At 42.7% G+C, this 72,089-nt stretch overlaps 1 protein-coding gene across 1 annotated transcript; it reads right to left on the reverse strand.

Moving 5' to 3' along the window:
* Positions 1 to 579: 579 nt before the first annotated feature.
* On the reverse strand, positions 580 to 41,155 carry CLRN1 (clarin 1). Its single transcript, XM_058730218.1, has 3 exons — positions 40,790 to 41,155; positions 14,769 to 14,948; positions 580 to 1,853 (listed from the first exon to the last, which is right to left on the reverse strand). The coding sequence occupies exons 1-3, from the start codon at positions 41,040 to 41,042 to the stop codon at positions 1,588 to 1,590; spliced, it is 699 nt and encodes a 232-aa protein (XP_058586201.1). The 5' UTR covers positions 41,043 to 41,155; the 3' UTR covers positions 580 to 1,587.
* Positions 41,156 to 72,089: the final 30,934 nt, after the last annotated feature.

The raw sequence follows: 72,089 nt of genomic DNA on the forward strand, positions 1-72,089 counted from the left end.
TTTTGTGTGTGGCACGATTTGCAGGGACCAGCAGCCCTGCCTCGACTTCCCATCCAGGGACCATTGTTAGTTCGCCTATTAGGTTCTCATTAGATTTTCAGCCGCTGCTCCGACTTTTCTCTTTTTACAGAAGAGAGAACAACTGGGGACTTGTTTCCTGAAGAAAGCGTGGTGTTAGAAGTTTTTCAAACCTCTGAGAAGAGAGAGAGGTCAAATGAGAATGTGGGGGCATGGCTTTCCAGGATCTCAGGCCAATTACCGCATGGGGAAGGTCCTTGGGCCTTCCTGCCCCCTCCCAGCTACGGAGCCTTCTGTGTTTAACTGTTGCGTGAAGACTTCCAGCACTGGGCTCCACTAGCCTGAGCTAGAATTAACATCCTTTCATTGCCGGACTGACTTGTGGTCTTCTAGAAATTCTCCGGGTGTATTTCCTGAATGAAGGCGTGGGGACAGGCATCTGGAAAGTAAAGGTGTATTCTGATGTCAGCCTATGGGCCACGGATCACCAACAGAGCAAGCTACTTATCAGGGATATAAGCAGTCATTTGTTTCTTGTAAATTGTTCCAAAAGGGAAAAAGTTTTGTTTTTTTTTAAGTGAGCACTTTCAGAACCTCTTGTATGGCGGCTAAGTACCCAGCAGCTGTGGCGAGGGGCCTGGTGGTGTAGTCTCTGTCATTCTCTGCTTCTTCCTGAGTGCTTTCTTGAGGGCAGCAGGTCAGGGACAGAGGAAGTGTCTATTCTGGACTCACTTGTGGTCTTTGGTCAGCTGCAGGTCAATTTCATGGGTAATTCAGGAAAAAGAAAATGGGCTTGGGTCATGCTTTGTGACAGCCAGGCCGAAAACCGAGATGTAGTGATACCATCACAATCCCAGAATGTAATGTGATTTTCATAAGTGGGAATTAGTGCTTAAAGACACTAAAGTTAGAAACAACAGCCCCAGTGAGTCATTTGCATTAAGTTTACTAAGAAGAGTCATTTTGCATGATTCGTCAGTGGTCCCAGCAAGTATGTCTGTTTAAAGTACTGTGTTTCCCCACCACCTTTTTTTTTTTTTTCCATTTAGAGGTTTGCAAATTTTGACCAACAGGCATGGATAATAAGACTGTGCTTTAAAACAACTTAAAAAAAAAAAAAAGCACGTGGATACTTTTCATCAACGCTCACTTAGTGCATTATCATTTTAGGAAAGCGATTCCAGCTTTATTTCCTGGTATGTCTGGCAACAAATGTGTGGATGTATCAGAAATCGTATTTGTGTGTGTTAAAACATAGTCCCCATGCCTTTTCATTCCTTCCTGATGGAGCAGACATTTTACACTTTGATGCGTACATAGGGTAACAATTTGTCCCTTCTAGTCAAGAGCTTTAAGCACGCAGTTCCCATGAAGTAAAACAACCTTCTCAAACCTTCCTTCTGCTCCCCTTACTGAGCCTGTATCCTTAGTACCTCATTTGTAAACATTGCCATGGAGGGCTTGGATGCTTTCATTTGTGCATCTGAAAGGACGGACAAAATGAACCATTTCCAAGTGACCAGAGCAAGTCGACTCCCTTACTTGGCAGATCACAGGAATATTTGCCTTTCAGTACATTAGATCTGCAGCTACATTAGTCGTCTCCGTGTCTTTAGATTTTGCAAAAGGAAACTGAAATCCAGCAAGCCGTATTAAGAGCCCATTCAAAAAATGAACAAAAAAGCAAATGAAAACAACCCAGAACGAAGCGGTGTATTTTTCACTTTGCGTTTTGTAGGCGTAAGTCCCTTCTTTATCATTTGCAATTTTTTCTGAGAGGTGGTGAATTTTCACTTCAGAGGCAAACAGTATCATGACAAGACAGCCACAGGAGCCTGCAACAGAAGGAGCAAACAATGTGTTGTCACAGATATTTCCCGATTGTAAGGGGCAGGGAAGAGGGTCAGTGTGGAAACTAAAGAAAGCCTTTACCATCACCCTCATTGGCATCCTTCTCCAAAAATATAGCATTTCACATTTGTAATCATGAGCCTGATTCTCCAAGTGATGGGCGGGGGGCCTGAGTTATGTCCGTGAGCAAAGAAGATTTGGTGGAGGTGGGGAGGGTAGAATCTAGCTGATGTCACGAAGACTGGGAGATGTTCCTCTCTGTGTGATGAGTGGGCTGAATGGCTGGCTGGGCACCTTCAAAGCACAATGGTGGGATCCGGCTACAAAGCAGCCACTGCTGTGATGTGACTTTAAGAGAACAAATTTCTCTGTACTTCACAGACCATGCAGAAAAAATTCCAGCCATGCAGCCCCCTTATGAAAGGGCCTAGGGCTTCCTTCAGAAGAGTTCCATGACCTCTCCCTCAGAAGGGCTCCTCTCTCCTCCAGCTCCCACCTGGCCACGGCTGCCCAGAGGAGTCCCTGAGCAAAGGGAGCCATACATAAAGCATTGAGGCGACAGTATCTGTTCTCCTTGTGTCTAACAAAACTCGGGATTTTTACCTGGGTGTGTGTGGCTGCCTTGAATAAAGGCCTCACTGTTTGGTTGAGAGGGGCGGGGTGAGGGCAGGAAAGTTTCCTTGAAGTATGCATGTATCAGATGGCTGCCCTGTCTTCTCCCCCTTCCTCCTTCCTGTAGCTGAAATATGGATGCAATGGCTGGAGCTCCAGCAGACATTTTGGACCAGGTGGCCTCAGAAATGGAAGCCATGTAGTATAGAAAAACAAGAATGGAGGAGTATGGATTTCAGACACCTGGAGCTACCAGGCCAACCCTAGACTTCAAACTCTAGGTTTTTATGTGGAAGAAAAATAAATATCTATTTCGTTTAATCCACTATTATTATTTTTCCCTCATGTACTACTCATTGGTAGCCTAATCTAATCTTAAAGGTGCAGCTGTGGTGTGGGTGATCTCCCTGCAGGACAGGGGCACTCCATACTGAGTGGTGCCTGGAAGTTCTGAGAGGCCCTCTCCCTGAAGATGGAGAATGGGAGACCCCCAGATGGGTGGGTGGCACAGAGGACAGAAGCAGGTGGCAAGTGGATAGCAAGGTGCCCAGGCCTTCCACAGCTAGTGTTGCATCCCAGGCCACCTCAGTGGGGGTCGAGTTAATAGGAGACTTGCTGAGATGGTCTTCTAACTTGGGTCAAACCAGTTTGGATTCGGACCCTGATTCCTCCACTTACTCTGTGAAATTAGGCAATTTTAATCTCCAAGTCTCAATTTTCTCATCTCTAAAATGTGAATAATGGAGATGATGCACAATTAGCACTTGTCATTAGAATTGACACACATAAATGCTTACTAATCAGTAGCTATTCCTATGCTTTTTATGTACTCTTTTCATCTTGCAAGTCCTTACCACAATCCCTTACCCCCCACCCCCACCCCACCACACCCCAAAAAACCCTGTTTCAGATAAGCCACCCAAAAGAATATAGTACAGGCTCTTGTTCCTCCAAATACTCTCCCATTATGTTTATGACTCCTTTAGATGGGGTAAGTGCTTTTTGCCCTTCAGTTACAGTTTATTCAGATACCCTGGGAGCAGCAATATACTGGCTTCAGTACCCATTCATTAATTCACTCATTCATTGATTCCACTTGGCGTGCTATGTGCCAAGCTCAGGGATAATGGTGGATATGTAAACGTTAAAGAAAATACATATGGTTTCTGCTCTGAGAATAGAATAGGGTAGGGAACACACATAAACCGATTTCAGTGAGTGTAAAAGCAAGGGAGGTACAGGTGGCTATTACTGAGAGGGTGGGCAGCATCATGGAAGGTTCCTTGGAAGTAGCTATAGGAAAAGTTAGCTGAGCAAAGGGAGGCTGGACCGGTGTGGGGAGTGGTCTGGCATGAGGAGCTATAATGCAAATGATGGCCCCCATTCCTTTTCCAAAGGTCGGGTTTGCATTGGGATCGAGGTAGAGACAGGATCTTGTGGGAGTAAGAGGTGAAGGGTGGGGTGAGCAGGGAAGGAGCTATCCCATTTCTTTCATTTTAGAATTTTGCATAGGGCTGACCCATCTGCTTGATCATCATCATAATATACCCCCCAATAATCAAATGATGCAGTTCTCTTGAAACTTCACTTCTCGCCAGCCTCAGCGCAGTAGTTGAGAGTATTCCTTTGTAAAATTCGTCAGCCTATTTTTGTATTCGGAGCTTAAAACCAGAGCTCTCCCCTGGCAAAATCGTATTATTCCTTTCTTGTTAGATCCAACAAAAAGGCTGCAATGCTGTTTTCTCTTTATCTTTCATTTGAAAATTGTGGAGAAAACGCCATTGCTTTTACCAGAAGAACTTTCTTTGTCTGAGGAGATGGTGAATTTCAGACAGAAGTGAAACACTGTTATTTCCTTCCTGCTTGAAAGGAAAATTCAAGCTAGGTTTCCTTTTTGAGTTGTTAAATATTTTAGAGGTATTACTTTGTTAGGGAGACAGCATCATAGTGAGACTGCATTTCAAATTCCTGAAGTAAAGGTTGCTTGGGGTATCTTAAGACTCGCAGCCTTTCACCATAGCTAATCATCCAAGCGTGCAAGCTCCCAAAACAGAGCGCACGGTCCAGTAGTTGAGAAGATGGTCTGAGATTCTGTTCTGGATTCTGGAGTTGACCATGGGGTCAACTTTGTCATTTCAGAGTCGGAGCACAATAACCTCGCTTGAATTTTTGCCAACCCTGTGACTGTGAAGAGATGTGAAGGGAAACAACTTACTGTGATGTTAGGGTATCTTTGCTTCTCTCTGTCCATGGCTCTAAAAGAGATGTGGGACCAAGGATAACTACAACCTATGGACCAAAAGATACACATGAAACGTATCTTCTCTTTGTGGCCTGGATGCCAGGCACACGGGGAGAGGTGTGTAAGGGATGGGGGTGATGGTGGGAATAGGGCTTAGCATTTTTCCAATATGGCCCTTAGTCCCCAGCAAGGGGGCTTCTTGCTCTGGGTCCCACATTTAGAGGGTGCTGCTCTCTCTCTTCTAGAAAGACCCTTCCTCACCCTCCGGTGAGGGTCAATGGGATGAGCCCATCTTGAGTCCCTCACCCACATTCTAGCTCGTGCTCCTGGGACCTGGGACTTCCCTCCCCAAACGGCCCTGAGTGCATTTCCAGGGCCGCATGGGTATCTGTCTTCTTTGGAGCAGTCGCTCTAAGGGCAGACTTTGTGGCTGGTGTTGCACAGCCCTGAGGCCTGAAGATGGCCAAGAAACAGATACTGTGAGGGTGCAGTCAGAGCTCAGATACACAGTAGAGTGTACACGTGGGGCCCTTTGCAGTGTGGATAGAACCAAGCAAGAGGAGGGAAGTGGACAGACAGGGGCCAGGTCTTCTCTGTCACCGCATTCAGGTCCAGAATTTTAAATGTGAATGTGGCCTTCCAGGTCCTTATGGAGAGATGTTGTCAAGGCAGAAGGATAGAGCATGTCTCATTGAATAGTTTATTAGCTTATGACTTTCAAATGTTCAGACATGTGGTATGTGGACTGTCATTAATTGTCTTGCTCAAGGCCTCACAAATGTTAGGATCAGGCCTGCGTGCTTCCTTCTTCCTTTTCCCAGCTATCCATGTTCCCCAGGAGTCCAAACTCAGCTAGGGCCCTTTGGATAGATGCCTCATGTGTTTGTCTGACCAACACTGCTCCTGTTCATGAGGAAGGTTCGAGTACATTAGATGTAGGAAAGCCTGGCAAGACGTGCTCCAGCTAGAATTTGGGACATAACCAGGCACAGGACCCATGTTTTGCTGTCATGCGTCTTACCCAGAGACCAGCCATTTTCCTTTATGTGTTTGATTGCCCTGCCATCTGGCTGGTACTGTAATATTTATTTCCCCTTTTAATGACTGATTACTGAGTTAATCCCTGACTGAAAAGGATAGCTGAGTTATAGAGCTGTCACACAATGAATTACCAGTCAATTAACAAACATTTGTAATGTGCTAGACATTGCACACTCATGACTGTCCTCTGGCAGCTCTCTGGGACTGCAGAGCTGGACGCCTCTCTCCTCCAGTCCTTAGTATAGGGAGCAAAGGTCACGGCCAACAAGAGAGCTGCCTCTTCGTCCCTGGCTGATCGTGAGGGTAACTATGCCGTGATGGGTGAGAACAGCCTGCCAGGATCTCTGTGAGTCCAGGGTACCGTGGGCTTCAGGGGAAATGTGTCCTCAAAGGTGAAAAAAAAAAAAAAAGCTCTGATACATTCTCCTATTATCACTAAGATTGTATTGTGGGAAATAATAAATTAGAATTTCAATTCCATTTAAAGTAATGGCCAACATTTCCAGAAAGCTAGCACGTCATCTTTAAGCTCTCTTACAGATGACAAATACTAGAGGCATTCCATTGCCTCTGCAGAATGATAAATTGATAATTTCCTTCTTTAAGGAGTCTTGAAAGATGATAAATGGAGGTGGAAAAGCCACGGCTTTGCAGGTGTAGGTACTAATTTTCTGTGAAATTACGCAATCTCAGTAGAAAGCCAGTTATCAAAGGTGAGGTCTCCAGCAATAATTTCCTCCGCAAATGAAAACGGTTCTGTCTTCACCCTGCTGTAGAGACCAGTGGCTGCTATCTAGAAAAGGGACAGCAGGACAAGTAAAACAAGTTAATACCTAAGAGTAGATTTTGAGGTCTTGATCGGGAGAAATCTGGTCACGTGTTTCCAAAGAGAAGGTGTGGATGAAAGAACACCACCAGTTAGGTTCAGCTTTTTCTCCTCATCTCCTGTACTGGAGAGTTGAAGAACCCACATCTAACTTAAGTTTTACAAATGTCATGTCAGTAGAGCAGTGATTTGTGCAAAGAAGAAATGATCTAAAAACGCGATCTTTTTTCTAATTTGAACTGACTCTCAGAAAAGGAGAATATCCTTTGTTTCAGAAAATACACAGAGCTACTTCTGCTCTATTCGTTTATTCAACAAATATTTGTTGGGTGCCTACTGCAGTGTTCTGGGCCCCGGGGATACAGCCCTGGATGAGCCGACAGAAATCCCTGTCTTCATGGAGCTGTCAGTGGTGGAGACAGTGGAGAAGAGGCAATAACAAGATAAGCGAGGACATTCTGTCACTTATCAGAGTGTGATTTGCACTAAGGGGAATAAAATAAAGCAGGGAAGGGGGTGGCCAGGGAGACCTCAGGGAGAAGATGATGTTTTAGTGCCTCTTGAAGAAAGTCAAGGAATGAGAAAGGTAAGTGAAGGGAAGAGCATTTTGGGGTAAGGGAACAGTGTGCGCAGAGGACCCGGGCGGTTTGGGCAGAGAGAGGCAGAGAGCCATGCAGAGAGGAGTAAGAGGTGAGCCGTGTGTGGGGGCAGGGGCTGGCGGGGTCCTGGGGTAGGCGCATCAAGTGGTGCTTTAGAGGTCATAGCAAGGACTTGCGCTGAGACTCTAAAACAAACAGGAAGACACACTTGCGTGTTCTGAATAGGAAGGGAGTCTGCGTTTGTGATAGAACAAGATTGAACATCTCCTTGCACAAGGTCATGGCCGTTTCCAGCACCCTCGACATGAGTAACCTGGAGTGCAATCCTGTCACTGCCCTGCTGCCACCAGCACCTCAAATCAGAATCTCTGGTCCTTTGCCATCACGGGCTGGCTAATACTACTTCTTTCCTTCTGTGGCCTCCTTCCTAAAGTCTATGCTGAGAAGCCAGTAGAATACTGTCGTTTTGCCGACTTTTCCTACCACAATCCCGTCCTTCACCTTTGCTCAGGCTCGGCGGCTTTGATGCCTGGATATCCCTGTATCTCCCTTCTCAGACTTTAGATAACAGCTCCTCCATAAGGACTGAAGTGGAAACAAGACCCGGAGAGTTTCTGACCACAGTTATAGAATAATATGTCCTAGACATATTACAGAGGCCAGGATATTTGGAGTACTGAAATTGATATGTAATGTAAGCCTTCATCTATTTTTGTACTGCTCTTTATTTTCCTGTCTGTGTGTTTCATGTGTGACTGTGCTTGTTTATGTTCCATGCCATAGTTGTAATTATCATAATTAATTAGGCCCGTATCAGGAACATCTCCCTTTTAAAGGAAGGCAGCCATTGTATTTGTTTGCCTTGCTTGGTATAACTCCTAACATGATACTGTGTGTAAGAGAAGACGTAATAAATACAATTTGCAATAAGCCCACATTTTGGAGGTTTTCACCACCTCCAAAAGGCCTGAGCCAATACCTCTCATATCACCTTCAGAGAGTATTCACTGAACTATCTAGAATGTTCTATGCATGATCCATGGAGAGTCTTCTACCTGTCCTCTTCTCCTTGCAGATCTGGGACTATGCCATCAACTGGGAAACTTCTAGAATGCAGTATAGAAAGACAGACACTCATATATCAGTGCCCCAGTGTGAAACTGTGGATCCAGTCGCTTCCATGACCAGCTGCTTCTTCTTTGGCTCCCTCTCTCTACCTCCCTAATTTGTGTACATTTCTCTCTCTCTCTCTCTCTCCCACTGTATTAGAAATCTGGAGGGAAGTGTTTTCGACCCTGTTTTCCCCATTCTGCCTTCCCCTCCCATTTACTCTCCCATTTATGCTTCCCCAAAGCTCACTGTTCAGTAATACTCTTGAAACACCCCCGTCTTATAGCCTCATGGACATCATGACCTCCTGGTTTTCCTTCCTCCCCTCTAGACACACCTAGTCAGTGTCCTTTGCCAGCCGCTCCTCCTCAACCCAAAAGTGAACTGATGGTGTTCTTCGGGGATTGGTCCTAGGCCAATTTTTCTCTATCTACATTCTCTCCCCAGATGATCTCATCCATTTCCATTGCTTTAAATAATATCTATATCCTGACAACTCCTAAATTTATGTCTTTTGTCTAGACCTCTTCTCTGAGCTCCAGACTCATATATCCCACTGGCTACTTGCCATCTCTACTCACATACCTCCTAGGGTCTCAAACTTGACATGCCCCAAATAGAACATTGATTTCTAGTGCTAAGCTCCTCCTTCCACATCTTTCTTGCCCTGAACTCTAAGTCTATTCCTCCCCTTGTCTTATACGTCTTGGTAAATGCCACCACTGTCGACTTGCTTCAGCCACCGGCAAAAGCTTTACTTTTGGATCTACTTTAAAATGTTTTTAGAATCCATTCATCTCTCTCCATGTCCAAGGCAATATAGCCTAGTCTTTCACCAGACATTTCTTAAAAGGTAAATCAGCAACCTCATGTCTCCTTAAACTCTTTCACAAGTTTCTCAATGTAATTAGAATCAATTCTGAAAGATTTACCCTGGCTGACTTTTGAGGTCTGACATTAACTGCCATCAACAGGTCTTGATAATAATGTTGGTGTTTTTTGTTTTGTTTTGTTTTGTTTTTTCTCTCATTTCCCCCTCATTACTTACCCCTAGCCACCTGGGCCTTCTTTCAGTTCCCACAGCAAGCCGACCTCTTTCCTTAGAGTCTTCACACATGCTTTCTCCTCTCCTTGGGAAAGTCTCTGGGGGTCCTCAGCTCCTTTGAATCCTTAGAACTACTTGCTGCCCAGTGCATCAAAGCCCCATCCCTTCTTTCTTTCCATTCTCTATTATAGCAGCATGTTGATCACCCTTACGGGATTGAGTGTCATCTCTAATTGCTTATGTATGCTTTTGTTTGATTCTCCTGCTAGACTGTAGGTTCCACGAAAGTAGGACTTTGTGTACCTGATTGGTTGTGGCATCACCAGTTCCTATTATGATGGCCAGCACATAGTGGGCATTCAGTCAGGGTTTGTTAAATAAGGGACACGTATGCACCTAAATCAGTGGTTCTCAACACTGGTCATGCATTAGAATTACCTGAGAGAGATTTATAAAAACACCTGTACCCAGGCCCCACCCCCAGAGACCCTAATTTAATTAGTGTAGCACGGGGCCTGGCATCAGCACTTTTAGGGAGTTTTCTGAGTGATTTTAATGTATAGTCCAGAAAGAGAATCACTGCCCAAAATGAACTAAGGGAACCCATTGAGGTATTACTGAAATCCTAACTTGGGGAATGGTTTCTCAAATCTAGTTTATAACTGACAAGATGAGAAAGAGCACGTGAACTGCGTTGTCTGTGTTTCATGAACAGTGATGGTGGACAGAGATGCTACATGAAGAGGGCTGAGGAATAAGATGAACCAAACTGGAAGCCATAAGTAGTAGAAGGAGCGTCTGGTCCGAGAGGGCGACGGGCTATCAGGCCATAGCATGAGCAAGCGCTGGTGCCTGAAACCTTTGGTGGCCTAATCCAAAGGTTTGTTCTCTTTCCTTCTCTGTCTCCAGGGTCTGGCATGCGTGCTGGGACACATGAGGAAAGGCTCATAGCTCCGTTACCCCGGCAGTGTGGAAGGAAGACCTCTTCTCCTTCCTTCTCCCATATCTTCATGCCTCAGGATGCCAAGCCTTGGGTCCCCATCCAGCAAGGGTGTAGACAGATCCAAATGATATTGGTACAAGGAAAGGGGGCATCTTGGGGAACCCAGGGCTGAGTGGGAGAAGAAGAGAAAGGAGGTCTGAGGAGGAAGAAATTTTCTCTGCTGACTATGAGGAGGGCTGCCTGGGCAGAGAAACAGGGGAGGAGACTCAGTGGAAAAGAGCTGCTCTTCCCCACACCCCCCACTGCCGGCCAGCAGAGGGGTTTTTTTTTTTTTTAATTTTTTTTTTTTCAATGTTTTTTATTTATTTTTGGGACAGAGAGACACAGAGCATGAACGGGGGAGGGGCAGAGAGAGAGGGAGACACAGAATTGGAAACAGGCTCCAGGCTCCGAGCTGTCAGCACAGAGCCCGACGCGGGGCTCGAACTCACAGACGCGAGATCGTGACCTGGCTGAAGTCGGCCGCTTAACCGACTGCGCCACCCAGGCGCCCCGTGCAGAGGGGTTTTTAATGGAGTGTGACTCACACGGGAACAAAATGACTTCCTAACACAGGCTGTCCCCTCTTTGTGTGTTTATCTGTTGGCTCATAGTTAGAGTGTTTGTGATAAGACCGTAATCCCCATCCTTCCACGATGAGGGTTTAGAGCTGGGATCTCCATGAATATTATAACTTCGGATAAGCATTTCCAAAACTCCAGGGGCTTCTGCTTACTGTATGTATATCGAAGCTGAATGAGGTAGTCTGCGATTCAAGAGTGATCTGTTTACCCCCAAAGGTCACAAACCATCAGTCCATTTGACCCTGACACGTGTTTTGTTTTAAAAAGTGATGGAAAGTTTTGCTATTTAAAAATACGGATTGGGGGCTTTAAAAAGCAGATGATGTGCAAAGCACCTGTCCTTTACCTTCTGCAAGACAGATCTGGAGCTAGCTCCTTCTTTCCCTTCCTCCCCGTCTCTTCCTTCCCTCATCCACAAACCTTTATTGAGGGCCTGCTTTTGCAACAAGTTCAAAGATAAATAAGATATAATGTAAACGCAGGGTCTGTGTGTTCCCGCATATATTTCTGTGCTCAGGTTTTCTTCGCATCAGACTTGGCCAAGGGCCGAGATAAGATCTGGGACTTGGATTAAATGCTGCATTCTCGGAGTCATCTCGCTTTTCAAATACCGTTAGTTTGGTCGTCTGTTAGAACTGTCAAATAATTTGTCTTCCAAATGGGCTGCTCTTCTGAATTCCGTTCAGAGGCTGGAGTGCGAGATGGCTGTGCCAGTTAATAAGCTGCCGTGTCTGGGCTTCATACGAGCCTTTTCTCTGCTTTGTGATGCTGGGTCAAGACTCCCCCGTCTCTAGTCTGCCTTGTCAGCTGCTTCCCGTTATGCTCTGTCAACAGACAGCTGTGGGGAGGGGACACGAGCGGGACGGAGCACTGGGGGACTTCCCAGGCCCCTCGGCCCTCCCAGAGCGGCTGCGGGTGTCCCCCGACACTGTCATCTCCTCAGAGGGCTGAGACCAAGCGCCCCGGCCTCTCTCAAGCCGCCAGGTTCTGGTAACTCCAGACTGTTCTTCAGATCTTTAAGCCCTGGGAATGGCGGCTGCTTTCTGAGAGCACCGTCTCGGAGTTATCCCAGGGGCTCCTTTCTGTGCTGCTGGTCCTCTGACACCTGTGCCATCAGTCCCTGACGGCCCCGGTCCCCAAGAGCTTGCAGCAGAATCACCTGAGAGGCTTGTTGAACACATTGCTGGGCACACCCCTCCTCCTCCAGAGTTCCCGGTGCAGGAGCAGGTCTGGGGTGGGGATTTGCTTTTCTATCAAGTTCCCAGGTAAGGAAAGGCTCCTGGTCTGGGGACCCCACTCTAAGAACCACTGCTGAACATTATGTTCCCTCCGGGAAAATAGCGCGTGTTCTGTTTTCTGGCTAGCCTCTGATTGATTTAATGGCCTTCACTAAAATAGCACACCACCCAGATCTACCAGTTTGGTTTGTTATGCTGGGGGAGCACAGAGGTAAAGCCAGCATCCACTTCTCACCTGGCCCTACCTGTGAGATTACATCACTCTGTCGGTCTTTCTGTCCCCACCCTGCCCCTGTGTGCTTGCTCCTCTGCCCTGATCTCGAGGCCCTCAGCCTTCCTTTACATATCTCACCCAGTCTCTCCCCGGCCCTTTTCCTCTGCCTCTGTGGGCCTGCTCTGCTAATCCCATCCATTTGAATTCCGATTTCTCTAATGGGTACTAAGTGCCCCAGCTAACACCTCCTTCTGGGTTTGATGTTTCAAGTCCACAAACACGTACTGAAGTGTTTACTGTGCGCACAGCCTCACGCTGGACGCCCTTGCTGGAGATGCCAGGATGAGAAAGACTGGTCTCTGCCGCCTTAGGGTCACTGTTGCTGCACAGTTTAGAACTGTGCTATCTGCTGATGAAAGACGTGGGGAAAATATTAGCAGAACCCCCACAAGAGAGAGAACTGCTCTGGTTAAGTGAATTGTTTGATTAGCAAGATGTGGATGAGGCAAGACTCTGAGATGGGCACTCAAGTACCGATGGAGAGAACTGTGCTAGAACTGTTTAGAACTGTGCTATCTGCTGATGAAAGACGTGGGGAAAATATTAGCAGAACCCCCACAAGAGAGAGAACTGCTCTGGTTAAGTGAATTATTTGATTAGCAAGATGTGGATGAGGCAAGACTCTGAGATGGGCACTCAAGTACCGATGGAGAGAGGCTGAGGTGTTGTTGCAAGGTGACTGAGCCCCTGTTAACCACAAGGCTCTGCTTCATAGAGAAGGAGCTTTGCAGGTTTGTGACCAGAGTTGATTTGTGCTAGGGGAAGGGAGCCGTGTCCAGACAAAGAAGGGCCTGGGGCCTGCCGACAGTTAAAGGCAACGTCAGGGAAGGAAACAGTCTAATGGGGATTTTTTTTTATGTTTATTTACTTATTATTTTTTTAAATGTTTATTTTTGAGAGAGAGCGAGCGTGCGCGCGCGCGAGAGAGAGAGAGAGAGAGAGAGAGACAGAGCACGAGTGGGGGAGGGGCAGAGAGCAAGGGAGACAGTATCTGAAGCAAGCTCCAGGCTCTGAGCTGTCAGCACAGAGCCCGATGAGGCACTCGAACCCGCAAAATGGGAGATCATGACCTGAGCCGAAGTCAAACGCTCAACCGACTGAGCCACCTAGGCACCCCTATTTATTTATTTTTGAGAGAGGGAGAGAGTGAGCATGAGCAGAAGACAGAGGGAGACAGAGAATCCCAAGCAGGCTCTGCCCTGTCAGCACAGAGCCCAACGTGGGGCTCGAACTCCCAAACCGTGAGATCATGACCTGAGTCAAAATCAAGTCAGATGCCTAACCAACTGAGCCACCCAGGGACCCCTCTAACAGGGATTTTCAATCCACTGTTGGCTGGTGTGAGTTGTAACCTCGCATCTCTACATGGAATCATTAACAGAACTGTGGATGCTTCCTGGGACTATGACAAAGTACTACATCTTCTTGCAAGTCTGAAATGTGGTGAAATGAGAGGCCTTCCATAGAAACGCTACATATGAGTTATGTATACATTTTTTATTTTCTCATCTTTCTCTTCTCCTTGTAACTATATCCTAAGCACCCTGAGGCACTACCTTGAGTTTGTATTCTTTTCCATCCGCCTTGGTTATTGAGTAGGACATGTTTATTGATGAACTGATTGCTGAGTTTAGAGTTTATTTTTTTCCCAGATACACACGTCGTTAGGCTACACAAAGTACCTAAAGGCTTGAATATTACAACTCATGTGGGCAGAACACTGGCCTTTCACTTCTTTTGCATGATTTGTATTTATTTTTCTGATTGTGACCTGAGATCAAGACCTGAGCTGAGATCAAGAGTCAGACACTCAACCAACTGAGCCACCTGGGTGCTCCTGTTTTTCTGATTGTGAATAAATAAATGCACATTATTGAACATTTGGAAACATTAAAAGGCATGAGAGAAAGTGAAAATCACACATAATTTCCCTGCTCAGAGGTAACTACTGCAAATATAATGGTCTCTCTCTCTCTTTCTGTGTATCTGTATGGAGGCTAGAGAGAGTATATGTACAATATATATATACTCCTATATATTGTCCATATTTATATACAGTTATAAAATCTTATACACTGTTTTATTCACTTTTGATACAAGCATGCATCCTTTTGATTACATCTTCAAAATGTGATTTAATGTCACCATCGTTTATTCATAGAGTATCATAATGCGTATCTCAAATTTCCCATTGTTGGATAATTATATTTTTCTCTACTTTCATAATCATACATGAGACTACAGTGGACATCCATCTATATGTACTATAAATCTACATTTAGGTAGACCTGTCTTTTGACACACTGGAAGGCACATTTGTCTTCAGAAGGAGAATTTTGTACCCACCTGACATGAAGCTCAAAAGATACAACCCTAGTGGGCCATGAAGGGTTTCAAAGGGCTTGCCAAAAGCATTATACATGAAGAAGGCTGTTCCCACCATGGTTAAAACAACCAGGATCGTGGAGAAGAGAATGACGTTGACGTGGATGCTCAAGGGGATCACTTTGAGCAAATCTGGGAAAACTAAAGATAAAACAAAGATTAGAAGAACTTTCATTAGTGATAGTCTGCAAATGTAATTTCAGAAATTAAATCCTTCTTCTTTTTAACCTCAAAAATCACTAAAATCCTTCCGATGAATACATTCTCACTTACTAATTTACAAGGGATTTAGAAAAAGGTTTAAACACAGGATTATTTTCTAGAACTCACCAGTAGAGACCAACAAAGAAGAGAGTTGAAGGAATTTTTTCTACCCTTGGACATATGTAATTATTTGAATAAACAAGTGCTGGCTTTACAATCAGAAACTGTGCATGTTGATGACCAAACTTTTAATGACATTTCTCAGTAGACATTTTTTTTTTTAATCCATCTTGAAATGACATTTTTGGTTTGGGAATATCTGGGGGAGTTCAAACATCAGGAAGTATTTCTATTTCTTTTACTACCAAAAAAGAAAAAATTGTTTCTAGTCCACACCAAGATTAAAAAATGGGGTATTTTCAGTCAACTTCAATATTTTCATGTAGTACAAGCTGTGGGAAAATAATTTCTGGTGATACGAGAAATATTTTCCATTTAGAAAACATGCCAAATCTATTTCTAGATTTTGTGTTCAGGGCAAGTTTTTCTTGTTTGCAGAGGAAATGAAATACTTTATAAATGTAGGGTTTCTCTTATCTGATGTGGCATCAGTATGCTCAGCATCAGCAAACCTGGCGAGACCAATCTGGGGAAGTTTAGTGCAGCCCATTTAAGTTTCCCCAACATTTATCAAGTGCTTTCTTAATTTATTTACTGAGCATCTAATATGTGCCAGGCATTGTTCTGGCTGCTGGAAAGAGAGCCATAAAATAAGATAGGCAGGGTCCCCATTGTCTTATGGAGATTGTAACCTAATGGGAGTAAACAGATAATTAACAAGTAAACAAACAAATGTGATAGCTTATCTCCAAAGATGGCCGCCATCAATTCCTTCTCTCCTTCTACATACATGTCACTTCTCCTTTAAGAGGTAGAATTCATTCCTCAATTCCCTTGAACCTGGGCTGGCCTATGACTGCTTTGACCACCTGAATATGGCAGAACTACAGCGTGCCAATTCTAGGCCTAGCCTATATAAGAAGACCAGCTGTTCCTTTTTTTTTTTTTTTTTTTTCTCTTGGAGGCTTGAGCTGTTATGCAGGAAGTCCAAGTTACTCTGCTAGAGAAAAAGGCAACCCAGAGGAGCACCAGACATGGGAGGGAAGAGTCTTGGACGTCCAACACAGAAAAACCTCTAGATGACTCCAGCCCCAGGTGCTATTTAATTGCAACCCAATCAAGCACTGTCAAACTGAACTAATAAATTTTTGTTTTAAGCCCCTGAGCTTTGGGAGGCTATTATGCAATGGTAACAATAAGACACTTTCAGATAGTAGTGCTAATGCTATAAAGAAATGAAACAAGGTAATGGAATTTTGAGTGGTTGAGTGAAAGGGTGTGGGTGGTCAGCAGAGTTATACCTGAGCTGGCATCTGAATGCTGAGAAGGAAGTGGCTATAATAAGATCTGGGGAAGAACATTCCAGGGAGAAGGAACACCACTGGGGCAGCAATGAACCTGGCAAGCAACAGGGGGCAGAAGTGAGATTGCTAGGCTGGGATCAGATTGTTGCACCTGCTGGGTCTTAGTCTCCTGACCATGTGACCATGGTAAGGCGTGGGCTTTTAATTCTAAATTCATTAGGAAGCCACTGGGAGGGGAGAGGGGTTAAATGAGAGAGTGGCACAATCTCCTTCATGTCACTCTGGCTGCTGATTAGTGTGTATAAGGGGGTAGGGGGAGGAAAGAAGGCAAATGTGGAGGCAGGGAGACTCCAGGGCAGGGAGTGTTTGCAGTAGCAAGAGGCAGGAGGCTGGCCTAAGGTATAGCAGCTGGGGGTGGTGACAGGTTATCAGATTTGGAGTACATCTTGGAGATAGAAGATAGGACTTGTCGAAAGAAAGGACTCAAGGATAAGCAGCGGAATAAATGGTGATGCTATTAACTGACATAGACAAGGAGAAGGTGTGGGTTTGGGCATGGGAGTGGGAAATAAGGCAGAAGTCCTGTTTAAAATATGCAGTTAGAGGTGCCAAATAGGATTCATGTGTCTGGAGGTCTGGGGAGAAGGTGGAGGTATTTAGGGAGGTGAAACCAAGGGGGAGGAAGCAAAGTGCTTAGGGCATGCAATTTAAGGGGATAATCACTCTCCGGGGCTAACCCTGCACTTTCATGAGCCTGAGAGTGAATGTCTCCTTAAATTTTATGACTAGGGGCCTCCACGGCCTCGCCCTGGTATTTAAAACCAGAGGAATGGCTATCACCTGTAGAGAAACTGTAGTTAGAGAAGGGGAGGGCCCTGGGACTCCCCTACATTTCCCTGCACAGGAGAGAGGAGAAATCAGCCAAGGAGACTGAGAAAAAGAGCTTGTGACTTAGGAACAAATCCATGGATGGATGGCAGAGAAGCCAAGGGAAGAAAATGGTCCAAACAATGATGTGAATCTATAAGGACAGGTATGAGGGTGCCTGGGTGGCTCAGCTGGTTGAGGGTCCGACTCTTGATTTTGGCTCAGGGCATGATACCAGGGTCGTGGGATCAAGCCCTGCACTGGGCTCTGTGCTGAATGTGGAACCTGCTTGAGATTCTCCCTCTTCCCCTGCCCTGCTTGCACATGCTCGCTCTCTCTCTCTCTCTCTCTCAATTTAAAAAAGAACAGATATGGAGTTATTATCAAAGTATGTTAGATGGAAAAAACAAATAGAAGTGTGCACCATTCTATCATTTGGGAAAAAGCCAATGGGGAATGTATATAATAACAAATAATTTAAGTGCTTATCTGATTTAATTCTTTCAATATACCACCTGCCACAGGAGAAAACTAGAGCTCAGGGGTGTGGTAACATACCCAAGATTTATACTTAGTAAGTGGTGGAGATTCAAACTCTTGTCCTCACTGTAAGTCACCACGCTACAGTAGCTTCAGGGCCAGGCATGCTTATCCACACTATTTCTAGAAGGCTACACATGAAACTGGTAACATTGCTTCTGGAGAAAGAGACTGAGGGATATTTCATTATGAAACTCTTGGATTTGTTTCTTTTTTACTTCTTGGGAAGCCTTTTCTATTCAGTGAAAACCTAAATAGTAGATAGATAAAGACAGAAAACTCCTGTGACTGTTCTAGATTAAGGGAGACTTCAGAGACTTGTTGCTAAATACAGTGTATGGATATTGTTTGTGATTTGAACAAACACTTTATAAAAGTCACTTTTGAGATAACCGGAGAAAATTGAACATGGACTGGGTATTAGGTAATATTACGTTACTATCATTGATTTTGTTGTTTGTGTTAATGGTGTTGCGGTTGTACCTTTGAAAGTCCTCATCATTTAGAAACGATATGGGTGAGATAGGTTGATAGAGTACAATAATTCCTCATGTGCGTGGCATAGTGGCAATATGGATGTTAAAGTTCACGGGTGTTCGCTGGTCCACCCTGCCCTGTGTTCTAGGGGCACACAGTGAACCAGCTAGCCTTATTCTGCGGATGCCCCGCCCTCCTGAGCCTGCAACTGCTGAGACCGCACAATCGATCCAACCTGCTGTGCTTAGCTCGATCAGCTGTTGATTTGCTTTTTACTAGCAGTTATCAAAAAATCTGCCTCCATCTACCTACCCTTTAAACGAGGTGGCAACCTCCTTGTCTCAGATAGGGTAGCTAGGTGAAGCCTGTCCGAAAATTGCGGCTTGTTACCCAAATGAAACAAAGGCTGAAAGAAGTTGCGCTGATTTGCCCCCCTGGAAAGAAAAGCTAGGCGCTAAAATAAATTCTAATTCTTAGGAAGTCTCTTACAATTTCCACCCTTGTGAGAAAAGTCACCCAGCAGGGCACTAATCCCTGCAAGTTACACAGTTATTTACATTTTCTCAGGTTTCTGTTTTTGATGAAAATTCCCTGAGTCTGTAACAATCGGCCAGAACTCTGGTAACATCGTTCCATTTCACACTAACGTTCACAGGACTTTTGCGTGGCTGAAGCTGAGAGCAGACATTCAAATAAATACCGGGAGGTGTCACTTCAGCGAGATTGGATGCTGTGTATCTAGGAGGTAGGTATGTTTGGTCTTTCCTTCCTTTTAGGTTTGGGATTGTAACACAGACAAAGGATTTGAACGTTTTGATCTGTGGAGGGGCTCTCATTAAATCCAGCCCAAGTCACTTCTGGCCTCCAGAAATTACTTAATTAGCTTTTGCAAGTGAAAGGGAGTTACTTATTAAAGCCCGCAGCTGATGCCACATTAGTACTGCAGGCTTGTACTCAGAAGGACACTCTCCTTGTCCTTCGTTCTCTTCTCACGGACTTCCTCCACTCTGTGCGCGAGTCCATGTGCCTGCCTCTCCCCATCTTCAGACCACCCCAGCCCCCAAGTGCCCTTCTTCTCCGTTATTTCATCACCGAACTTCCTCAAAAAGCAATACATGAGTAGTACCAACAGGACTAAAATTAACAACCAAAAGTTACATAGCATTTGCTATGTTCCAGGTACTTTACCTATATTGCATAAATTAGAAACTTAAATGTTTTAATCCTTACAACATAAATTGAAGCATAACTCAGGCAACAGATGTTGCCAACAGACGTTGGCGAGGATGCGGAGAAAGAGGATCTCTTTTGCCCTGCTGGTGGGCATGCAAACTGGGGCAGCCACTCTGGAAAACAGTATGGGGTGCCTCAAAAAACTAAAAATAGAACTACCCTATGACCCAGCAATTGCACTACTAGGTGTTTATCCAAGGGATACAGGTGTGCTATTTCGAAGGGACACATGTACCCCAATGTTTATAGCAGCACTATCGACAATAGCCGAGGTAAGGAAAGAGCCCAAATGTCCACAGATGGATGAATGGATAAAGAAAATGTGGTATATATATATGCATGCATATATTATATTTATACTATATATATATATATATATATATATATATATATATGTATATGTATAATGGAGTATTACTCAGCTGTCAAAAAGAATGAAATCTTTCCATCTGCAACTATGTGGATGGTACTAGAGGGCATTATGCTAAGCGAAATTAGAGAAAGACAAATATATGACTTCACTCATATGAGGACTTTAAGACACAGAACAGATGAACACAAGGGAAGGGAAGCAAAAATAATATAAAAACAGGGAGGGGGTCAAAACAGAAGAGACTCATAAATATGGAGAACAAACTGAGGGTTACTGGAGGGGTTGTGGGAGGAGGGATGGGCTAAATGGGTAAGGGGCATTAAGGAATCTACTCCCGAAATCATTGTTGCACTATATGCTAACTAACTTGGATATAAATTAAAAATAATAATAAATAAATAATGACCTAATGGGGAAAAAAAGCAAAACCACTAATTTGAAAAGAAAAAAATTTAATAAATTGAAGCATAGATGAGAGATCTAAATCTTTTAATTGTCACAACATAAAACATAAATGAGGGAGACTTAAGTCTTACAACAGCATAAGGAAGGTGCCATTTTATTCTCAATGTATAGACTTAAAAAACAAAAAAACCCTAAGGCACAAAGAAGTAAACTAGCCCAGTCAGGGGCATCTGTGCCTTTGCTTTTAACCCTCCCCTGCTATTTTTTAGATTAAAGTAAAATTAACACAGTAAAGAATTCTCCCCTTTCACTGTATACTTCTGTGAATTTTGATAAACTCATTCTGTCATGTAACCACCACCACAATCAATATATAGAACAATTTCACCATTCCAAGAACTTCCCCATTTCTCCTTTATAGTCCACCTGCCCCCACTCCCCACCCCCTCGTGCTGTATGTGTAACTTTGTAAAAGCTGCCAATTGTTGTCCAGAGTGGCTGTGTCATTTCACAACCTTCCCACCAGCAAAGTATGAGTCCCAGCCTTCTGCATTCTTGCTGGTACTTGGCAGCTTTTTAAAACTGTAGCCATTAAATAGGTGTGTCGTTTACCTCATTGTAGTTTTACTTAGCATTTTCCAAATGACTAATGATACTGAGCATCATTCTGTGAGTTTATTTGCCTTCTGTATATCTCTTTTTGGTGAAGTGTCTCTTTATATCTTTTGTGCATTTTTTATTGGATTGTTTCTTATTACTGAGTTCTGAGAATTCTTTATGCATGCTGGATACAAGCCCTTTATCAGATAAGTAATTCACAAATATTTTCTCTAAGTACGTGGCTTGTCTGTTCATTCTCTTATCAGTGCCTTTTGAAAAGCAGTTCTGATTTTTATGAGTTCTAGTTTATCAATTGTTTTTCTTTTATGTATCATGTTTTGGATGTCAAATCTAAGAAGTCTTTGCCTCATGCAAGGTCACAAGTATTTTCTTCTATGTTTTTCTTCTAGACATTTTTTAGTTTTAGGTTCACATTTAAGTCTGTGATCCATTTTGAGTTATTTTTTGTATATGGTCATGGTTAAATTTGTTTGTTTGTTTGTTTTGGCATATGGATATCCAATAGTTTCAGTCCTTAAAAGGCTGAACATAGACTTAACATATGACCCAGCAATCCTATTTCTAGATATTTGTCTAAGAGAATTAAAAGCATATGTCTACACAAAAATCTGTATGGAGATGTTTATAGTGGCGTCGTTAATATTTGCCAAAAATTGGAAACATCTTAAATATCGATCAACTGGTGAATGGATAAACAAGCTTTGGCCTGTCCACAGAATAGCATACTTCTTAGTAATACAAAGGAATGGACTATTGCTGCATTCAATAACATGGATGGATCTGAAATGCATTATGCTAACTGAAATTAACTACACTCAAAAGGCTGCATGTTGTATGATTCCATACACGTGACATTCTGGAAATAGCAAGATGATAAGGACAACACACAGATCAGGTTTTGCCCAAGGTTGGCAGTGAGAGAGGAGATTGACCACGAAGGGGGGCACAAGGGTAATTTGGAGAGTAATGGAAGGCTGTATATCCTGAATGTGGTGGTATTTACACGCCTTTATGTATTAGTCAAAATTCATAGGCCGGTACTCCTAAAAAGCATGAATTTTACTGTACGTAATTATACCTCAATAAACCTGCCTAAAACTAAAAAAGAGCATGAGGGCAAGGTCTGGAATGAGTAGGCTCTTCCAGACGTGAGCAAGGGCCTCAGCAAAGGTGACAGTTTGGCACGGAGGAGGACGAGCTCAGTAGAAGGGAAGAAAAGGAGCACAGGCCAAGAGCCAAGCCCAGGTTCTAGTCCACCATGTGACCTTGAGCAGGTCAAAGAGTCCCTGTTTCTCTCTGCAAAATGAAGGTGTTCCATGGGGCAGCCTGGGAAGGGACCAGGCATTTGAAATTAGAGGAGGTTCACATGTCAGCTTCTTTTCTAAGTCTGTGAAGTCTCTAAATCTTGATCTCCTTATCTGAAAAATAAGACTAATTCTGCCTTTCTCTCAAAACTGTGAGGACTCCATGACCTCAGGGTATGGAGTAGCTAGCACAAGGTAGGTGGTCAGGAGAAGCTCTCCGTGCTGTGCCCCTAGGCCAGCTCGACCACTGTTCATAGCCATCCCTTCTCACCTCCTCAAGCACACTGCTGAGGATTTCTCTTCTTTCTCTGCCACGCAATTTCCTCCTCTCTTTGGATCAGCCCCTTGGGCCACAAAAAACATGCTGTCATTTTCTCATCGTAAAAAACTCTCACGTGGGGCGCCTGGGTGGCTCAGTCGGTTGAGTGTCTGACTTCAGCTCAGGTCTTGATATCCCAGTTTGTGAGTTTGAGCCTCACATCGGGCTGGCTGCTGTCAGTGTGGAGCTGATTTGGATCCTCTGTCCCCCTCTCTCTCTGCCCCTCCCACGCTCATGCTCCCTTTCTCAAAAAAAAAAAAAAAAAAAAAAAAAAGTCACTTAAGCCCTCCAGCTATTACTCCTTTTTTTTTTTTTTTTTTTTTTTTTAAATTTCCCTTAAGCAAAACCTCTCCAGGAGTTGGCTATATTCTCAGCAGCAACTCCCTCTCTCCACTATTTCTCTTGAACCCACTGCACTGATAACAGCATTTCCCAAGAGAGGTTCGAGCTGCCAAACCCAATAGTCAATCTTTGTCCCCATCTTCCTTGGTCTACATTTGGCACAGTGGCTCCCTCCCTTCTCCTCGAAGTGCTGTCTTCCCCTGGCTCTCAGACACTACACTCCTGGTTTTGCCACCTCACAGGCTGCTATCTGGATCTGCTATGTTGGTTCATCCTTATCCCTGGGGTCATCCAGGGGATGACTCCATTCTTGTACCTCTTCTCTTCTCCCTCTTCCCTCACTTCCTTGGTGCTCCATCCGGTGGCATGGCTTTTACTAGAAACACTCTCAAACAGGTATTTCCAGCCCAGACTTTCCCCCTGAATCCCACACTTGAAGTTTCCAGCCAACTTCCTATTGACTATCTTGACTGGGATCTTAAATAGGAGTCTCATTGTGTCCCAAACCGCACCCGTGCTTTTCCTGTCCTCACACTTGCTTCCTTCAGCCTTCTTCATCTCAGTGGCTGGAAGCTCCACTCTTCCTTGGCATCATCCTTGATTCTTCTCTGACTCTCATGTTTCATCCACCAGGAAAACCTGTGGGCACTACCTTTAGAATCTGACCACTTCTCTCTATTCCCACTGCCCCACCGGGTCTAAGCCAGCGTCATCTCTCACTTGGATGGCTGCAAGGGCTTCCTACCCGGTCTCTCTGGTTCCATCCCTCCTTCTTACAATCCACTCTCAACCCAGGAGCCAGAGGGATCTTTAAAAAAATGAATTGGTTCAGGAGTACCTGGGTGGTTCAGTAGGTTAAGTGTCTGACTCTTAATCTCAGCTCACATCTTGATCTCAGGGCCATGAGTTCAAGCCCTGCGTTGAACTCCATGCTGGACGTGGAACCTACTTTAAAAAAGTGAATTGGTTCTGGGACATCTGGTGGCTCAGTCAGTTAAGCACCTGACTTCCACTCAGGTTATGATCTTGTGGTCTGAGGGTTTGAGCTGTGCTGACAGCTTAGAGCCTGGAGCATGCTTTAGACTGTGTCTCCCTCTCTCTCTGCCCCTCCCCTGCTCATGCTGTCTCTGTCTCTGTCTCTGTCTCTCTCTCTCTCTCTCTCTCAAAAATAAATAGACATTAAAAGGAAAAAAAATTTTAATGAATTGGTTCATATCAATCCCCTGCTTAAACACTTCCAGTGGATTCTGCTCTCAGAGGATAAGCCAAGTCATTATAATAGCCTACTAGAACCTATGTGGCTGGACTCATTGCCAGACCTCTGACTTCATCTGCTACCCATTCCCTTGAGGAGTGTGCCCTAGCCACTGGACTCATTACTGTACTTCAAACATGCCAAGAGCACTTCTACCGCAGGGCCTTTGCACATACTGCTCCCTCTGCCTGGACAGTCCCCTAGATATTCCCATGGCTTGCTCCCTCACCTCCATGTCTTTACTTAGGTGCTCTGTCAGAGGGCCTTCTTTGACCACCATATTTAAAGTTGTCATCTCCTGCCCACTCACCTTCCCTTCCAACTCTCCTCCTTTCCTTACTTTTACTTTTCTCCTTAGCAATTATCACCACCTGACCAAGTCTATACTTTTACTTGTTTGTTTCTCTCCTGACACAAGGGCAGGTGCATTGGTCTATTTTATTCACTGCTATATCCCTAGCACCTAAGAATGCCTGGCACAGTGTAGATTAGTATTTCTCAACTTTTTTTTTTTTTTTCATTACTGCTCCTCACCCCAGGAGTCTTTTCAGACATTTCTCCTAATCACCCTTTCCCAATGACATCTTAATACCACAGATATATTGTGTATTGATTTCAGTATTATATTTATATATTTGCTTTATACACATACACACTTTTTATTTATATTTATTATTTTCATAGACACTTCTTAAAGAGTAAGAGTTTTTTTCCTGCTCCCAAGAACCAATTTTCATCCCCTTACAGGGAATATAGCAGCCATTAAGAATGCATGATGTAGCTGTTAGACATGTTTATGTTGGATGGATACCTTTTGCTTGGAGTAGGATGCAGGGATTGAGTCTGATATGGTTAGCGGGTCTGGGGTTTCTTGGCAGAAGTCAGTGGTTTATACTGAAGGGAGTTACTTCCACAAAGGTAAAAAAAGGGAAGGAAAAAAGAGGAGTAGACAGTCCATTTGGTGACCCCAGGGCTAGAGGAGAAGAAGAGGGGGGTTAGCAGCTTCTAGTGTGATGGGAGTTTCTGGTTAAGAACTTGAATTTGTCAGGGCGCCTGTATGGTTCAGTTGGTAAAGCGTCCAGCTTTGGCTCGGGTCATGATCTTGCGGTTTGTGAGTTCGAGCCCCGCGTCAGGCTCTGTGCTGACAGCTCAAAGCCTGGAGCCTTCTTCGGATCTGTGTCTCCCTCTCTCTCTGCCCCTCCCCCACTCATGCTCTGTCTCTCAATAATAAATAAAAGTTAAAAAAAAATTTTAAAAAAGAAGAACTTGAATTTGGCTGTGGAGTTTAGCAGTCGCTGTTGACCTTGATGTAACCTACTGGTGGTAATAGAAGCTGGATTGAGAGAGTTTTGGGAGAGAATCTGGGGCAATGGAGATAAAATAGAATAATCACCAGAGGGATGATAGGAACATTTTTTTTTTTTTAAAGAAGTTGAAAGACCTGGTTGGTAACTGGAATGGAATCTCAAATCTCTTTATTAAAAGAAAAATTTAAATCCAACATATTTGGGGGTTGTCGACCTGTTACATGGAAACTGATGGCTGCTTAATAGCAAGGTTTAAAGTCTGAGATTTGTAAAAGAATTCATCTCAATTCAAGGGGCTCCTGGGTGGTTCACTTGGCTGGGCGTCTGACTTCAGCTCAGGTCATGATCTCACAGTCTGTGAGTTCAAGCCCCGCATCGGGCTCTGTGCTGATAGCTCGGAACCTGGAGCCTGCCTCAGATTCTGTGTCTCCCTCTCTGCCCCTCCCCCACTCACGCTCTGTCTCTCTCTGTTTCAAAAATAAATAGATGTTAAAAAAAAAAAGAATTCATCTCAATCCTAAACATGACAAAGCTCTTTTTCATTAGCAGGGCGGGGAGATTAGGAAAAGATGGACTTGCTCCTCACTGTGTTTCCATTCAAATGTCCAAGTGTTTATAGAGGAATTTTTGAAAATAAATGAACAACATTATAACAATGAAGTGGAGATTAAGATAAAAATCTCACCCACAGTCCTACCAATACAAAAGCAAGGTTTTCCCTTTTATTTTAGTCGTTTCAAATCTTTGTCCATCTTAATACTTATTTCCTATGTTATACTCGTAATGGAGTTTTGAGGTTCTATTCTGTACGTCTTATTCAGAATAGAAGCGTTTTCCATGTCATACGTGTTGTCTTCACAACTATCATACAGATAACAACGTGGATTTTCCATCAAGCTGATGCACTGCCTTCTGTTAGGTTATCGTCCATGGTTTCGGCATTCCAGCTGAGTCTGTAATGGCCACCTTCAAGCACATTCCTTCTTCTTTCTTTTATGGGCGTGGAAGATGAGCAACACTAACTTTTTTGGATGAACTTCCAGGAAAGGAGTGACTTGGATCAGAATGCTTTCTAAAAGAATGCTGTATCCCAAACTTCACAGAAGACCATGGGGGAGGGGAGGGGGGAAGAAAAGTTACAGAGAGGGAAGGAGGCAAACCATGAGAGACTCTTAAAAACCGAGAACAAACTGAGGGTTGATGGGGGGTGGGAGGGAGGGGAAGGTGAGTGATGGGCATTGAGGAGGGCACCCATTGGGATGAGCACCGGGTGTTGTGTGGAAACCAATTTGACAATAAATTTCATATTAAAAAAATTAAAAAAAAATAAAAGAATGCTATATATGTATAGATCCAAGGTAACCTAAGGAAGGTGAGTTGTTTTGTAACATACATGTCAAACTGCTGGTTCAGAGCTCAGTTTCTCTTCCCTGCAGTCTGTAAGCAGAGATTTCTGACAAGATTATCTAGTCAGAAACCGAGAGCTAGAAGATACTAGTCATTGAGGCCACTGTCCTAATAGCAGAATAGAAAGCACCTGTCATGGGGTGGGGGGATGGGAAGGAAATCCGCACTGCATAACTAGCTCAGTGAACAGAGAAAGGCTGTCATACCCTCATTAGTGCAGTCGGCTATCACAAAACGGAGCTGAGCGAGTCCTAAGCAGAGGATCTGCAGTGAAAATACAGCCATAGGGGAGCTTTCTATGGGGAATTGTCCCTCCCTCAATGATTTGGTGGTGGTGGGGGGGGTCTATTCTTTGAGCCATGTCCCTTGACTCTGTACCCCCATTGCAACTTGGGCCTCTGATCTGTGGGCTCCCCCCCTCCCCCAGCCATCCTGCAGAGTCTTTTCCAGTCTTTTCTGCTTCTGGCCCTTGTCAGATATTCCATCCCTTCCCCCACTCTTAAGCACCTATCACCCCCACCTCCTGCCTCCATTTCTGTCAGTTTGTGTGCCTGGCTTACAGAAGGCTTGAAAACATCCAGTGAATTGAACTCTTCCAAAGAGAAAACAGGGGCTATCAGGGCAATTCTCTCACCTGTCAGTTCCCCATTGCCATGTTTTTTTTTGGTTTGGGCCCAGCCTTCCCTCCATTCTGAGTGACATTTTCTTCCTCTTGTCCAAGGCCTGGCCTTCTCCCTGTGCTGTCAGACTCCTCCTTTTCTACCTCACAGGGTCCTTTCTCAATCCATTACCTACCTCTCCCGTCTGTCTTCTGCACTTTCTTCAAGCCTCTCCCGTTGTGAACATACTCGTGGACTCACCCATACACGCTCGTGCACACACAAGCATGCACGCAGATATGCCTGCAGCCCTTCTCTGAGTCCTTGCCTCCCATTCCCTCCTCAGCTCTTACAAGGACCTCTCTTGCCCACCACTCTATCAGGAATGCTTTAGAAAGGTCTCCCATGACCTTGTGGTGTTAAAATTCAAAGGACTGAGGCACCCGGGTGGCTAAGTTTCCAACTTTCGCTCAGGTCATGACTCATGGTTCATGAGTTCCAGCCTTTCATTGGGCTCCGTGCTGTCAGCATGGAGCCCGCTTCAGATCTCCCGTCCCCCTCTCTCTCTGCCCCTCCCCCGCTCATTCTCTCTGAAAGAGAGAGAGAGAAAGAAAGAAAGAAAGAAAGAAAGAAAGAAAGAAAAATTAAATTTCAAAGGACTATTTTAATTGCCTCTCGTTTGGCACCTGTGTGGTGTTTGGGACTGTTAACCATTACTTCCTTTTGAAAGTTTCCCCTCTCTCGGTTTCCCCTCTGCTCATTTCCTTTCCAGTTCCCTGCCCCTCCTCCTCAGCCTGCCTTGCCAATCCCTCCTCTCTACCCATAAGTATTGGTATTTTCTAAAACCCACTCTTATTCACCTTCTCATTGGATTCCCCTCCCTGGAAATCTTTCCTTCCATTGTAGATCCCACTAGTACCTCTAATCTGCTGATTCCTTCTTCTCTACCCCTACTCCAGACCTGCTCCCATGACCTCCACATCTGTGCAACTGATGGACATCACTTGTTGCTGGCCTATAAGTGAACCTCATTAAACATGACCAAAAATAGTGTCCTATTCCCTCTAAACCTTCTCCTCTGTGTTTCTTTTCTCAGTGACTTGCTACAGCTCTCTGTCCTGCAGAAGTCTGGGGTTCATGTCATGTTGCTAAGGTCTGTTGATTTTTGCTTCGGATTATTTTGGAAATATTTCCCCTCGCTTGCAGCCCTCTGATAATGCTTTGGTTTGGGCCACCGAATATTGGATGAAGGAGCCTGTGGACTGGCCTCTTCACCTCTCTTTTGGTTTTCTTCCAATCTATCTTCTACCTTGTCACATACCTGCTTAACACCGTTAAGTGGCTTCCCACTGCCTTCGAGATCAAATGAACTGCGTTGGTACAGCAAAGTCTTCCATATTCTGGTCACTGCCTTCCTCTCCAGCCTTATCCTCCTTCTCCTTTCTCTCCCATCCTTTGTACTCTGACCACAATAGTCTCTTCATACCTTGGCTCACGCTATTCCTTTGCTCAGAATGGCTTCCTCCGTGCCATTTAGTGAAATCTAACTCTAACTCTTAAGAACTTTCTTCCAGTTTCCTTGTGCCTTGCCCTGTCAAAGAATAATTCTACTTCTTGGGGCTGCGTGAATAAAAACAATAATTGTGATAGTAATTAGTGCTATTCAACTATCTACAATTCTGGTTCTTCCCAATTCTGGGCTCGTGATAGGATTGCACGTCCCGGCCCCTTTGAAGTTAGATGTGGCTGTGTAACAACCTTTGTCAACAAAGTCTAAGTGGAAGTGGCATGTGTCAGTTACGGGTCAGAGGGTTTACTTGCCAGTGTGAGAGTCTCCACAATTCTTTCTAACAACTGGTGGCATTCCAGATGGTGGCTGCACCCTGGAATGGACCTACAGCTGATCTCTGACAAATATGTTCTCTGAGCAAGAGATCAATCTTTGCTGATTTACTTGTGATGTTTGAATTTACTTGTTGTTGAAACGTAACAGTCCATCTTGACTGACGTACTGGTGCAACTTTTATATGTTGCCAGTTATTTAAAACACTCTTGCTAGAGTCTTCATTGTTTGTGAACAAGTACCCTCTCTTATTCCTTCATATCTGCAGAATCTAGAAGAACGCTTAGGCACATTATAGGCCCCAGTGATTTTTTTTTTCCTCGGCGTGGGAGTGAGGGCACATAGACTCTAACTTACAGAGAATTTGTGTCTTACATGTAAAGTCATGCTGTTTTCAATAGATCATTGGAGAGTAATAAGAATAAGATAAAAAAACTATTTGTTTTTACCAACTGCTAAGTATGTTCCTTTATTACTTGCCATTAATTCGTGTTTTATTTGCTGTCTCTAAATGCATGGCTTTCATTTCAGTTGCCTTAAAATTTATTTCTATCTGCTGGTTTCCTCCGTTATATTTTATCTTGAAACTTTGTTCTCCTTTATATCTATTACTGATTCCAGTCTGACAGTCCTATCTTTTATCCTACAGGTCTTGAACAGGAATTTAGTAAGTCCAATCTAAATCTATATTTAGGCATTACCAAGAAGATTAGTTAGAATATCATCCAACACCAAAGCAAGAAGGACAGAGATGCTGCTGGGAAGACAAATAGCCAGGCCTTAACTGAAAGGTAACATAGCAGGTTGAAAAAAGCATAGCTTTTGTAGTTAGGAAAGTTTAGGATTAGTCTCATTTGGCCATTCACTGCTCATGTGGGCGTCTGGATACCTTGGCTCCCTTCTGTGTAAATGTGAGTAGTGACAGAAATAAGTCAAAGAACTTTTGAGACACACAAGTGAGATCACTTACATGGACGCTCTATGTCGATTTTAAGTAATCGCTTAAATATTTTTTTAACACAATGAAAACGGTAGGGCAGTCATATTTCCACGAAGAGGAGTGGAGGATATAAGAACCCAGTGTCTTGAGAGCGTCTGCATTTTCAAGTCTCATGATCAGGCATTGTGGGTGGGTGGGAATTTTGGGCTCACAGGTGGTCCGAGCACTTAACTGTATGTTGAGACGGACGATTCCCGCCCCCCCCCCTCCCCATAGGGGTCCCTATGGACATGGAACCCCTGAACACATGGAATTCAGGCAAAGTTTCTATCTTGTAGCCCATACTTTTACTTTTCTCCCCCTCCCTGACCAGGTGGGTGACTATTCCTGTAAATGATCCAGGAACTTTAGATTTATAGCTAATTACTTATTTGGTACCTGTCACACACTTTCCTCAGCATCTGATATATTGTTCTCATTCTCATTTCTATTTCCCTTGTGCAATTTCTTGCACATTCTCTGTAATGACTTCTCTAAAATGATTTTTGGGCCGATGGCACATCTCTAAGGAGGTGATAGTCTCCTGATAGTCTCTTTGGAAGGAGCAGAACCCTTCCACAAGAGACAGGCAGGTGAAGGTCAGAATGTTAGCGTTCTTTCTGGATATAGTGCTGGAGAATGTGGCTTAGATCTTCCACCAAGTTCTGCTGAATTCGGCGGCGTCACCCACCTCGTCACAGGTGGGGCTGGACACCTGAGAGCCTCCCAGTCCAGGGCAGAGCAGGCTCCCTTATCCTGATCAGGTGGAAAACAGGCTCCTGTAAGTGGTGGGCAGACTCAGAAAGACGAGAAGCCTCTGGGGCTGAGAGCCAAGTATGCTGTTCCTTACTCAAACTCATCAATCAGATCTCTCGTTCTCGCTGAGGCCAGGCAGGTGTAGGGCAACTGTGAGACCCTTCATGGAAATAAACAGCTGAAGGAGTGGAAACTAAGGATCCTAAAGCCTCCCACCTGTGTGGAAGCAATGCTAAACACTGCTGTTCCTCTTCCCTGCCCTCCTTCTGGAGGTCTTGTCCTTCCCTAATTTGGGGGACTTCTGATGCCTCACCTGCTTCCACCTGTCTTGGCCACTGGCCACCTCTGTAGTTCTCAGCCTTGGCTACACATCAGAATCTCCCAGGGAGCTTCTCAGCCGTCCCACTTCTCAGGCACCCCCTCCCAAGATCCTGGTTCGACTGGCCTAGGATGGAGCCTAGGTGATTCTATGGTGCAGGTGATTCTAAGGTGCAACCAGGGTTATGGATCACTGACCCGATGGCTTAGGTTTCATCAACCCTTTTCGCCTTTATCTGGCTGGGTGCAGAATGAAGGTAACACCATCTGTGGAGCTCTGGGAATGAAGGCAGGCTCTGATAATGATGTCAGCCATGGTGCAGCAACCTCTTCCTAGATTAAAGCCATGTGGTAGCTTCAGAGGTCCTGTCTTCCTTCTCAACTTGTCCTCCTCCACATAAAAGGTGTGTAAAAACCGTTGTATTTGGCCCCTTGGTGCTCAGCTATTCATTTTCTTGAAAGGGAGTAAGAGAGAAGGTTTCTTTCTTCTTCCGGAAATGCTCTTGATCTGACTTTCGCCTCAGCCCATCTGCGGCCGGTCATTATGAAAATCCAGTAAAAGGCATTCCTTGACATACGCTCAGTGCATTCGCCTCCTTTAATATCCCCCATAAGCTCACGCCTAGGTATTGAGCCAGGCTGCTTTCTGACAGCTGCCGTGGTCAGGGAGAATGAAATCCGTGACCCCAGCACTTAAGAGGAGGAGACCTCACGGTAAGATAGAACCGTCTAATATGCCAGCTTTTCAGTACTGCGCCTGAATTCCTCTCAGCTGAAGTGTATCTACCTGACTCAACCCAATTCAGAGGCAGCCCCGTCAGTGAGTCTTAATCACCCACGGTGGCTGAGGGACGACAGCTGCTTTGGCGCATATGTGTCTCTGATAACAGAACCCATTTGACTGCTCCTAATCCACAGGGTATGATTATGTTGGGGTAATAACTCCTGAGAATGGCTTTGCTACAATTATAACACGCTGAGAGGGAGCGAAATACGAATCCTGCATAAATTAGTCTGCCAGGTACAGTTTGCTATTAGTCAGCTCTATCCTACCTGTAATAAAAGTGTATCATCTCCCAACCAGTCTGGGTGTTTACAGGCGTGACCGGGTGAAAGACTTATTTGTCATTGTTTAATTTAAATAAGTTTTGTTAAAAAAAAAAAAAGGAAGTCTTTAATTTTACGAAATCCCTGATCTACTTCAGAGATAAAAACGAGCTTTTATTTTTCACTTTTTAAAAATGAGATTTTAATTTATGCTCTAATTCTAATCCACTGGCTCCTAATAAAATACCAGTTTTTGAAGTTAACCAAATGCTATGTACCTGCTTTTCTTTTTATCTCTGCCTCTGTTTTGAACACTCAAGACACCTCAGAAAAGAGCCTGCCATTTTGGTGAAATAATTGTTGTGGTCAAGTAAGTAATTCTGAAGATCATACCATGAAGGGTTTTGTTGGCGGTGATCTTAAGTCAGCCAGCCACAGGAGCAATCAGCTCACTCTGCTTTCAACATAAATTATCAACATTAATGTAATATAATTTCATAACCCAAAGATTAGCCATAAGCATGTGACCCGCTCAACCTAGATTATTAAACAGACTTGGCTTGACTGTTTTACCTTCCAAAGGTCAGGGATCGAGGCTGAGACATTAGGGCCACTGGAATGTGAAATAAAGAGGCAGTGAATGAGCCCAAGTCACTAGGCCAAGGACCATCATCATATTGATATATAAGATTTAGCTCTTATGATGTCCCAACGTCATTGTTGAAATGGATGGTGAAACTGAAGTTTGCTCGTATATTTTCTTCCTTGCTTTGTGTTCTTTTTGCACGTTGTAAGTAGACAGATGTGGCAGAAGAATGATCGCGATCTATCATGCATCTGAATTTCAGTCTCAGGTTGGCTACCTACTAGATCTGTGACTTGGAGAAGTCCTGTGACCTCTCCGAGTTTACAGTTTCCATTTTTGTTCAAGGGGGAATGGCATCAGAACACGTCCCAAAGGGGGTGGAGGTGATATATGCAAAATGCCTGGCACCTATCAGGCACCCAGTAAATGGGCAGCGGAAATAAGTGTTTTTAATTCTGTGTTGTCCAAACGTCCTTGGGGAAGATACCCACAGCTAGTCAAAGAGAAAGCACAGGAGCAAATTGTAAAAATGATTTGGAGTCCTGCTCCGACAGGTGAAGTTCACACACACACCAGGGTTAAGTTCCAGAAGCCCCACCTGGGATCTATTGCACGGAGATTCAGATGCAGCCCCGTCAGCCTTTGCTTCATGGCTCAGGAGAGCCCAGGTGATGACTTTACTGGCTATTAGAGTAGAGAGTAATTTAAAGTAAAGGAAGGGGTGTGTGCGTGTGTATGCACTTGTATGCATGCATGTGTGCAAAACTATAGTCCTCAAATGAGGCTAATTCTGTGAGGGATTTTTCCTGGTAAATAGTCTTTTCTATGTCTTTGCCTGGAAAAAGGTCATTTCCTGGTCTAGGCAAGGAGAGAAGTTCCTTTCCTCAACAGCATCTTCCCATATTTCTCACCAATTGGAGGATGATTTCTGCTTCAGTTCCTCCTTTGGGTAAAGAATCCCCCGAGAGTACGAAACACGCTGGTCGTTCCTAATTTCTTGCCATTATCAGTTGATGAAACCAAATGCAAGAAAGAGGAGTTTTTCAGGGAGGATGGCAGAGAAGTTTCTAGGAAAAATAGAGAAAGGGAAAAGTGGAGGAAATAGGAGTTCAGCCTCTCACTGTATTTTGACTTCCCTTTTGCTTTCTCAATAACCCCATCCAGTCTGTTTGGGTGTTTGTGGCTGCCCCTGCTCGCTGCAACCCCAGCAACGCACCTCTTTAGAATTCCAAAACATTCCATTCTTTTTTTTTCTCCTTCATTAACCCGTAGTTTTCTACACAAAAAGTAAAAGCTTTTGACCGGGAAGAAGAGGGGCATTCACTTTGATAATAAAATTCATTTGGGTCCTGATAAATGGTAGGTATTTCAGGATACTTTAAAAATCATGAGATTTGAGGACCAAAGAGTAAAGGCACACAAAACTCACAGCTTCCGACAATGGTGGCTGCAATGTGTCAGTGGAGGCTTCAAGCGACAGAATAGAAGGGTCAAGCAATTTTAAAGCCGGAAGGACCTTGTCGAGAACAGCCAGCCCCTCATTATATAGATCATAAAGCGTTTGCACTAGAAGAGATGTTAGAAAGCACCTGGCTTCACCTCCCATTTTACAGATGCAAGAACTGAAAACCAATGAAATGTGATGTGCTCCAAATCCAATCCTCGGTGAGTGACACAGACCTGCCACAAACCCAGGTTAATCCCGGTAGTGTCTGTTTACCGCGCATTTATTAAGCACCTCTCTGTGACGTGCACCGTGTGGGTCCTGCTGGAGGGAGTTCCGGGATGAATGATACCGAACTCCTGCCTTCTGGGGGCTGAGGGTCTCCTTGCAGAGAAATACACTTTCTCAAATACTTATAATCCAAGGTGATTTGAATAGACCGACTATCAAGGTCTGGGAAGGACAAATCGGGAAACCATTATTAAGCTGAGAGAAGTTGAAGATTTCCCCCTTCGTACCAGTGCTGCTTAACAATCACTTTTGTTGAATGGGAGGAAAACAAAAAGTCTATTTGCTGGACTGTTTTAATGAGTGAATGAGACTAGACAACAGGGTCCTGAGCTAAAAGGCAGGAGGGCCCATGCAAGCTAGGCGAAATGGTACAAGTGGCTGTCTTCCCTCTGCCTTCCTACCAGGTAGGCTTCCCCGCTGAACTCCATAGCTTTCCCTCCCACCAGACCATCCGTTAAGGAAGGGGGGGGGGGTAGGCAGTGTTACTAGAAGGAGGTACCATCAAAGACCTTTGCGGCTCTGCCGTGGGCAGGCAAGGTGATGGGAGAGATGTGGGATGTGCAGGATGGTGACGAGGGGAGCCCCTGGGTCCTTCCAGGTGGGGGAGCCACACTTGCAGGAAACCATGAAGGTACAGTGCCAACTCTCAGTAACAGTGGCAGAAACTGAGTCCCGACTATTCTACCCCAAGATAGTAGGCTTGAGAAGCCACCTGCTTGCTGACACAAGCAGTTTCTTTTTTTTTTTTTTCTTTTTTTTTTCCAACGTTTTTTATTTATTTTTGGGACAGAGAGAGACAGAGCATGAACGGGGGAGGGGCAGAGAGAGGGAGACACAGAATCGGAAACAGGCTTCAGGCTCCGAGCCATCAGCCCAGAGCCCGACGCGGGGCTCGAACTCACGGACCGCGAGATCGTGACCTGGCTGAAGTCGGATGCTTAACCGACTGCGCCACCCAGGCGCCCCTGACACAAGCAGTTTCAACATCCCCTCTGTAACCTGGGTGATGTGCCTCATTTGGTAAAGAAACTCTGCACTCTAAAAATATGAAGGGGTGGGGGGTGGTGCCTGGGTGGCTCAGTTAAGCGTCTGGCTCTTGATCTCAGCTCAGGTTATGGTCTCAGGGTCCTGAGTTCAAGCCCCGCATTAGGCTCCGTACTGGGCATGAAGCCCACTTAAAAAAAAGCATGAGATTTTTGGGGCGCCTGGGTGGCACAGTTGGTTAAGCATCTGACTCTTGATCTCGGCTCAGGTCATGATCTCACAGTTCGTGAGGTCAAGCCCCACATCGAACTCTGGGCTGATGGTGTGGAGCCTGCTTGGGATTCTGTCTCTCCTTCTCTCTGCCCCTCCCCCACTTGTGTGGCCTTTCTCTCTCTCTTTCTCTCTCTCTCTCTCTCTCTCTCTCAAAATAAATAAACTTAAAAAAATATGAAGTAAGTTAAATCTCTGTTAAGCTTTTTAACACATTTTCAATCATAAGGTCTCAATTAAAATGCTTTTAAAAGTATGACTAAAGTTGCAATCTGTGATCCATGATTGGTGAGATCTTATTTTTCACATTCCAAAAAAAAAAAAAAAAATTCCATATGTTTTTACCAGCTCATTGAACTATCTTGGCAATAAATAGATCAGCATATCTAGGAATGATTGATACCATATGATTCTTGGGTATCCTATTTTGATGATGCTCTACAGTGTTTCCAAGCACCAAAGCAGAAACCCACCCGCACATACTAAGCTCAAAACTGGCAGTTTTTGTCTTGATGGCTACAGTAGGAGTTGAAACATCATCATTAAAATTTTACAGGTGACATATCAGGAAAAATTAAGCCCACCGGTTGTGTTTCCTTGAAAGGAAAACAGCCCTTCATCATAATGAATGAAATTGTGTGCTAGGTATGAATGCTAGTGACCTCTAGAAAATGAAGCGCTGACCCATAAGTGGATGAGAATCAGCCAGAGTAAACGAGGCAGAAGTTTTCCCGGCATAACTGTGCATGCTGGCAGGGAAGATTCTTGTTATAATTAAAAGAGATAGAGTGGTCAGTAGGGAACGTTTAATAGGAACAAACATGACAACGTTGCCTGACGGTTTTTCTGCTCCATTCCTTATCCTCATGTTACACTATATATCTGGGTTTTAAAAGTGACACATGGCACTGCCCGTGAAAATAACACATACACTTGTGCAGCAGAACCGAGCAAAGATTCATTTAGAATATGGACGCTGTCAACGCCCAATTTAGTCAGAGTAAATCTCTAGCTAAGTTTGCACTGTCCCGTTGTGATAGCTATTAGCCACATTGAAATGGCTGGTGAGCACTTGAAATGTGGCTAGTTTGGATGGAGGCGTGCTGTAAGTCAAAATATACACTGGATTTTAAGGACTTATCACAAAAAAAGTAAAATATCTCTTACGTTGACTACATGTTAAAATGACAGTATTCTGGGTTTCTTGGGTTAAAGAAAAATGTCATCACAATTCATTTCACTTGTTGGGGCGCCTGGGTGGCTTGGTCGGTTAAGCGTCCGACTTCGGCTCAGGTCATGATCTCACGGTCCGTGGGTTCGAGCCCCGCGTCGGGCTCTGTGCTGACAGCTCAGAGCCTGGAGCCCGTTTCAGATTCTGTGTCTCCCTCTCTCTCTGCCCCTCCCCTGTTCATGCTCTGTCTCTCTCTGTCTCAAAAGTAAATAAACGTTAAAAAAAAAAATTAAAAAAAACAAAAACAAAAAAACCCAATTCATTTCACTTGTTTCCTTTACTCCCTTTCTAGTATGGCTACTAGAACATTTAAAATTACATATGTGGCCTGCGTTTATGGCTTACATTGTATTTCTGTTGACCAGTGCTGATCTAAATGAAAAGTTTGGTCAGCAAGGTAGCATTTAGCAATCCCACAGAACCAAAATGTAAATCTGTATTAACTGATGCTGCCTCCACAGTGCGAAGAACCGGGTCACGCAGCGATTGATAGTTGGACGAGCTGCCTTTTCCATTCCTCCTACATTGGAAAGTTTCTTCAATCCAAATGTTTGCTTAATAACTTTTCTAAGGGGAATATGAGAAAGGGAAAAAGTTCTGGGAAGTGAGTCGTGCCCTAATCATAACTTGGGCTCTGGAAGGAACAGGAAAGAATCGTCTACCCTGAGTTCTCTGGGGGCTCTACATTTTGCTTGAAGGATGCCATTATTGAGAAAACAGGGTTAGGCCTCCCATTCTCTTACAGTAACAGGACTACACTTTTCTCTCAGGCGAATGATCTGAGGGCTCTCTTCCTTCAAGAATGCGTTGTTAGAACGTCACTGACAGGGTGATGGCATTTTGAACGTGAAGATATGGACCGTGAAGCCTTCCTGTAGCAGGAGTGTCAATTCAGTGCAGGATGTTCGAAAGGCATATTGGTGAGGAAGTTTTTATCACTGAGAGGGCTGCTTGTTTCAATAAGCAGTATGCAGGGCACCTGGGTGGCTCAGTCGGTTAAGCGACCGACTCTTGATTTAGGCTCAGGTCATAATCTCCTGGTTCATGAGATGGAGCCCTATTGGGCTCGGTGCTGACAGTGCAGAGCCTGTTTGGGATTCTCTCTCTCTCTCTCTCTCTCTCTCTCTCTCTCTCTCCCTCTCTCCCTCCCTCCCTCCCTCTCCCTCTCCCTCTCCCTCTCTCTCTCTCTGCCCACCCCTGCTGTTGCTCTCTCTCTCTCTCTCTCTCTCTCAAAATAAATAAACATTTAAGAAAATTAATGAGCACTATGCTTTTTAGGGAATCCAGTATTCACTTTTCCTAATTTTCTCTTGTGTTCCATTGAAAGAGATACTTCTAAGCTTAGGCAGAAAAAGTGATACTGTAGGTATGCTTTGCAGGGTCTCATTGAAGTTAATGAGGTTTTGGGGTGCCTGGGTGCTCAGTCGGTTAAGCATCCAACTCTAGATTTTGGCTCAGGTCATGGTCTCATGGTTTGTGAGTTCAAGCCCCACCTCGGGCTCCATGCTGGCAGTGTGGAGCCTGCTTGGGATTCATTCTCTCTCTCCCTCTCTCTCTCCCCCTCCCACCCTCCCTTCCTTCTTCCCCAGCTCACCCTCTCTCTCTCTCTCTCTCTCTTTCTCTCTCTCAAAGTAAATACATTAAAAAAAAAAGAAATTAATGAGGTTTTAACATGTCTGGGGTAGAGACAGGTTACATAGAGAGGCTGTCACCACAGAACAGACTAACAAATGTAAGATCTTAACGAGGGTGGGGGGAAATGTTCAAAGTATCACAAGGACAAATGAAATTCTGTCATAGGTGAAGGTATTGTCTAAACCCCACGACTCTATGAGTCTGCACAAAAGCAAAGGGTAGGCCACCTGACTAGCACAATGGCGCCACAGACAGAGCTAACAGAGGACACGGCCATGAAAACTATTCATCAAACCGCTGAGGCATGTGGCTTTGTGAGGATTAAATAAGACAAAACACGCTTCGTGCTTCATGTCTTGTAAGTGTTCACAAAACCTACCGTTTGAAACCTGTCCTATGGTATGAGTAAAGCTGATCTCTGTTTCACTGTACAAAATGCAAAGGCTCCAGAAAACTCACTGTATGGTCCCTGCTTTTGTCTAAATTCATGTGTGAGAAGCTTTCCTCGTGCTTTTTAGCTGTCAATGAATGAGAGTTACCTAATTCCACTCATCTTTTTTCCTCTTTTATTTTTTAACACAGTTGCAAATCATGTGATCTACTTTGTTCTTTTTTCCCCCCAAGGACAGCTAAGCAACTTTAACAGCCCCATTACCTTAATGAACTGAAGCCATTCAGCGAAAAGAGTTGGTATTCACTTCATCAAATCTAGTGGATGATAATTTTCCGAAAAGCTAAAGACTAATTCTTGAGGATTTTTTGGAGCCCTGTGACAATTCATATCACCTAATAACCTATGTGAGTGAAAGTTGGTGTCCAGTGACTGCGAAGAAGATAGAAGGAATGTTGCAGAAATATAAATAGGCCAGTACTGAAATTTAATTAGACACTGCATATGTTAATAATAAATTCAATTAATTTAGCTTTCTACCTATGCTAGAGAAAAAAAAATACCCAGGCAAAATAATAATTCATTTTAAATGCCTCACTTGGTAACCTCCTTTCCTGAAGAGTGATTTATGCAGTAATTTACTGGCTGTTTCTTCATAAGATTGTTCCAAACCAGCCCTTTGAAATAATAATAATTTCTGAATGTGTGTTGTGAGAGATATAACAAATGCCTTCTTATTAATTTTCATTTAATGAGTTGCCTATTCACATGGTAATTTTTAAAAAATTCTCTTCTTAAGATAAACAGGTTATAAATACTGTGGGTAACACTTCCATCTCACAAAAATCGAACAGAAAACCCATCTCATATTCTCTACATGATTTGAAGGTCAATCAGTTGCAAATTTTCTATCCTAAATAGGCATCTGTTTCTTTCCCAGTTAGCATAGCAGATCCGCTTTAAATTCCAAAAGCCAAGTGATTCACATTGGTGAAAAAAGAAAAAAAAAAAAAGAATATTAGCAGCAGGAAAGGTGCTAGCAGGGATAAAAGAGGGATAGATGGGGTACAAAGTCATGGGCAAGGTGGAAGAGAAGTTAGAGTTGCTTAAGGAGCCCATGACACTGATCTTTTTGTTTTAAGAACAAAAAGAAGATCGTCTCTTACAGCTTTCTATTTCTCCAAGTTGCTCCCCCTTTAAAAAGATACCAAAATTTCTAGCATAAATATTAATGTTTAAGAGAATTTAATTGCTTACCTTCTCAAAAAGCTTAATTCCATACCAACTCATTAACTATATATTGTCATAATAAAAACAGAATGAAATAATAAGAACAAAATAGTAAAAACCAGGAAGAAGAAATTGCTCACAAGAGTCCTAGATATTTCAAATGGTTCACGTCTGTTTTAAGAGGCTTGTAATAGACAGGGCAAGGCTCTTAAAAATAATTCCTTCTTAAAAGTAATTCCTTGTAACAATTGGGAGAGCGCGCCTAAAGTATTAAATAATTCAAATGCAATTGTTACTTACGTGAGAACCGAAAGGGCCTCGCTCCCAGCCCGCACTGCCTCACACCCTCTCCGTGGAAAAGCCCGTACTGCATTTCTCCCATGAACTTGTCCAGCTCCTGCCCAGAGGCATTGACGAGCAAAGCCCCTGTTTTGCAGAGGAAGGTGGCTTTGATCCACAACGGTGTCCCCAGGGCTGTCACAACTCCAAGGGCGCACACGAAGCTTAACACCCCAGCCATACAAAAAATGACTTTCTTTTGTTGGTTTGGCATGATGAGAAATGGCTTTTGCGAGAGTGAGGTCTAAAGAGGAGACTTTTGTGACTGATGAGAAGTGACTGCCCCTTTGGCTGCATTTATTGTAGAAGCTGAACGGACAGATCCCGGCCACAGAGGCACCTTCACCCTCAACGGTGGTTCTTGTCAGTAGAATGGCAGGATATGGAGACTTCTTCATCATACTTACTTGACTTCTTTTCTGCTGCTGCTTCTCTCTAATTTGGAAGCTTTGGACTAAGAGTCTGTGAAATAAAACTCTTTCATGCTGCCTTCGACAATCTCCTCTTGTGTCACTTGGTAACAAAGGTCTAAGATAACAGATGGAGTCCTCCCTGTAACTTGATAAATGCCTCCCCTTTCCTCAGCCTTTTGTCTGATTGGATGAGTTGAAACTTTCAGAAACAGGCTTGGCTCCTATGGCAGATTTTCAGCAACCTGAGAAGTGCATTTTTTGATGTGTTTCTGTTTTCGTTTTTGGTGGGGGCTGAAGAAGAGTGTGGACAGAAGAAGAACATATATGTGTTTCTTGGTAATTAATTGATTTTGAAAAATGTTAATGTAACAGGATAAAATATTGAACTGAGTTGGGTTCTGTGTCAATATGAAGTACCCTAGACCAACCATAAGGGCCTGTCCCCCTAACTCCTTTTCTTCCCAATCCACGATTTGGAATCATAGAAAAGTTCATTCCAATTTTTCCTGGGGCACAGGTGCAAATATCTAGTTTTCTAAAAGCTTTCCTTCAAAATGCTTTGCTGCTTTAGGTCTCTAGCAAGGAAATGAGGTTCTGGGTCTGAGAAATATCTGAATCTATAAAGAAGAGAAGGGCACTGTCATGGAAAGAAGAGATTGTGTTCATATAGTCTGCTCTAAGAATTCACCACAGGGTACCTGGGTGGCTCAGTCGATTAAGTGTCCAACTCTTGATTTTGGCTCAGGTCATGATCTCATGGTTTGTGAGTTTGAGCCCTGCATTGGGTTCTGTATTGACAGCATGGAGCCTGCTTGGGATTCTCTCTCTCCCTCTCTTTCTCTCTCTGCTTGTCTCTCTCTCTCTTTCTCTCTCTCTCTCTCTCTCTCAAGTAAACTTAAAAAAAAAAAAGGGTCCTAGGAGAAGTCATCAGTTAGAGAGACAAGAGACAAATTCATGAGCAAGATTAAATAGCAAGTAAGTCAGGTTACATCGTTAATGTCTGAAAACTAACGTTGAGAACTTAGTTAACAAATTTTTACCTCAGCATTTCTACTGAGATTTTCCCTTCAGACACAGAATGTGTGTGTGTGTGTGTGTGTGTGTGTGTGTGTGTGTGTGTGTGTGTGTGTTTACTGAGTATCTATTGTATGGCACATTATTGTGCTAGGCTCTGACCCAGAACCTAACTTCTAGTGAGAACTTAGTATGCATGGTATATTGCTCAGTATTTTACCTAAATTATATTATTTAGTCCTCACAATCACTGTATGAAGTGATGATGAAAATGATATCTCCATTTTATAGATAAGGAAACTGAGGCTCAGAGAGACCCAGCAACTTGCCCAAGAGAGTAATGGAGCTGGGATTCAAATCCAGGTGTTCTCATTTTGAGGTTTATCTGCTATCCTGAGCAAAGCCCTTGGCCTTGAAGAGAAGATAAGCTCTTCATCTTGGGTTGTATTGGGCTGGGAGTAATAAGGGCAGAGCAATCCTCACTAATTGTACATCTTGGATGCTTGGAGAACACAGGTATCTTTGAACAGAATTTTCCCACTTGGTCAAAAGCACATATTGATGCTAGTTTCTATTCTCTTGATCCACTTTTAAGCATGTCAGCTTAAGAGAAATTAATAACGGAAGATGTATTTTATGCCACTGTCAGCATAAGTGAATCTCAAGGTTATGCGCACTTTGAGGGGGACTTTACGTACAGTCTTGGACTTCCTGGCACAGCTACCCTCTCTTAGTAGCTTCCAGAGGCTATCTTCTTGTTGTTTTGATTTTTTTTTAATGTTTGTTTATATTAGAGAAAGAGCAGGGGAGGGCAGAGAGAGATGGAAAGATGGAGACAGAATCTGAAGCAGGCTCCAGGTTCTGAGCTGTCAACACAGAGCCTAACTCAGGGTTCAAACTCATGAGCTATGAGATCATGACCTGAGCCGAAGTCAGATGCCTCAGCAACTGAGCCACCCAGGCGCCCCCAGAGGCTGTCTTGTGAAAGATAGACAAGTAAGTATAGAACTGATCCCAAAATGCCCGTGGCCCTTCAGAGGAGGAAGGGGGCAACATAAACCACGACCACAGAAGAACAGAGCACACACTAGATTCCAAAGAGGCACTCAAAATTAAGTTTCCAATCTAAGTAAGCTTTTTCATTTCATGTAACTTGACACCCACAATAAACAACTCACCACAGGTTATTTGCCCTCCCAATGAATTCTTCCCTGGATTTAGAATAATTGTCATCATTGTCCAGTAATGAAACAAGGGAGCAGCAGTGCCCCCAAGAAGCGGTTATCTGGGGTTACATGTGCTACACCCATTCTAGAAACCTTAGTTTGAGATGTCGAAGAAGAGCTATGCTAATTAAATCAGCATATTCTGTAATTGGAAGAGACAGAATATTTCCAAGCCTGGGAGCAGAAATTATTTACAACGTAATCAATACTATGAGTACATCTATGGAAAGGCTGTGGTAAGAGAGGAGTAGTTAGCATGGGACAGTGGTTTAATGTGAACCAAACCCCAACCCATGGTATGGTAAGCGATCCAGGAAGATAAGCCTTGACTGGATATAGAGAGAAGTTAGATCACACCAGGTCTTAAGTGTGCCTCAGCCTACAGTGGGGTTTTCCCTGATCGGTAGAAACAGAAGAAAAAGAAATACAACATAGTTCTTTTATTGTAAAATTATGTCCTTCTTAATCTTTGTTAAAATTTCCTTTCTTTAATGAATAGTGATCATTAAATACATCCTCACTTGGCAAATTAAAAAAAATTGGCAGGGTGCCCAGGCGGCTCAGTTGTTGAAGCACCTGACTTTGGCTCAGGTCATGACCTCACAGCTGGTGAGTTCCAGCCCCGAGTTGGGCTCTCTGCTATCAGTGCAGAGCCTGCTTCAGATCCTCTTTCTCCCGCTCTCTCTGCCCCTCCCCTGCTTGCACACACACTCTCTCTCTCTCTCAAAAATAAATAAACATTGAAACAATTTTTTTTAATGGCAAACTTCTATCTGTTCTGAGTTTAAACAACCAACCAACCTACGGTCTATAGTATGCAAAAGCATGGACCCCTGTGTGGAAAGGATGAGGCCTCAGGCTCATGGCAACCTGCATAGACAACGTCTTCTGCTCTGACCCAGTGATTCTCCGCCTTGACTGCCCTTTGGAATGATTGGAGGAGGCTTTTAAAATACTAATGTCTGGGTCCTAATCCTTGAGATTCAGATTTATTTATTTTGGGGGATGGCCTCGGTGTTGAAGCACCTTGGGGAGTTGCAGGGGGCAGCCAAGGTTGAGAATGAGGGCTCTTCTCACACAGCTGCCTTCTGATTGTTGACTAGGGTTCGCAGGTATCTCAGTGCTGGAGTGCATGCACACGTGAACATTCAGACACCAGAGAGAAATTTCCTTACTGTAAATTAATAAATTGGTACAACCATTTACAGCTCAAATTTCCTGAATTTTGTTCCGCACTAAGATCATGATCTTGTCAAAATGTCCCAATGGGTCAGGTTTCAGCCTATCTCAGACTAAAGCCTCGGCCCCAGATCACAGATTTACCCCAAATCACCATGAGAATGTCAACGGTGATGTCTCCTGGTTGTGAAGCAGTCCCTCTCGGGTCTTACGCCCACCCCACCTCCTCTCTGCAGCTTCCTTTCAAACTTCAATATCAACCACCCACAGGCTGTATAGTAGTGTATGTGATCCACCCTCTGAGAATGATAGAATAGAACCTGGCAGTCATTATGCCTGACAGCCTCCTTGTGAAATTTCATCTTCAATGTCTTGAATGACAGTGATGACACCATTTTCCTTGCAGTCTCTCTGAGAATTTGAGTCATTAATGTCAGCAAGTTTTCACCAAGTATCCTACTGAAATCTTTACTTCTCTCAATCTTAACAGCAGTACATTTGGTAACATATGAAAATGGAACTAGGCCTTTTCTACCCCTCCCTCCTGACCCCTTCCAGGTGCTGGTCGATGATAGAATTCTCCAGTGAGACTGCAAACGATATAGACAAAAGAATACAATTGCAGACTATGCTTTTACTTTCAGTATATCGTTTATGAGTCTTCTCATACTAATTTGGCTTCATTGGGTTTCCCTTATGGTTATTCAAAAACAAAAGCAAAAAAAAAAAAAAAAAAAAAGGCCCAATTCCAAAGACATGGGAATTCTTATTGATTTGCTCCCTAAGAGTAAGAGACAGCATGGCACCATGAGGAAAGAGCACTGGGTGGGGAGGAAGATATGACCCAGTGTCCAACACTAAAATTAAGAATTCCCTAATTACTCTGGCATTCATTTTACTCCTTTATGAAAAGAATGGTCTTGGCTACATAGGCAATTCTTAAATTATTTTTAGCCAGAGAAACCATTTCCTCAACTGAACTTTTGAGTGGAGTAAGAGATAAAAATTGAGCTTCTAGGGGTGCCTGGGTGGCTCAGTCGGTTGAGCGCCTGACTTCGGCTCAGGTCACGATCTCATGGTTTGTGAGTTCGAGCCCCGCGTCGGGCTCTGGGCTGACAGCTTGGAGCCTGGAGCCTGCCTCGGATTCTGTGTCTGCTTCTCTCTCTGCCCTTCCCCTGCTCCTACTCTGTCTCTCTCTCTCTCAAAAATAAAGAAACATTAAAAATGTTTTTTAAAAATTGGGCTTCTATACTGGAAGGAGTGGGGATGGAGGAGGTCTGCTGCGGACTCTCCTCACTCCTTTTTCCCTAAGAGCCTCCGCTTGCAACCCTAGAGTCAGCTCAGAGACAATGATGGGCATGGGCCAGGCGATCCTTGAGTTGCCTTCTAACTAAAATTTTTTTGCCAGTTACAGAATTCGAATATGTCCATTTGCTAGATTATTTTTTTCTTTGCTGTACTCACCTGTCAGCTATTATAGAATATTGTATTGCCTAGAGACACTAGGTGGTTGATTATTCCAATTATTAATTTTTAGATTTTTTTTTTTTTAATGAGAGTTTCTGGGTTTTGTCCAATTTGTCGCTGGTAAAGCTGATTTTGATTTTCTTCCAAATGGATCATTATACTCCAAGGCCTCTCTGAGAGGGATTCAACAAGGGTTTATCAAGCTTCCTATTCTAAGACAAGAGGCCTTTGTGAATCTATCCCATTTTTCTCGTCTTTAAAGCAAAATCTGGCAAATTTGATTGACGTTTCTTGACTGATTCAAGTTGCTGGTGATCCTCAAGTAGCATTGTAATTCTCTAATGACTGAAAGGGGTAAAAAAAAAAAAAAAAAAACACACTCCACAGAAAGAACTGATTGATTTATTAGGGGGGAAATTACCACATGTGCTAGACCTTGATTGCAGCTAATATTTGTAGAGCTAATTGCTTGAACTAGAGGATTAAAAGGGTTGAGGAAAGGGAAGAAAAAGAAAACAAAGTTCTTTCAGAATACAGATGAAGTCACAGTGGATTTGGACTGAGAGGGTGAATTCAGTGCAGGGATTTTCAGGGTTGGTGATGGTTATGAGGACATTTAAAGTAAGTGCAACACCTGGGCTTCTGTGACAGAGAGTGGCCACAGAGAAAGCCTAAGTAGAGGAAGGTTGTGATCTGTCAAAGAAGACGTGTGACCACACCCTCTGATTTTTCTGTTTCTTGTTGATATCTCATACAGAGACTATGGTGATACTTAAGCCTTAATTTAGCAGAATCCTGACCTATTCTGGGAAGGAGGGAAAAGTTACCTAAATAAGTGAAGAAGGAAGGCACCAGTTAAGACCCCCTCCTTTAATAATCATAGATGGAGGGGCACCCGGATGGCTCAGTTGGTTAGGCATCCGACTTCAGCTCAGGGCATGATCTCACAGTTCATGAGTTCGAGCCCTGCATCGGGCTCTGTGCTCACAGCTCAAAGCCTGGAGCCTGCTTCGGATTCTGTGTCTCCCTCTCTCTCTGCCCCTCCCCTGCTTGCTCTCTCTCTCTCTCTCTCTCTCAAAAAAATAAACCTTAAAAAAAAACTTTAAAAAAATAATCATAGATGGACTGAATTCCTAATACAGAGAAATCAACAATAATTCTCACTGATATAACCTGGGGTAGATGTGTTGCAATGGTAAACTTTGGAGCAGTTTGATTCTGCCATTACTATTATTGTATAAATGTTTTCTTTTGTGTGGGTGTGTGACACTTAAAATACTGACAATTTCTTTGATGATTTACATCAAAATAATAGTAGCAATGTTAACAAAAATATAATTCCTACTGGGGTTTATCCTATGTGCTTTCCATGTGTCAACTCCTTTCTTTTCAGACTCACTGGGGCAATTATTAGATTTCCTGCCCCTCCTTTGTTAAGATATTCCAAGTAATACAATAGTTCAATTTTTAGTCAGACAGATAAAAAGTCTCCTGAAATATTCTCATAATGAAGAGCTGAATAATAGTACAATTGGGTGGATTTATATCTTATCAAGTCTCCAGAAATAACGAGTATTGACTTATGGAGCTATGCTAGCAAGAGAGACCTTTAGACTGATTCACCCAGACATTACTATCAGAGACTCACATAAAAACAGAGGTTGTTGGGGCGCCTGGGTGGCGCAGTCGGTTAAGCGTCCGACTTCAGCCAGGTCACGATCTCGCGGTCCGTGAGTTCGAGCCCCGCGTCAGGCTCTGGGCTGATGGCTCGGAGCCTGGAGCCTGTTTCCGATTCTGTGTCTCCCTCTCTCTCTGCCCCTCCCCCGTTCATGCTCTGTCTCTCTCTGTCCCAAAAATAAATAAAAAACGTTGAAAAAAAAAAAAAAAAAAAAAAAAAAACAGAGGTTGTATCTCATCCAAACACTTAGCTTCCTATCAAACCTTTCTTTGAGCACTGACCATGGACAGAGACAGTTAAAAATAAGAGATGACCAAAAAGAGATTCAAGATTATCTTCATGTTCCAATGATGGGATCAAAGCAACAAGATATCCTCAGGTTTAAAAATATAATTGCCTGGGGAAATTGGGTTGGCAGGCCTTCATGTGAGAAGACAATTAGCTAGACAATGAGCTCCACAGGAGCCAATGGTGTGAAATGACAATTCTAAGTGTTACTACAGTGAGGCATCATCAGCCTTTGGGTTGATTGCCCAGCCCTGGGTCCTTTCTTTGAGAAATTCCTTTTAATACCCTGATAGAAAACTCTATGGCAGCCACCTTTGCACTATGACTCATGCTTTCCAGTCTACTGTGATTAGGAATAGGTGTCCGGACTAATCAGAATCCATCTGCTGAGGGTTGAGAAGTGGTACCCAAAGACACAAGGTCAAAGTATTGGAGGCCAGTCTGCAGAGAGAAGGAGGGAGAGTCTCTTCCCATAAAGAAGGCCTTGAATTGCCCTCTCTCCCCAGTCTGACTGCTCAGTGTTTCTACCACCTGTCACCCTTCTCCTTCCTAGAAGTCAAAAGGCGGGCTCTGCTTTCAAAGCATTCTTGCTCATTTACCTGTTTGTTTGCTGAGAACTTTCCCAGGAAGCGCCAATTTCAGTTCTTCCCACCATCTGGTTGTGGGTGCAGCGCCCCAGGTGAGACTGGCTGGACAGTCATGTGAGTGAAGGACGAGCAGTGGCTGCCGCAGATCCCACGTGTGGTCTGTGAGCACATGCATATTAGTGCCACCCGTCCCCTGTCCCAGAGCCTCTGTGTCCACCAGTGCCCTAGCTCTGTGGGAGCTTCCCCTCAGGCTGGTCTTGTCTGATCCCTCTTTCATCAGGGATGGACACTCCCCTTACATGTGGTCACTACCTCACAGGCGCCCCAGGTCTTACCCTCCAAGGGAGGACCCCCAAGAATCTAGACTGCTGAACTTCCTAGGTTTGACTTCAACAGAAGGGGGTGGGGAGGCCTGAACAGAGTCCTGGAGCAAAGACAGGCGAGACTCCTGTGCATGCATGCTGGCAGCGTGCTGATTGCTGTCCCGTGGGAGCTTCATTAGTCGCCATGAGAAGGACGGCGTAACAGTGTGATAATGGGACTTGATTTCCATTCTGGGCCCTGGCTGCAGCCCATGTTCCCAGTACACCCTCTCCTGAGTACTGTGTCCCTCCCTCTTCTTCGCTTTCCCAGACAGCAGTGTCTCTTAGCAAATCTGCAAGTGATATGTATACATGCCCTACTCAGATCTTTTTCTTCCCCCACTCAGGGTAGATCACACATGAATTAATCCTTCAAATGTCTTTCATTCTACCATAGCTACTCATATTCTCTCTCTGTGTCTCTCTTTCTTCCTCAGTCTAATTAGCAAAAATAAATATTTTGTCCATCCATGAGAAGATCCTGAATGAAGTGCGTATTTATGCACCTTAGAAAACCAGCACTATCTCCTTGGATGGCAAAACATAGGCTAGTCACTAGGGCATGAAGTGTTAAAACGAAACATTTTAAACCCAGTGGCCAAGACATTTCACTAAGTACTTACAAAGCAAGGCAAAATTTCAAGGTTAAAAATCCCTTTCCAGGAAATTCAGATTGAAATGAATATAAGATCTCTATTAATTTTCCGACTCCTATGCATATATTCTCTGTGCATGGTCCTTATTTGAAAAATAATAAAGGCAAATTGTAGACTAGGCAATGTAGAGGGTTATAAATGCCTTATCTGTAAAGTCTCTTTCCAAGATGAGCAGCCACAGATGGGGAAGGGGGTGGTAAGCGCTGGGAAACCCAAGCTGGATTGGGAGTAGCCTGAGAAATCACCATACTTGGGAGCCAAAACTCTTTGACTTGTCATGTGCTGAAAATCACCAGTAAGCCAGATCAGACATGACACTGTGTCTTTAAATGATGTAAAATGCCCAGGCGCTGAGCCATGGGCACTACTGAGGACGCATGAACATTGAGTGGATCTGGGATTTTTATGAAGAAAAACCAAGCTGCACCCCATGCCTGCACTGCTATTGAAACAAAATCTAGACTAGCCAATAACTTCTTGATGTTAATGACACAGAAATGTTTTATCATTATGAAAAAGATGATTTTAACAAAGACATTTAGAAAAACCAAACCATATTCAAAAATTAATTAGAAATTTATTATAGATCTAAATGTAAAGCCTAATGATAAAACTTCTAGATGAAAACAGGAGAAAATCTTTGTGACCTTGGGTTAGGTAAAGAGTTCTTTTTTTTTTTTTTTTTCAACGTTTATTTATTTATTTTTGGGACAGAGAGAGACAGAGCATGAACGGGGGAGGGACAGAGAGAGAGGGAGACACAGAATCGGAAACAGGCTCCAGGCTCCAAGCCATCGGCCCAGAGCCTGATGCGGGGCTCGAACTCACGGACCGCGAGATCGTGACCTGGCTGAAGTCGGACGCTTAACCGACTGCGCCACCCAGGCGCCCCAAGAGTTCTTGGACAAAAAGAGTATGAATGATAAAATTAAAAACAAATTGATACAATTTTCTCCTCTTTGAAAAGCATCATAAAAAATGAAAAGTAAGCCATAGACTAGGATAAAATACATAAACAATACATATCTGATAAACGACTTGTTTACAGAATATATACAAGAAACCTAAAAACTCAGAAAACAAACACCCCAGCTTTAAAAAGCAGACCAGATATTTCAATAGACACTTCATCAAAGAAGACATATGGGTAACAATCCCAAGAAAAGATGCTCAGAGGGGCGCCTGCGTGGCTCAGTTGGTTAAGTGTCTAACGCTTGGTTTTGGCTCCTTCATGATCTTATAGTTCGTGAGATCGAGCCCCGCGTTGGGTTCTGTGCTGACAGCGTGGAGCCTGCTTGGGATTCTCTCTCCCTCTCTTTCTGCCCCTCCCCTGCTCGTGCTCTCTCTTGCTCTCTCTCAAAATAAACAAACTTAAAAAAAGAAATGAAAGAAGAAGAGATGGTCAATATCAGTCAAAATAAAACCACAATAGACTATCACAACCTACTTATTAAAATGTTTAAAATTAAAACAAAACAAAACAAAATCACCTGACAATATCAAGTCCTGGCAAGAATGCAACTGGAACTCTTACGTATGTTGATGGGATTGCAAAATGGCACAGCCAAGGAAAGAGTTTTAGCAGTTTCTTAAAAATGTAAACATATACTCGTAACATGACCCAGTAATCTTACTCCAGATATTTGCCCAAGAGAACTGAAAGCATATGGCTACATAAACACTTATACACAAATGTTTATAGTGGCTTTATTCATAATCGCCCCCAAATGGAAATAACCCAAATGTCCACCAACTGTGAACGGATAAACAAACTGTGGTACATCTGTACAACAGAATACTAGTCAGGAATAAAAAGGACACACGCACCAAAATGGACGAATCTCAAATGTTGTTTGCTAACTGAATGAAGAGAGACTCAAGCGTATGACTTCATTTATATGACCTCTGGAAAGGGCAAAACTATTGGGACATAAGTTATATCAATAATTATCAGGGGCTGGCCAGGGTGGGTAAATATTGACTCTTAAAGGGGCGGAGGGAACTCTCTGGGGTGAAATTGTGGTGGAGTTACATGCCTGCAAACTTTTGTTACAATTTCTGGAACTGCATACCTAAAAAGGGAGAATTCTGCTACATGTAAATTAAACCCTAAAAAAGGGAACACAATTAAAATATCTTGGAATGCCAACACTCAGCATGTAGCTCTCCAGATATTTTCTTATGCAAGAAGTTAAACATGAATTAACCTCTTTCTTAGAATAGAAAAACAGGATATTCTAGTCAACTTAATATTTTGCTTAACAAAGTTATCACATATACTACTACACACAGGGATCACTGCTTCCAAAAGGATTCTAATTCCAGATATATTTCTTTCAAAATTTGTTCTGCTATAAATATTTGATGTGTTTTGGCAGACGTGGCATAGTCAGGAGACCTGGATTGGACTCTAGGTCCTGTGACCAACTTACCCAATGACCATGGCAAGTAATTTTCCTCTTTGGTGTTTATTTTTTCCTGCTTCCCACAGTAGGTTTGACATGATTCCTACTTCTTAACCTTTTCTTTCCCTGTATGGGTGCAAATAAGGAACACTGTCTGCAGGAAGAGCTTTCGTCTGCCCAATCTGAGCCTTTCCCATCTCATTAATCACCCTTGTCACCTCTCAGCTCAGGCCAAAACTCAGAGTTGTTCTTGATTTTTGCCACCCCCTCCTACCCTGCCATATTCAATCCATTAACACCTTCTTTCACTGCTGCCTACAAAATGTATCTGATCCTGACCGTGTTTTACTGTCTCCCTTATTACTACCGTCCTGTTGATCACTATTGTCTCTAGCCTGGACTCCTGCAATTGCCTCTTAACTTCTCTCCCTTGTGCAATTCATTCTCAACTCAGGAGACACAATGATCATTTATAAATGTCAATGTAGGGACGCCTGGGTGGCTCAGTCGGTTAAGTGTGTGACTTCGGCTCAGGTCATGATCTCATGGTTCCGTGTGTTCGAGCCCTGCATCAGGCTCTGTGCTGACAGCTCGGAGCCTGGAGCCTGCTTCCCATTCTGTGTCTCCTTCTCTCTCTGCCTTCCCCTGCTTGTGCTCTGTCTCACTTTGTCTCTCAAGAATAAATAAATGTAAAAAAAGTTTTTTTAATGTAAATGTAAATCATATCCCATTGAACTGCTAGTGGATGGATGCTGGTGACTTCCCAATGCACTGGTGATACAATTTGGACTCTACTGTGGCCTACAAACCCCTCTGTGGTCCAGCCCATCTCCTTAAGACATCTCCTCTTATCACTCCCTAGGCTCAGTACACAAGTCAGCTTTCTGTTTCTCAGACACTCGATGCTTGGGTCAGCCTCAGGAACTTTGCCCTTGCCCTTCCTTTTGCTGGAAATGATTATCTGCCAGACCTTGCAGTCATTGGTCCCTTCTCTCCATGCAGAACTCAACTCAAATATGACTTTCTCAGAGGGTACTTCCTGGACCAGCCTACCTAAACAGCACACCTTGACCAGCTACTGTCTAACTCATTGCTCTGTTTTATTTTCTTCATATTGCCACTTAAAATTGTGTTATATTATTTACTTATTGATCAAATTGACTATTGTCTGTTGTTCCCACTAAAATGTGAGTTCTGTGGCTACAGGGAACTTTTCTTGTTCCCCATTGTAGCTGCCGGGCAGGAAACACATATCTCCTGACACAGGGTGGACCCTCAATATCAATCAATACCATTAGCTGTCAGAATTAGTGAATGTATGTATGCAAATTAAGTCCTAAAGGCAAAATGTTTTTCAGATCAAAAGTGGGAAGAACAAGCAAAGTCTGGCTCTAATAGTCTGTCTAAAGCCTTTGCAGAATAAATGGCATTAAGATGTCTAAAGAGAATATGTGTCAGTCAGACGAATCAGCAAAGAAAATTTAAGAAACTGTCAGAGAAAAAAGGTTGCAGTGTACCTTCAGCTCCTGGGAGATTTTGGTCTTTAAATCTGATGTATTGGGTCCCTGACACAGGTACACCTGACTTGATGGGCAGCTAGATCCTCTAAAGGTGAGAGACTCACTCAACCCCATTGCTCTGGCCACGTTGTCTGCTCCCATTTGTAATCTAGTTTATGTGTGGATTCTTCTGTTGAGTGGAAGGTGCTGTCCAGCACAGGTGATTGACTGGTTCCTTTGGAAGTTCTAGTCTTTTTGTTTTAAATAATGAAACTGGTGTGCTGATTTTATTCTTTAGTCTTTTGTGACCTTTTTGGGAGTCTACTTCCATTCTCAGAGTCCTAGCAAAATCAAGCAATACTGGGGTCCAACTCTGGAATGTCGGGCCCAGCTCTGGACCAGCCCCTTTCACATTTGTTTTCTTCTAGCTATGACTCTTTCTCCTTCTCTCCCTCTCTCCACCCCCCAACTTCCTTCCTATATTCTATCTATCTATCTATCTATCTATCTATCTATCTATATCATCATCATCAGCATCATCATCATCATCATCATCATCATCATCATCTCTGTTTCTTAGAATCCCAGAATGAATCTTTGGCTCTTTGGCTCACTCAGATGTAGTAATCTGAGCAGGAGAGTTTAATAAAGGGACGATTTACAAAACTATGGGCAGGGTTTAGGGCAATTACAAGGGATGATGCAGTCCTCTATGAGAACTGAAAGAGATGGGAAGGGCATAGTTTTTGGAATCTACAGGTAGAGAAGTCCATGTGGAGAGGGCCACCTGACAGCAACAGTGTCCGTCTGCTGACTTCTGGAATCTGCCGTGGGCCCACAGGAAAAAAGATGGGACAATAACTACCTTGACCTGACTTTCCTCCTTTCCTCTCCTCTGATCAGCTCCTGGTGCTCCCATTGGCCAAATCCAACTGGAAACCAAAGGTTAGCCTCTCAGGCCATAGGGCAGGGCGGAGAAGAGTGTAAAATGGATGTAAAGGGGCAAATGTAAGAAATCCTACTGATTATCGATTATCTATCCATCCACCTACCATCTATCCTATCTGAAATACATAAAGAGTGAAAACCAGTGTTCTTCTATCCCTGACCTTTAGTCTCCCAGGCTCTCTTCTACAAGGCAATTTCTTGTAAAACTTTGCTGTTATATCCTCAGATCATCTTAGCATAGGTGTAAATACATCTTCCTTCCACCACCTGCCTTATAAACAAATGATATATACCATGAAAACTCTTCTACATCTGGCTTTTTTCACTTAATAAAACGTCTCTGTGAGCATTCTAATGGGACCATATGTATGATTTAATCTGTCTGATTGTTTGGCAGCAACAAATTCAACTTTTAATGACTCTGGAATGGGATCTCATTGACGATGCATGTGCCTGTCCATGCACGCAGTCACAGTCACTACTGCACCTTCCCAGTGTGTACAGATTCTCTCCATAATCCCAGTTCTAGAAGCAGTTCTCCCTTGCCTCCACATCGGACACCCTATCCTGGCAACCATGAGTCCAAGATGCAAAAAGGCTATGTTTCTAAGTCTGGACTCCCTGTATGCCAGGGGTAGAACCAAGAGCTTAATTAAGTTCCACTTTATGCTGTAACCAACCTGGACAGTTTACTCTCAGCCATGGAGGAGCTCCACATACATGACTTAGGGCTTCCTTGCTCAAATATTTTTGAAATCCTTCATTCTGTCACTCTAAAGCAACACCCCGGTTAAGCAGTGCTTGAATCTCTACTACCCAATACACCTTACTGTGTGCAATAGGATTTATTTTGCCTTCATAAAAAGGTAGACTTTGTTTTCCGTCTGAAAATTTGAATATATATATTGATAGGAATTAATATATTTATATATAAATATTGATATATATACACATGTATATATGTATGTATATATATATGTATGTATATATAAAGCATACATATATATGTATGTATATATATAGTGTGTGTGTGTGTATGAGTGATCGAGTTCAACTGCAGTTGCATATGCCATTGAAATCATCTCTTCACATCCTGCGACATTTGCCTTATTTTTAATTTGTATCAGTAATTTTATCCAGGTGACAGAAGAAAGAAAAATCTCCATAGCTAATTCTCCAATTGCAAGCTGATGTCCATACAAACAGTGCTATTGGCATTTCCAGAGCATTGAATACATAAGAGAATATATTTTATATTTAACTTTAGAGATGGACATACCTGTATTATAGGGGAATCATTATATCATTATCATATCATTATATCATTATCATATATCATTAATAAGAACGTTTTATTTAATAAGAAAGTTTTATCAGTTTCATTGCTGGTATGTTAACCCTTGGATGCTGTGCAGTAGTTTTGGGGTTCTGTGAGTGATTGTGCTGGATGAGTCTGTGACAGAGCCCAGAACGAACACACAGAGATGTGGTTTTGGGAAGACCTGTCATCACTGAAACTGTACTGAAACCGTCCTGAAACCTTTCCTGGAACTTTGCCCAGTGCTGTGATATGCACGGTTGATTGCAAACATTCTGTCTAGAAACTTCAATGATTTGGCAAGATGTCTTTGTAGCAGAAGTGCTCTTTGTGTTTAAAAAATCAACTGAGTTGGGCATGGGCACAGAAGACCGTCTAAATGAACACACCAAAATATTAACAGTGGCTTTGCCTCAGGGAATGGCATTGGGGTGAAGGAGGAAATGGATAAAGGACTTTTTTTGAGAAAGAGAGCACAAGTGGGAGAGGGACAGAGAGAGACAGGGAGAGAGAGAATCCCAAGCAGGCTCTACACCACCAGCACAGAGCCCGATGCGGGGCTTAAACTCATGAACCACAAGATCATGGCCTGAGCTGAAATCGACCCTCAACCTCCTGAGCCACCCAGGCATCCTGAGGACTTTCACTTGTTACTTCTTCCACTTCTGCATTATTGAATTGTTTACAACCTGCATCTATTGCAGAAGAGAAGTGGGAGGCTTTACCATCCGCTCTGTCTGCCAGCTCAGAAACCAGGGAGGCAGACTTGCCCTTTCTTTCTCTTTCACTCCCCATACCTGACCAGTGTGATCAAGCTTTGTAGGTTTACTTCCTAAATCTCTCTCAAATACACCCCTGCTCCCCATCTCCGCAGGCCTTCCTAAGGTAGGTGCTCATGAGCTCTCCTCTGATGCAACAGGCCCTGAGCTCGACTCCCTGCAACCCCATCCATTGTTCCCTCAGCTCCTCAGAGGCACCCCTACCACATCCTAACCCAAGAGCACATCTGACCAGGTCACTTAAATGCTTAAAATCCCCTGCCCAGCAAGCCTACACTGCCCTAACCCCTTCTCCGCCTTTAAAATTGTGATTTGCTTCTAATTACAAATCTGACCAAGAACACCTGTGACCCCCCCAAAAAAAATTATTCCTCAGCCTGGCAGGAGAAACCTGAGATCCTGACTGCCCACCTTCCTAGCCTCACCTCCTACAACCAGATTCCTGCAGTTCCCCAGACCCTCCACCTGCTGTCTCATTTGTCTCCCTGATGACTGCTCCCTGATCTGGCTTCCTTTGAAAGCTACTTCTCCTTTTTCCCATGAAGTTTTCTTGACACCCTCAGGTGGACTTGGCTCCTCCTTCTCTAAGTGACTTATCAGTGCATTATCACACTTTACGGTAATAATTTAACACCTGTTCCCAACACTCTTGTTTCTTTGAGAGCAAAGAACTTATTTATTTTGCTTATATGCTTCTATTTTTAATTTTGGCATCCCCAACATTTTTTATGGGTTGAGTATTTTTTATGGCATGTGTATGCTGAATAAATGAGTGAGTGAATGAATGAATGCCGAGAGCAGAAATTAGAAAGTCCCTGACGTGTGATAAATTTCATTTCTGATATTCTGGCTAGATCTTATTTATTCCTCTTTTTAATGGCACATTGGGCACCCCTAATGTGATTCTAAAATAATAATTTTTCAGCTCCTGATTTCATTAAACACCATGTTGTGGTTATGAGGAGCCCAGGAGGAGCCCTGGAGGCCAGTGCCACCTGTAATGGTTTTTTCGTTCCATAGTTGTCTTCAGCTTTGTGACTGCTGCTTTGAAAAAGTTCCTTAACTTCTCTGCACCTTAACTTCCTTGGCTGCAATAAGAGATTCATGATGCTGTTAGCTCATCAAGTATTGGTGAGGCTGAGATCAGATAATGTATGCGAAGTTTTTATAACAATGCCTAGCGTTTGGAACATGTAATAAATGTTCAATAAACATTGATGATGGTGATGACGTTTCCTTGATATTATTGAGGGCACCTTGTACTTTTCCATGGAGGAGAAGTAAACTATAAGGCCTGCTGTGAATTGCTGCATTCTATAATGATTCATAAAGCACTGTATCATTGTGTTACATGATCAATATAGAGCTTTATGAGCATAGGCAAATTCAATTGTCTGCAATGAGTTGGGTTTCAAAACCAGTACAGTGAACCAAGGCAATTTAAAATGCTAAGCAACTACTCTTATGTGTCTAAAAAATTCCATCACTGGAAATGTTATCATTATTGGAATACTTTGTCCCTTTGAAATGTTAGATGTTCTAACAAGTAGGAACATATGAGTCATGGAAACCTTAGAGTGAATGAGAGCAGTGTTGACGGGCGGAACATTGGTGCCGGGGGCCTACAGGGTAGAGGATGAAGAGGAGAAGAATAGCCTGCAAGGAGTTGTCAGATGTGGCTGGCTCAGAGTCTGCAGCCATTCTTACAAGGCTGGCAAGGTGGGCCAACTTCTTAAAGTGCAGACTGGTCTCAGGTAGGGTTCTGCTCAGGGACAGCATTGTTATGGTTGCTGACAGCTTATGCCCAGGACTGCTGGCCTGGGTTCTGGATGCCTAGCCACTTCTACTCTTTGACAAACTGTTTTATTTTCCAGATAAGGGAGGGTCTTAGCTGCCAGTGACAGAAATTCCGATCAAACACTAGTTTAGGCATCAAGGGAATCATTTGGGCCCATATAACTGGAAATATCAGGAGTAGTCATGGCTTCAGGGTTCAAAGGGAATCATCCAGGCTCAGTTTCACTCCATCCCTTGTCTCAGCCTTTTACTGGGTTGACCTCCAACCCAGGCATCATAGATGGATGGTGACAATAGCTTTAGTTTCCACATCCCCTCAGGTTCAAGGGGCATAGGAATAGAGCTCACTTTTGCTTTGGAAATTTCAAATATATATACATCAAATATATATATATATATATATATATATATATATATATATATATAAAATATATCAATACATATATATTTGATATATATATTTGATATATATATTCCTTGTGTCTTTTTGGCTCTAAAAAGGCATTGTGCCTATCTTTGAAGAAATTGCTCTGGCCAGGGGAAATACAAACTCTGAAGGGCCACAAATAAATGGAAAGATGTTCTGTGTTCATGGAGTGGAAGACTTAATATTATTAAGATGTCAATACTGTTCAAAGTGATTTATAGGTTTAATGTAACTCCTTTGAAAATCCCAAAGGCATTTTTTTCAGAAATAGAAAAATCCATCCTAAAATGTCTATGGAATCTAAAGGGAACTTTAATAGCCAAAACAATTTTGAAAAAGAACAACATAGTTGGAGGACTCACACTTCCTTATCTCAAAACATATTACAAAGCTATAATAATCCAAATAGTGTAAAACTGGCATAAAGGAAGACGCATAGACCAGTGGAACAGAACAGAGAGCCTAGAAATAAACTCTTACTTCCATGGTCAACTGATCTTCAACAAAGGTACTAAGACCACACAATGGAGAAAGGAAAGTCTTTTCCTCATAACAAATGGTGTTAGGAAAGTTGGGTATTGTGTTTAAAAAAAATGAAGTTGGACCCTTATTTTACACCATATATAAAATTAACTCAAAATTGATTAAAGACCTAAATGTAAGAAACCAGAACTATACAACTCCAGAAGAAAACATAAGGAAAGACCTTCATGACATTGGATTTGGCAATGATTTCTTAGATATGACATCAAAAGCAAAGGATAACAAAAGCAAAAATAGACAAATGGGAATACATCAAACTTAAAACTTTGTACATCAAAGGACACAATCAGCAACCTAGGAATGGGAGAAAATATTTGCAAATCGTATATCTGATAAGAATTTAATATCCAGAATATATAAAGATGTCCTACAACCTAACAACAAAATCAAGTAACCTGATTTTAAGATGGCTGAAGGACTGAAATAGATATTTCTCCAAAGATGATATATAAATGGCCAATAGGCGTATGAAAAGATGCTCAATATCACTAGTCATCAGAGAAATTCAAATCAAAACCATAATGAGATACCACCGTAATTCCTTACATCCATTAGAATTTCTATTATCAAACAAATGGACAAAAAACAAAAATATCTAGAAAATAGCAAGTGTTGGCAAGAATATGAAGAAATTGGAAATCTTGTGTACTGTTGATGGGAAGGGTATGGCCACTATGGAAAATGGTATGAAGTTTCCTCAAAAACATTACAAATAATCCCACTTCTGGGTATATATCCAAAAGAATCCAAAGCAGAGTCCTGAAGAGGTATTTGCACATCCAAGTTCATAGCAGCATTATTCCTGATAGCTACGAGGTGAAAGCAAACCACATGTCCATTAAAAGATGAATGAATGAGCAACATGTGATATGTACATACAATGGAATGTTATTCCGTGTCAAAAAGGAGGGAAATCTGTCACAAGCTACAATGTGGATGGACCTTGAGGACATTATGCTAAGTGAATAAGCCCATCACAAAAAATAAATACTGCATGATTCCACTTGCAGGATATATCTAAAGTAATCAAATTTATAGAGACAAAGTACTATCGTGGTTACCAGGGTCTAGGAGGAGGGGGAAAAGGGGAGTTGTTTAATGGGTATAGAGTTTCAGTTTTGGAGGATGAAAAAGTTTTAGAGATCTGTTTCATAGCAGTGTGAATACACTTAACACTACTGAACTTATACATTTAAAAATGGTTATGGTAAAGTTTGTTTTGTGTTTTACCACAATACACATACATACATGTGTGTATATATATATATATATCCTATATATGTATATATATATATATATATATATATCCTATATATATATCCTATATATGTATATATATATATATATCCTAAGTCCCCTATCAGAGTAATTAGTTCAGGTAGAGTGGGGCTAGGACTTCAATATTATTTAAAGTCTCCCTGGATTATTTTATGGTATAATCAGGTTTGCAAGTAGCTGCCTAATCTCTAATCTTTCATCTGTCTGCCCAATTGGTCCTTAGCCAATTACTGCTAGGAGCAGGCCTTTCTTACCCTTTCACACAGAGCAGTATGGAGTCAGGAGTTTATTGAGCATGTTTATTCAGAGCTGGGCTGGGGTGCAGGTTCTATAGGGGCCACCAAATCATCCCCATAGATTAGAAGCAGGGCATTAGTTAACTCAGGTTTCCATATACAACCCTTTGTGTAACTTCTGGGTGGGCAAAAAGAGGAGATGCCTAGTGTCGCTCAGACAACCCAGGCAGTCAGGCTTTCCCTTCGGGGTAGGAAGCAGAAGTGAGAGAGCAGACAGAGAGGAAAGAGACACTAGGAGCCCAGAATGCTGCTCAGAGTGGAAGTCACAGAGGGCACTGGGAGGCAAGTGGACAACTAAAATGGGATGGTTAGGGTAGGACAGAGAGAAAGTCCCAGAAGCCAGGAACAGTAAGCTTAAGGAAAGGAAGAGGGGAAGCAATATAATTCCTTTCTGTCTAGAACTGGGCCTATTTAATTTGTTCTTAAGTAAAATAAAAACTGCTGGGGTGAGGGTAGGGAAGAAGAATCATTCTTTACCAGGAAGAGAGTAGGAAGCAGGGAGTGGAGTTTTTGTGCAGAGAACAGTAATCAGTATTCAAAATCTTACTTCTTGCTACACCGGTGGATTGAATTCAGGCTTTGGCATAATTTAATTAAATGGACTATTGTTTTTCTTTCTCACTGGTTTTAAAGAGAGCGTTACAAGTATGAGGTGAGCAGGATTAGGTTCTAATTGAAGCAGATCTATCTGCCTCAAAGCCACCGAGGCCTGTATAAACAGCCTGAGAAAGCTTTTATATCAATTTCATATTCAGCAGGGTGTGGGTGAACAGATGGGTGCACGTTACCCGCTTGGTTTCCAGTTTTAGAAAGCAGGGGGCAAAATGTTGGGTGAGTTCAAAGTTTTTTAAATTATGGCTGGGTTTGTTCATAGAACATATTAGCTAGGTGGTGTTGAAACAGGACTATGTAATTTGTGCTTCTGCAACACCTTCTTTCAGAAAATGTGTTCAGATTTGATTTTCATTTAAAAAAGGCACTGAGGGCACCTGGGTGGCTCAGTGGGTTAAGCATCTGACTTCAGCTCAGGTCATGATTTCACAGTTTGTGGGTTCAAGCCCCACGTGAGGCTCAGTGCTGATGCCTTGGAGCCTGGAGCCTGCTTCAGATTCTCTCTCCCTCTCTCTCTCTCTCTCTCTCTCTCTCTCTCTCTCTCTCTCTGCCCATCTCCTCCCCCCAAAATAAATAAGCATTAAAAAAAAACCTTAAAAATATATAAAAAGGGAACTGATGTTTAAGTGCCTGTTAGGTGGTAACAGACTAGGAGTTTCAGATACATCATCTTACATTGATTCCCACAACGATACCCATTTTACAGTCGAGGAAGCCAAGACCCAGGAAGATTTTTAGAAAATTTTCAAGGGCACTGAGTTAATAAATAGCAGGACTGGGATTTGAAGCCAGTTATTTCTGGCTCCAAAACCAATATCCCTTCTGTTGGTTAACCCAGATTTTGAAGGCAGCGAAGCTAAGGTGTGTAATTCCTTTGATTGAATTTTTCAGAGTCAGACTTAGATGGCAGATACAAATCTTAGTCCTCAAACTCAGAGGTCCAAAATTTTTTTCTTTAATTTCTCTACATCAGCTTACTTATATGTTAAGCCTCCATCCTGATAGGTGTTCTACTAATCTCTGCTGACGCGCGCATATCCCAGGCCAAGCCCGAACGGCTATTTCTTTGCCTTTGCTGACCCTTGCCATGTCATGGCTACAGCCTGGGACCCAGCCACTGAGGTCTGCTTCAGTCCTTGAGACTTTATTCTAAGAAAAGTCCTTCTTTAATCATGTTTCCCAGGAAAGTACTTATCTCTCGCCTCAAATTTTGGTCTCAACAATGGGTTCAGCCTTTTGGAAATACAAGTCAGAAAAGAGGACAGTGATACCTACCTCAGAAAGTTGTTATGAAGACTAAATGAATTATTTATAAATGCTTAGCACAGTGCCAAACGCATACTACGTGCTCTATAAATATTAGCTATTATTACATTATTTTCGAATATATTTACACGTATATTTTTCTCTAGGTTTTACCTACCTGGCTCACAAAGTACATTTAAATATGTAGGATTTGTAATAACTTGTATATAAGCAGTGCTGATATTGTTTTATGCCCCACAGGCGCAGAATTTTACTATTCGGTTTCACACAATTCCCATCAAAAAAGAGGGGGAAGTATAATGGTGTTACAATTGAAGGCAATGAATTACACAGTATATTCTTGCCATGAGAGGACTTCTATTGTGTCTAGGCATCACTGAGAATTCAAACCTACCCTTACCATTTTACACAGCTGATGATTGGAAGAATTTTCCAGAGACTAGCCTCTGGCTCTGTTTCTTTCCAATCTGCAATATCCAGTGGGATGTGCTGTAGCTCAGTGTCATACCATGGTATGAGCCCCGGTCCTGACGCTTTGGCTCATGATGGGTCAGCACAGTGAATGGAAGGAACATTCCTGGAAACCATTCCTACCTACACTGGGATGATGATAGGCCACCCAGAAATATCCCACTGAATCCAAATTAAGCATGACCCCAACTCAGCTTCTTGTTAGCCAGATCCAAAAAGTCCCACAGGTACTCAGTGCCCCCTGACAAGAAGGGAAACGTGGTGGTAAGGAAATTTGAATGGAAAGAGATACTGATCTTAATTGAGGTAAATATATCTTACGTTTACACATGTCCCAAAAGTACGACTAGGGAAACTCATTTTTTAGCGTCCCTCTAAGGACCATGAAAGATGTCTGGGTGGGTAAGAGGCCCTGAAGCTTCAACCTGGTTATTTTCGTGGTAAAGAGCAAGTATTACGTGAGGTTCTTCGTGGAAAGGGTGTAAGACTGTGCCTACACATCCAGCACACGAGAACCATCATTGGCAATTGAGCGGTAGCGAGGGTGGTCGAGACGTTTGTGCCGACTCTCATCCTCATGCCCTCGCCAGCTCGCCCACCGCTACTCTGCCCTTCTCTGACTTGCTCCACACCCAGGACGCTGACCTCTCTGTTTTGCCCTTACAGACTTCCTTGCCCCTGGCTTCCCGTTGGCTTTGGCCAGCAGGAGCCATCAGCAAGGGATTGGTGAGTGGGAAGAAAGACCGCCTAAGATACTTATCACCTTCCCTTCCCCCAGTTTTCTTACGGTTCTGACCCTGTCTGCGAACAGCTACAGCTCCTATTGGGTGGCTCCTCTCCCAGGACTGTAGAGCTTGCTGGGCCCAATGACGCCACATCTACCCTTTGCTCTCAACAGGCCTAAAAGTAGTATAAACTTCCTGCTGCTGTTAGTCCCTGGGTGCCTCACTATCCCTTGTTGCTTTCCTTAACCCGTTCACACCTCTATAACTAGTCCCTTCCTTGAATCCTGTCAGTCAGTCCTCCCAAGTGTCTGCTTCCTGCTGGATTCCCAACAGACACCTTGCTCTGACCCTAAATACTATGGCCTGTGGTTATTTATGGCTGTAGCGCTTTCTCTTTCTCCTGGTTTCCTGAGATAAAAAGTGTTGCTTATTTTCTTCTCAGAGCGAGTCACAGAAAAAGGTGTACCTAAAGTCATTTGCTCCTCCTGTAGTGCGGTCATAAAGCTGTATGCGATCCACGTGTCACTTGGAAACGAGCTCTGCTTGTTGACCCAGCTGTTAATTTCCCCTGTGGGTGACCTGTCCCTCAGAGTATTTAGCCTCTCTTTAAAGTTTCTAAGTTTCCATATGTGTTTATGTAACCACTTAGCTCTGTCCTATGTAGCTCTAGGGAAATTTGCTACATTCATTGGAAGTTGAATTGTCCCATCATATTACATAAGACGAAAACCTGACCCCATTCAACAGCCAGAGCAATAGCCAGAGAAGACATTAAGGGAGAACTGATTTTCAATCTGGGGATCCCTTTTCATTCATGAGTCCTGTAGGGTTTCTCCAAGGCTGCACAGATGGCTGTTTTTCAAAAAGAATACAGTTTTTTCTACCCTTAGGAAATACTTAATCTGGACATCAGAAATGTTTCTGAGAGTGGGGAGGAACACAGGGAAAACTCAACAGTACCGTGTTTGTCTTTATTAAGAGAAAGGGAAAAGAATGAGCAGATATAGAACATTCTTATGTCTTCTTCAGTACAGCTACAGGTGAGATCTTCAGAGATTGTCCTCACAGGTGCACCAGACCAGGATTCACTGTGACAGTACTGCTTTTGAAAAGCACTCCTCACGGGTCCCTGGGTGGCTCAGTTGGTTAAGCATCAGACTTCAGCTCAGGTCATGATCTCATGGTTCATGGGTTCAAGCCCCGGGTCAGGTTCTGTGTTGAGAGCTCAGAGCCTGGAGCCTGCTTCAGATTCTGTGTTTCCCTCTCTCTCTGCCCGTCCCCCACTCATGCTGTGTGTGTGTGTGTGTGTGTGTGTGTGTCTCAAAAATAAATTAAAAAAAAAACATTTAAAAAAACGAAAAGCACTCCTCAGGCTCTTGCCCCATCTGGCAGTCATGGCCACCATGGAGAGGATGCACTCCATGAATCTTCCAAGGAAGCTCGCACCTGAGTCTGTCCACGCCTAACTGTTGATCTTTTGTCTCTTCAACCAGTATTTGTTGGTGCCCGTGATGGAGGAGGCCCTGTTTAAGCTGCTAAAAATACTGAATATGACAAAGTCTTTACCCTTCTTGCAGAGGAACTTACATTCTAGCAGGAGAGGCAGAAAAATAAACAACTAGGCCGCTAAGAACATACAGACATATACAGTATATTACAATTTTAGTTAGTGACAAGTACCCTGAGGCAGTATTACAACGTTAGTTTATTATAACCAATAAATATTTTAATAATGTTGCCATGCAAAAAATAATTAATATAGGGGCGACTGACTGGCTCAGTTTGAAGAGCATGCAACTCTTGATCTTTTTTTTTTTTAATTAAAAAAATCTTTTTAATGTTTACTTATTTTTGAGAGAGAGACAGAGTGTGAGCAGGGGGGCAGAGAGAGAGGGAGACACAGAATCTGAACAGGCTCCAGGCTCTGAGTTGTCAGCACAGAGCCTGACGCAGGGCTCAAACTCACGAGCCATGAGATCATGACCTGAGCCAAAGTCAGGCGCTCAACTGACTAAGCCACCCAGGCGCCCCACTCTTAATCTTGAGGTTGTGAGTTTGAGCTTCACATTGGGTGTCTATAGAGATTACCTGAAAGAAAGAAAGAGAGAGAGAGAGAAAAGGAAAGGAAAGGAAAGGAAAGGAAAGAAAAGAAAAGAAAAGAAAGAAAAGGAAAGAAAGAAGGAAGGAAAGAAATAAAGAAAGAAAGGGAAGGAATGAAGGAAGGAAGAAAGAAAAGAAAAAAAGAGAAGAAAAGAAAAGAAAAAGAAAAAGAAAAGAAAAGAATTAACATAGTGGGTCTGAGGCTGCTAGGCTTAGAAAAGCTGCTTGGAAGGTTGGCCATAGGCTGGCGTCTGGAAATTGAATGGTAAACTGTTCTCTATGCTGATAGAAAAAGTGGTGGTGTTCCTGGGTGGCTCAGCAGGTTGAGTGCCCGACTTCAGCTCAGGTCATGATCTGATGACTCAGTTTGTGGGTCTGAGCCCTGTGTTGGGCTCCAGGCTGGCAGTGTGGAGCATGCTTGGGATTCATTCTCTCTCCCTTTCTCCCTGCCCCTCCTCCACTTGTGTGCTGTCTCAAAATAAATAAATAAATTTTAAAAAAAGAAAAGAAAATGCTAAGAGCTGCTCACTGTGCTTAAACTGTCTGCACACCTGCTTTCCCTCTGGTAGTCTAGAATTTTGATATGTGCTATACATGGGGTGTCTATAAATAAAAATACTAATAAAAACCCTAGGCACTCATGGGGCACCTGGGTGGCTGAGGCTCAGTGGGTTAAGCCTCTGACTCTTGATTTGGGCTCAGGTCATGATCTCAGTTCATGAGTTTGAGCCCTAAGACAGTGCAGAGCCTGCTTGGGATTCTCTCTCTCTCTCTCTCTCTCTCTCTCTCTCTCTCTCTCTCTCCCCCCCCCCCTTCCTCCCTCTCCCTCTCTCTCTCTCTGACCCTGCCCCACTCTTTCTCTTTCTTTCAAAATAAATACATAAACTTAAAAAAAAAAAAAAAAACAACCCTGGGCACTGAGCCTCTACTGAGCTTCCTTGGAAGACGTTTCACACTTGATGTTACAAGTGATTGTGGGAGGAATTAAGTGCATCCTGTGTGACTCCAATGGGAGAAGTTCTTTTGTACCTGGAAGATTGTGCCTGGTTTCCCCCGGACTTCACCTCAAGTGCTTTTTCCCTTTGCTGACTTTGCTTGGTATCCTTTCACTGTAATGAATCATAGCCAAAAGTATGATTATTTGGTGAGTCCTGTGAGTCCTTCTAGTGAATTACGGAATGGTCTTGGGGACCTATGACACAGTGGGGAACTGCAGAGTTTTTCGAAACAAGGGGATTAAGGAAATAATACAGGTGGAAGATGGTGGTAGGGTAGCTTAGAGCACCACATAAAAAACTAGGATGGGTTTTAATAAAGCTGTTACTGCAAACAAGCAAACAAAAATAACTACAACAAAAAACTCTGGGTAAGGCATAAGGAATATTTAGGGGTAACTATCATCCTTCCAGCCAATGGATACCCTGGCACTGGAAAAAACTAAAAAAATGTAGCTACACATGTTCTCCCTCAAATCAGTAAGCTTCTTGAAGACAGGGTGTTGCAAAGTCTTTGTACCTCATACTCAGAGAGGGTCATTATGTAGAATGATGGGATGAATGGATTCTTATTTACAGACTTTTAAAAATCATATTTCACTTTGGGTTTTTTCATCATGCTAAGTGTACTCTTTAATCTCCACCCCTATTTCCCCCATGACTCCACCCACCTCCCCTCTAATAACCATCGGTTAGTTCTCTGTATAGAAACAGAGTTGTTTCTTGGTTTGTCTCTCTCTCTCTTTTCCTTTGCTCATTTGTTTTGTTTCTTAAATTCCACATGAGTGAGATCATATAGTATTTGTCTTTCTCTGAGTCACTTTGCTATTATACTCTCTAGCTCCATCCATGTTGTTGCAAATGGCAAGATTTCATTGTTTTTGAAGGCTGAATAATCCATTCATCAATCAATGAAAACTTGGACTGCTTCCATATTTTGGCTATTGTAGATAATGCCGGCATAAACATACAGGAGTATGTATCCCTTTGAATTAGTGTTTTTGTATTTTTTGGGTAAACACCCAGTGGTGTGATTCCTGAATCATAGGGTAGTTCTATTTTTAACTTTTTGAGGACTCTCCATTCCTCAAATGGTTGCCTCAGTTTGCAGTCCCACAAACAAACAATTCAAGAGGGTTTCCCTTTCTCTGAATCCTTACCAATGCCTGTTTTTTCTTGTGTTTTTTTATTTTAGCCATTCTGACAGGTGTGAGGTAATATCTCATTGTACTTTTGATTTGCATATCCCTGAGAATGAGAGATATTGAACATCTTTTCATGTGTCTGTTGACCATCTGGATGTCTTCTTTGGAGAAATGTCTTTTCATGTCTTCTGCCCATTTTTAAATTGGATTATTTGACTTTTGGGTATTGGGTTCTATTAGTTCTTTTTATTTTTTGGATATTAACCCTTTATATTTGCAGATGTATTCTCCCATTCAGTAGGTTGCCTTGTAGTTTTGTTGATGGTTTCCTTCGCTATGCAGAAGCTTTTTTATTTTGATGTATTCCCAATAGTTTATTTTGGCTTTTATTTCCCTTGCCTCGGGAGACATGTCTAGAAAAATGTTATAACAGCTGATGTCAGAGAGATTACTGGCTGTGCTCTCTTCTAGGATTTTGGTGGTTTCAGGTCTGACATTTAGGTCTTTAACCCACTTTGAGTTTATTTTTGTGTATGGTGAAAGAAAATGGTCCAATTTCGTTCTTTTGCATATAGCTGTGCAGTTTTCCCAACACAGTTGAAGAGACTGTCTTCCCCCCCTCCCACCATTGGATAATCATCCCTCCTTTGTTGAAGATGAACAGACCATATAATTGTGGGGTTATTTCTGGGTTTTCTGTTCTATTCCATTGATTGATGTGTCTATTTCTATGCCATTACCAAACTGTTTCAATTACTGTGGCTTTGTAATATAACTTGATATCTGGAATTGTGATAACTTCAGCTTTGTTTTTCTTTTTCAAGATTTCTTTGGCTATTCAGGGTCTTTTGTGGTTCCATGCAAATTTTAGGATTGTTTGTTCTAGCTCTGTGAAAAATGCCATTGGTATTTTGGCAGGGATTGCACGAAACCTGTAGATTGCTTTGGGTAGTATGGACATTTTAACACTACTTGTTTTCACAATCCATAAGCATGGAATAGCTTTCCATTTGTTTGTCATCTTGAATTTCTTTCATTGGTGTTTTATAGTTTTCAGAGTACAGATCTTTCACCTCTTTGGCTCAGTTTATTCCTACATATTTTATTGTTTTTAGTACAATTGTCAATGGAATAGTTTTCTTAATTTCACTTTCTGCTGCTTTGTTATTAATGTATAGAAATGCAACAGATATATACAACGATTATGTTTCTGTGACTTTACTGAATGCATTTATCAGTTCTAGTAGCTTTTGGTGGGGTCTTTAGGGCTTTCTATATATACTGTCATATATATATATATATATATATATATATATATATATATATATATATATATATATATATATTGCAAAGAGTGAGTTTTACTTCTGCCTTACCAATTTGGGTGACTTATATTTCCTTATGTTTGTCTCATTGCTGTGGCCAGGACTTCCAGTACTATATTGAATAAAGATAGTGAGAGTGGACATTCTTCTCTTGTTCCTGACCTTAGGGGAAAAGGTCTCAGTTTTTCCTACTGAGTATGAATTTTGCTGTAGGTTTTTCATATAGAGCCTTTATTATGTTGAGATATGTTCCCTCTAGACCTACTTTGCTGAGGGTTTTTATCATGAATGGATGTACTCTGTCAAATGCTTATTCTGCATCTATTGAAATGATCATATGGTTTTTATCCTTTTCTTACTGATGTGATGTATCATGTTGATGGTTTTGTGAATATTAAACCACACTTACATCCCAGGAATAAATCCCACATGATTGTGCTGAATGCTTTTTTTTAATGTGTTGTTGGATTCAGTTCATTAATATTTTGTTGAGGCTTTTTGCATCTATATTCATGAGAAATATCGGCCTGTAGTTCTCTTTTCCTGTAGTGTTTTTTATCTAGTTTGGGTATCAGGGTGATACTGGCTTCATAGAATGAGTTTGGAAGCTTTCCTTCCTCTTGTATTTTTTGGAATAATTTGAGAAAAATGGGTATTAACTCTTCTTTAAATGTTTGGTAGTATTCACCTGTGAAGCTGGCTGCTCCTGCCCTTGTGTTTGTTGGGAGTTTTTTGATTACTGATTCAATTTCATTCCTGGTGGTTGGTCTGTTCAAATTTTCTATTTCTTCCTGATTTAGTTTTGGCAGGTTATATGTTCCTAGGAATTTATCCATTTCTTTTAGGTTGTCCAATTTGTTGGCATATAAGTGTTCATAATACTCTGTTACAATTGTTTGTATTTCTGTAGTCTTGATTGTTATTTCCCTCCTTCATTGGTAATTTTGTTTATCTGGGTCCTCTCTTTTTTTTTTTTAATAAGTCATGCTAGAGGCTTATCAATTTTATTTATCTTTTCAAAGAACCAGCTCTTTGTTTCATTGATCTGTTCTGTTGGGTTTTTTTAGTTTCTGTATCACTTATTTTTGCTCTAATTTTTATTATTTCCTTCCTTTTGCTGGGTTTTGGCTTTGTTCTTCTTTTTCTAGTTCTTTAGGTATAAGATTAGGTTGATATTTGAGATTTTTCTTACTTCTCAATATAGTCTGTGTTGTTATAAACTTCCCTCTTAGAACTGGTTTTGCTGCATCACAAAGATTTTGGACCATTATGTTTTCATTTTCATTTGTTTTGATGTAATTTTTTATTTCTTCTCTGATTTCTTGGTTGACCCATTCATTGTTTAAAAGCATGTTATTTAACCTCCATGTATTTATGCTTTTTCCAGATTGTGTGTGTGTGTGTGTGTGTGTGTGTGTGTGTGTGGTTGGTTCCTACTTTCATAGCACGGTGGTCAGAAAAAATGCAGGGTATGATTTCAATTTTTTTTTAATTTGTTGAGACTTGTTTTGTGGCCTAATATGTGATTTATTCTGGAAAATACTCCATGTGCACTTGAAAAGAATGTATATTCTGCTGTTTTATGAATGTTCTGAATATGTCTATTAAATCCATCTGATCCAGTGTGTCATTCAAAGCCACTTTTTTCTTGTTAATGTTCTGTTTGGATGACCTTTCCATTGATGTAAGTGGACATCCCTTACTGTTATAATATTATTTTCAAATTTTTTAAGTGGGCTCCATGCCCAGCGTGGATCTTGAACTCATGACCCTGAGATCAAGGCCTTAGCTGAGATCAAGAGTCAGAGACTTAACCAACTGAGCCACCCAGGCACCCCTATCAATTATTTTTTGTTATTAACTGTTTTATGTATTTGGGTCCTGCCATGTTGGATGCATAAATAATTACAATTGTTATATCCTCTTGTTGGGTTGTTCCCTGTGTTATGATAGAGTGTCTTTCTATGTCTGTAGTTACACTCTTTGTTTTATTTATTTATTTATTTTTTTTTAAATTTTTTTTTTTTTTAAATTTTTTTTTTTTTTTTTTTTTTGGGACAGAGAGAGGCAGAGCATGAACGGGGGAGGGGCAGAGAGAGAGGGAGACACAGAATCGGAAACAGGCTCCAGGCTCCGAGCCATCAGCCCAGAGCCTGACGCGGGGCTCGAACTCACGGACCGCGAGATCGTGACCTGGCTGAAGTCGGACGCTTAACCGACTGCGCCACCCAGGCGCCCCTACACTCTTTGTTTTAAAGTCTATTTTGTCTGATAGAACTATTGGTACCCCAGCTTTGTTTGGGTATCCATATCATGATAAATTTTTCTCCATCCGCTCACTTTCAATCTGCAGGTGTCTTTGGATCTGAAGTGAGTCTCTTGTTGACAGCATATAGATGGGTCTTGTTTTGTTTTTATTTTTGTTTTTAATCTATTCTGTCACCCGATCTCTTTTGATTGGA

Source organism: Neofelis nebulosa, chromosome 5 (assembly GCF_028018385.1).
Source record: "Neofelis nebulosa isolate mNeoNeb1 chromosome 5, mNeoNeb1.pri, whole genome shotgun sequence".
In the NCBI taxonomy this organism is placed as follows: Eukaryota; Metazoa; Chordata; class Mammalia; order Carnivora; family Felidae; genus Neofelis; species Neofelis nebulosa.

Excerpts from the sequence above, each read along its gene's own strand:
- CLRN1 (XM_058730218.1), bottom strand. The coding sequence starts at position 41,042 with ATGCCAAACCAACAAAAGAAAGTCATTTTTTGTATGGCTGGGGTGTTA. Across the intron at positions 14,949-40,789 it reads GAGGCCCTTTCGGTTCTCAC|TTTTCCCAGATTTGCTCAAA; the intron begins GTAAGTAACAAT and ends TTTTATCTTTAG. Across the intron at positions 1,854-14,768 it reads TCTTTTGAGCTTCATGTCAG|GCTCCTGTGGCTGTCTTGTC; the intron begins GTGGGTACAAAA and ends CTTCTGTTGCAG.